Source organism: Halichoeres trimaculatus, unplaced genomic scaffold (genome assembly GCF_033239565.1).
Source record: "Halichoeres trimaculatus isolate MK-OKI-2021-1 unplaced genomic scaffold, fHalTri1.1 fHalTri1_scaffold_41, whole genome shotgun sequence".
Taxonomy (NCBI): Eukaryota; Metazoa; Chordata; class Actinopteri; order Labriformes; family Labridae; genus Halichoeres; species Halichoeres trimaculatus.
This window is the reverse complement of record NW_027437219.1, coordinates 293,472-365,560: the sequence shown is the minus strand read 5'-3', so window position 1 is coordinate 365,560 and position 72,089 is coordinate 293,472. Positions and strand designations below refer to the sequence as shown.

Sequence of the window (72,089 nt, the reverse complement as noted above, 5' to 3'; positions counted from 1 at the left end):
TCATCATTAATTTTGAAATTAGAAAGAAGAGACGACACTCCAGAAGAGGTCAACTGAAATCGTGACTTTTTAATAATGACCTCAGAATCCTGTCGTTGTTGAGTCAAATGACCCCTTTAACACAGCTTGCCTACAAAAGTCCAAAACCACTGTCATTTGTTGAGATGCAGCTCTCCAACTGAAAAAAAAGATCTCCATAAGAGCAGATATGACCAGGCAACCTGAGGGTGCGGAAGCATGCGGATGAAGTTGGATGCTGTCCTCGGACAACCTCCACCTTCATGTCAGTCATGGGTATTTCCCATCCAACCTAGAACTTAAAAATCTGCTTCATTTTTTCTTGGGATGCTGAAAGTACACAGAAGCAAAGCACAACACAGATATGTCAGATAAGATCGGAAACTGAGACAATCAATAGAACAATAAAAATTAAGCTACAGCTTTAGGGGATAGTATGGCTCTTCTGATGTCAGTTGTATAAGGTGCTTGTGCCTTGCACCTGGAGAAGGAGGGAGAAAGGTGGTCTTTGTATTTGTAAGACATGCCACTATTCAATGCAGCACTATGCTCCACCCTGCATACACTTTGCACTATTTCACTAAACAGTGGGCAAGCTGAAGTCCCTTATTTACATCTCATCAGAAGAGCTCAACTCTGTCCTTAAAATCAATAAAAAAAACTATTTAAAAGGCACACTTCAAAGCAGATGGGTTTTGAATGCAGCATACCTGTTCTCACAAATTAATGCAGGTACCCAATTGTTCTATGTTTGCAATCAAGTGGCTACCCATCATCTGTGTCATCCCCCAACTCTGCATCCTCTGGCCATCTGATATGGTCAAGAAAGATCTAAGGAAGAAAACAGAGCGATCGTGGTAACTTTACAAAAGGTGTGTCATCACTTGCAGCCATTCTTGTTAATGTTAGTGTGCTTGTTGGTTTCTGTCAACACAGGAAGATCCCATGCCGGTGCTAAGTCAATTATGGCTGCTCTCTGATCCTCTGTGAGTGTACTGTGTTTGCTGCATTCTCCTCCTTTCTTGTCTGAGCCTTGATCCTCATAGAGCTTTTGAAGAAAGAAAAGAAAAAGCAAGATCACTCTCAAATAGTAAGTTAAGATGTATTAGATAGAACTATAGTGTAGTCAAGTATTATCAAACATGCAAATGTTAGCTTGTGTATTGGAAGCATCACACTTAATATAATTTTGATTTCAAAAATCAGAGCAATGTGGTATATACTTTGATTTGGGGACATTTACATACTTGTGCTAAATTACCTTGTAAACATTTTTCAACATAACACTAAGCTTAAACACAACTCTGTTGTCTATCAGGATGTGAAAAAGAACTTTAACATTTAACATTAATCAAAAAGTGGTAAGAACAAAGAAAACTGTACCACCAAAAGTATGAATTTCTCCTGTATAGACTTACAGGTTTTAGAGTCTCCCTGACATCCATGTCTGCCACATCTTCAAGGGTAATTGTAGCCGTCGGTGGATCATCACCTAACAGCACATGAAGCACTGCTGGACTGAACCCAGGCAGACGAGAGCCACCGTGTAGAAGAGAATGACCAATCATCCTTCCTGCCACAACAAACATTTCACTCTAAACCAGCACTTGAGAGGTTGATGGGATTAGATGGTCAGCTTGGCCCTCAAACAGCAGAGCCCCAGTTGCATTTCCTATGAAGGTAAATATTGAGCATTAAGGGTGTTACAAAAATGACATTTCAGTTATTACATCTGTCAGACAGTTCAGCAGATAATAAAGAAATACACAAAATTCATTCATTTTCTGAACCGCTTATCCTGTTCAGGGTCTCAGGAGGCTGGAGTCTATCCCAGCTTTCATTGGGCAAGCAGGGTACACCCTGGACTGTTCGCCAGTCAATCACAGGACTGACACAGACAGGTACACAGCCTTTCACACACACACACTCGCACCTACAAGTTTTTCTCTACAATTTAGTGCTCAATTAACCCTGATGAGCATGTATTTGGACTGTGGGAGGAAGCAGCAGTGCCCAGAGAGAACCTACGCATGCACAGGAAGAACATGCAAACCACACAGAAAGGCCCACCTGCCAAGCTGGAAATCGAACCCGCAACCTTCTTGCTGTGAGGCTGCAGCACTAACTGTTGCGCCATCCGAAATACACAAAATACTACATAAAAAGTTCACGTGTATTGTGGATTTGGTTTTGTTGGTTTATTTCTTGAGTCTAGGTTGAGAGAAAACTCAACAAGTCATGCAAAGTCAAAATGTGGCCTACAGCAATTTACAAATTTTATGTCAACGCCCATAATAGATTCACATACCACTGTAAAAAAGAGGAAACTACATTGGTGCTGCCAAATTGTACAGGCCTACATCACATTCTACAGACTGAAAAAAAAATATTTGTTTGAGAATAATTCATTTGAATAATTCATTTGAATTATTCTCATCTCTTAAAATAAAAAGTTTTTTTCCCAGAACTATTAATGTTTAGATGGGGAAAAAAACCATTTCTTTAAGAGCTTTGAAAAACATTAAGAATGTTGTCTCAACTTATGTAAAAATCCATGGTCCAGGAGTTGCATTAAGCAAACGTGTTCTTTTTCTTATATCACTTTGTACAACACATTTGTCTTGAGGACTTACCTAGATCAACTTGGAAACCATGATGCAATTTGTGCATTACCATACTGAAGAAGTGACGATTTACACCATCTCCAATAGCCACATCTCCTGGAGACACAAGTAATAGTACATAAATGCAAAGAGTGACCTCCTGTATTGTACCAAACTTGACTGTTCTTTTTCTATCCACTTTATTGTGTGAGGTACCAATGCATAGTCAGTGTACCACATGCAGTGGATAGAGGTGTTCAAATCAAGGTTTTGAGAAGTAAATAGAAGTCCCACCAAAGAATCAATGGATCTACTGTCCTGAGAGTGGGTGTGAGAGTGAGTGGTTGTTCGTCTCTGAGTTTGCCCTCTATGACAAAATGGAGACCTGTCAAGGTCACTCATCAAAAGTCAGCTGGGATCAGCCCTGGCCTCTCACTTCCCCATCAGAGATAAGTGAGTAAGATGATGGATGAAAACACTATTACAATAATATGTCAGCTGCTGTACTGGAATTTCTGTGTGCTTCTTTTCTAAACTGGGGGTGTGCCAACAGCCAACAATAATGGATAAGGACAGGATGAATATCTCATCCAACCACCTTCAACAAATCAGAACTTTCTCATCAAAGGATTAATGGAAAAGTGAAGGGCAGTTTGTGATTCAGTATTGGGCATAACGTACATCCAGAAGCTGTTTCATATGCAAATGATATTTAAATAAAAAGCATTGTTTATATACATTTCAAGCTCCAAATTAACCCAAAAGTATGCTTCTCTGGTCTTAAGATAGAAGAGAGAAAGAAAGTGAAAAACCAACATGCTTACAGACTTTTAAAACAACACAGTACATCTTTTTTGGTCAGGTATCAGTACCTTGTAGCTTTGCTTGAAAGGGTCTTGCCCAGTCAATCCTGGGAGCTTTGTAAAAGCTCAAAATTCTCCCTTCTTGCTCCTCTAGGTCTTCCCCTATGTCTATCTTGATCTTGAGGGTGGGCTCATCTTCACTGCTCTGAATTAATGTCCTTTTGTAATGGTCCGCTGCTAGTTCTGGATCAGCAATCGCTTCCCATGCTGAAAATTCAAAAGTAGTTTACAAGGTACCTGAAACAAAGTGGGCAGTATACCTTGCATACTCTATGCACTGTAGTAAATACTGAACAAACCAAATATTAGAGTCTTTATAGCAATTTTTAAGGTGCAGATCTATGATTTAAGAGAACATTCCTAACAATGCAAATCTTTCATTTCATTATACTATAATTCCAATTACCTTGAACATTACATTCCATGGGTGTGGGCTCCAGTGGGTTATCCGCTTGTGAAGAATTGCAGATAATCCCAGGAAATCTAAACATTAAAAAAATTCAAATAAATAAACGAAAACACACAAGGACAAGCAAAAATATACACCTCATTTTGATATTTGAAACAACAAGTATTCCTACTACCAATAAGTTTTTGCAGGACCCCCATGGCAACTGCACACTCATAGGTATCCAATTTATGTCTGCTATACCTTTCCCCATAGACATTATACACGTAGACGCCTCATTGACTGGCGATGCCTATTGGAGCTGACATAGCTGCCGGCCGCCATCTTGGATGGGTCTCACACACTGCCCCAGCACGTTCATTATACTGAGAAAGGTGTAGAATGCACAACTATTATGAGCATAACTCAGCGAATTTTTACCCGATTTTCACATGAAAACGTTAGTTATACTGACATAAAACGATAAATGGTCAATAAAACAAAATTATTGTGAAGTCTTACTTGTGAATGGTAATCCCACATGATCTACTCTCAAAATTGCGCTGGTTATAGCAACCGTAGGTGGCACAAAATACCGGCATAATTAATCACTTTGCGCTCAATCCATTTGTGTCTGCTGCTGGAATGTAGTGAGGAGACCCATCCAATATGGCGGCGACACGCTACGCGGTTCAGTACGTAATGAAGTGTCTATGTATATATGTCTATGCCTTTCCCCACATGAACTTGCATGGAATGCCAGGCTCTCAGCTGGGAATTACTCATATTGGACAGGAGTCCTAAGGGCACATCCTTATACGGGGATACACACACAGTGGTTATTGAACTACAAAGAACTTACAAAGAATGAAATAAAACTTTGTTTTTAATATCAGTTTTGGTAATTTGTCACTGATTTTGCCTTAAAGTGGCATATGAGTGGCATCTTACCAAACCAGCATCCTGCTCTGATGTTTGGTCCTCAGTGGCATCACTCCTCTTGTTAGTAGAATATAAAAAATATGAAAAAAAAATACTTTTCCGGCAGTTACATTGTCAACCAAGGTACAGTATTCAATCCTGTGATGGTTAAAAAATTAACAAATGTGCCAGGGTAGATTAGCTAATTTAGTTATAACAGGGTTCCTACAGCTCAACCCAGGTTAAATTCAAGACTTCGTAAGACTTTTTTAAGGTCGTTTGAAATAAAATTTAAGACCAAGTCAACAACGAACAACAATTGAAACAAAGAAAACAAATAAAAACATCATATGAATTACCTGGCAATTTTAACCCAATGTTTGTTTTTTAATAAAACATCACTTTTTACCTTCTTTTTAACCCCATGTTTACAAATGTATGCCTATTTTCACATGTCTTTTGAAATTTAATATCAAATTTAATTCCCAATTTTGCTGCCATAATCATTTTTCCTAAGCCACTTTTGGACCAATTTTGCCATTTTTTGCGATTTTATACCTACTTTGCATCTATTTATTAACCTTTTTCTACTTTCATACCATTTTTACCCATTTTTTACAATTTCATGCCTATTAACCTCAATATAAACACTTTTTTCCCACTTTTGGACCATTGTTTTACATTTTTTAAACCCAATTTTAGAACTTTATGCCTATTTTGCAGCAATTCATCTTTTTTGGCCACTGTCAGAGCCATTTTTGCAATTTTTACATGGTTTTTGAAATTTAATTAAAAAAATTTAATTCCCAATACTGCTGCCACAGTCAATTTTCTCAGGCCACTTTTGGATTTTTTTTGTCAATTTTTCCCCATTTATTTCTATCTCCTGGCACTGTAGGTAGAACCAATACATGCGTCTGCTCTAAAAGATCCTGGTGCAACCACATCACCGTTTTGTTAGTTCTGCTATTGTGATCATGCGATGTTGCTGTGAGAGTAAACCGGTGAATTATTTTTGAAAAATAGATAAATGTTAGTAAATATTTTTTAGTTCAATCCAACATAAATCTTACTGATGTGTTCAAAATTTTAAGACTTTTGAAAATTGGATTTAAGACATTTTAATGCCAATTAAGGCTTTACTTTTAAAATAATGAGTTTAATGCCTTTTAAGACTTTTCAAGGATCCGCGGGAACCCTATATAAATCATTCATAATCCAACTTACATGTTCCTGACAGGACTGAATGTGAACTGGAATAAGTGGAAGGGGAATCAACATTCCACAGGTGATACGAGTATTTTTTGGCATCCTCTGAAACTCAGCTGCATCGAATGGCAGTAGACTGGTTGTTAGTTTGTCTTGCAGTGGGACAATGTAAAGGATGTTCTTTCCATTGTTTGATGAGCTCTTCAGAATTTTAGCAGTATACCCCTCAGACCCCTGAGGCAATGGAGTGTTTTTTTCTTTGACCACTACCTCCTATAGATTAGATTAGACAAGACAAGACAAGACAAGACAAGACAAGTATAAGTTGCAAGACACTTCACCCATGTTGCCTGTGTACAAATGTGACTGAATGTCTGGCAGTGATTGGAGAGACCATAGACCCAGTATGGCAGCCTCAGAGCAGCTGTAGCAACAAATGTATAGCTTACCAACACCACTGTGATAATGTGAGAGTGAATGAATAATGTATTCAGTAAAAGAGAAAGGTTTTACAAAAATACAATGCATTATCAATATTATTGTTATTATGAGTACTAGTCACATAATATAAACTAAAACTCTACATAAGTGACAGGAGAAACTCACTAAGAGCTTTTTCAAGCAGCCAGCCAACACGCAAATCTCACATTTTGGGATATTCTTCTAGCAGCACCCTGCATATCTGGAATAAGATATTGTGGCTGAACATATAAAGTAAAGTAACTTGGCTGATAGGAAATTCAGCCTGGCTGTTACATGCCCCTATGCACTATATAAAAAGTGGATAACGCATGATTAAAAAATTTACAGTAGGAATATGTTTGTACATCAGAATACATTCAGCCCATCTTTGTCTCTCCTCATGAAATATCTGCACAACCATCTTTTCAGTGCCGTATGATCTTGTTATTTGTCAGTCTTTGAGGCTCACCTCTGTGTGATCTGCATCATCTGCAATATTTATAGTCCTTCTTCCAAGACCTGCCTGGAGAAGCACTGTTTCGTCATGGGGTGTTCTGTCTGTGTTGGCAGGCTGCAGGTAGAACTGCAGCTCCATTCACCACCCTCGTCTGCACATCTGCTGGTCTTTTTTTGCGTTTTTGTCCCCTTGAATACATTGCTGGGAAACATCTTGAGTAAAAGTTTGACAATAATCAATAAGTGAAATTTGAAAAATAAAATGATTGATTTCTTCAATAAATGTAATTTTAAGATGCATTGCACCATATTGTTGTATTTGTAAAATTCTGTGTTAAGGCTTTGTTATGCCCTGTCCAGCTCTTAATAACCATATTATCTCCATAGGAAGTAATTAATAAGCATCCTCCACTGACATACAGATGTTCAATAGCACTTAGCCTTGAACACTAGTAGGCAAAAACTTGAGGCATGGATACATTCAACCTGTGGACTTTTTCCTCCAATTTATTTCACAGACACAGTTATAAGGAGTTAATTATGTAAACTTATTCATCACAGCAATTTTGATCTAATAGGGGAGACTGGGGACAGTTGCAACACTTTTTACATTACTCTCAGTTACTCAGAGAATATTTGGACTAGTCTCACCAAATCTTTACATATTAAACCTACATCTGTCTGCCAAATGGCCATACCATTTAAAGATGGCTACTTATAACATATTAATCAGAATATTTATTTGAATAGAGGAATTCAGACGTTGCAACTGACCCCAAACCTGGGGACAGTTGCAACACAGATCAGGGACGGTTGCAACATATAAAAAAACATTAACTTTTCACTAATTATCCTCAGGGTTTTGTCTAAATAGGACAAATACTAATGTGGGCTCAAATTCAATTTTCTTTTTTGTACAGCTTTAAGGTATTTAATTTGTTTTGTTTTGTTTAAAACATGGGCCTACCTTGAGTCAATGTGCAGATATTACTGAAGCTATAAAAACTCAATATTGCATTTTTGGGACAAAAAGAATGGAATAACTTGCAATATCATGTTTTGATGCCGTGCTTGCAAGATTCTTTTTTTTCTTGTGGAACCTGAACAATGTGGTGTGGCATATGTCAAAGGCCTTGGTCACTGCCCTCACTGATTTGCCCTCAACTGTAATAATATCTAAGGCTTGTTCCAAAATACTGAGGGGAACCCCTCTGTTAGTGACTCTCTTCCTCACTCTTTGCATACTGAAAATAAACAGAATACAATTTCTCTATTTAGATGATTCATTCACTCTATGACAAGTTTATATGACACATACAACATACAACAATAACTAAGTGCTAATTTTTGCTTTACAAGTTATTTGGGAAATTATTATGTTTATCATTAGTGTTACTTTCTTCATATGATCGCCTGTTCTGTTCATCATGAGCAATAAAATATATTAATTTTGCCTATTTTGAACTAAAAATGTTAAAAAAATATGGTTGTGTGGTCTTTTCTAATATGACTAACCTAATAGCATGGGGACAGTTGCAACAGTTGCAACTGTCCCCATGGTACCAGTCATGACAAAACACCATGTGCTAGCTAGCCACATTGACATTGACACATGCTCACCATGTCATTTAATAGTCAACAAACAGTGATTCAAACTAGATAGGTTTGGATTCATTCATACATAAGGTCAGGACAGTATGACTAAACAGCTCATGAAAAAAGCTATTTTCATACCTCCAAAACAACTTTACTTGAGAAAAGCAGGACCAGATGCTCAATATGGCCTCTCTCTTCTTGGTGGGTAGAGGGTCTAACTGAGCATGTGCAGTGTGAGTGTCATCACTCTAGCATGTTTCTGATTAGAGAAATAAGGCTTGTTGCAACCGTCCCTTGTTGCAACTGTCCCCAATCTCCCCTAATAAAAGTGTGTATCTGAGAATTTCTTCACAGCTTAAGATAAAACAACAATAACATGATTTAAATATAGTGGACACTTGCCGTTACATCTCCTGATGGACACTGGTTGGTCTTCCAGTCCTGGGAGTGACAAGCCCAGAGGTGAAGGGCTGAGCTTGTGCACTGTTAATTGTGCTCAGAAGTGCACGTACTGCAGCCTCAATTTCAGTGGTACTCTAGAAAGATAAGGGTTTTGTATATTATTTGATACTTAATATTACAATGTACAGTACATTTAACTTGCATAACTCATAATGTGGTTGTTTGGGTTTTGAGTTTTCTCGTGGTTGTGGGTTTCTTATGAGCTTTAATTATGGTATGGCATTTTTATTTTTATTGATAGGTCAGTTGGTCTTAAAAATCTGTTGATTATGCCCAGATAAGTCCTGAGATACTTCGATATGACTGGCTAACAAAACCTTTAGCTATTATCGTCTCAGAACATTGGCCATGATAATGTACTCACCTGAGAGGACCCACCCTGCTGTCATTTTCTACATGGTAAAATAGAAAAAAAAATGTGAGGCATGGTTCATGCTAGCAAAGAGGCTCAATATGTCCAGGGGTGTTTTTAACGGGAACGGAAGGCTAATTTATATGAACTTGTTTGTTAGCTTGCTAAGTTTATAGCAAACACAAGAAGCTAATCCTTTCAAGGCGGTCATGTTTAGCTATTTACATTGCTCACTGAGCGACCAGTGTGCATACTTATCCTGTAAGTTAAAAGTACTATGGTTTGCAATACCTTAAATCACTTGATGCTGGCGGCGAAGGGTCTTGTTGGTAGATTCACTCCATGTCCACGCGCAAGCGCTCTGACCTGCCAGGGTGGCCCCGCTCTGATTGGCCAAGGTGGGCCGTGCTCTGATTGGTCATAGTAGCAGCCATTCTCCAACAGACCCCGCCTCTGTATCCTGCAAGTGCTCAAATTACTTTTGCATCAAAGATCTCAGACAAACCGGAGCAAAAGTGAGAGTGCAGAAATTGCTGTATGAGCACTCGCAACAGTGGATTTGTGCACTTGCAAAAAAATAAATCTGAAGACCTGTAATTGTTGAAATGTATTTGCAGAAAAAAAATATCTTCAGGTATGCAAAAAAAAATTCTTCAACTACACAACTCTTAAAGCACTTTTATTTGTGAATGCAATTTTTTTTGTTACACATACGCAAATTTCTGGGTATCTTTTACTGAGACTTCAGATTTGTTTTGCACCAAAGATCTCAGAAAAACAGGAGCAAAAGTGAGAGTGCAGAAATTGCGATTTGAGCACTCGCAACAGTGGATTTGTGCACTTGCAAAAAATAAATCTGAAGACCTGTAACTGTTGAAACGTATTTGCAAAACAAAAATATCTTCAGGTATGCAAAAAAATACAACTACAATACAATTCAACTACACAACTCCTAAAGCACTTTTATTTGTGAATGCAGATTTATAGTTACACATACTCAAATTTATGGTCATCTTTCTCTGTGACTTTGAAGTCGTTTTGCACCAAATATACCTTCATATGGACGACAGAGAAAGCCAAAATGTGTCATAAACAGTAACACTAACCACAGCATGAACAGTGATTTTTTTGTCACATAATACCAAGGATGGCAGAGTTCCACATGAACCTGCAGCGTCTTGTACGTCGTGTTTGTGCCAAAAACGCTTTGCAAAAAATGAAAAATCATTCCAAAATCACACTTAAACACATCTTTTTCGATTGTTTTCTCCTGGATTTGAATGCAACACAAGAAAAAGCCTTGGGAGGGCAGAGATAGCAGAAATTTGAAATGATGACAGTAACCACAACAATACTATGCCGGATGCCAAAACATAACTAAAAACGCACAGCAGTGATTAAGATGGAATTTGTATGACAAAGACACATAGCAGTGATTAAGTCACAAAGTAGTGAGGATGGCAATTCAGATGAACCTGCATTACAGATTCGTGTTTAGTAAACGAAAAAAAACCTTGTAGAGCGAAAAAGAGACTAATCATGAAGAATTATTCAAAACCGTGCTTTTAAGCTTTGATAAACACATTTGGAATGTTTCCTAAGCAAATTTGATGTAACTCATGTATTTTGTGTCAAATATGATAGGGTTTGCAGAAAACAGCTAGGGAGGATAAAGAAAGCAGAAAATGTGTTGTTGATCACCGTTAACAATTTTTCCGTGTTGGATGAAAACGCTCAGAACACCTATTTTGGTCAGCAGTCATGATGAACAATTCAGACACAAGCTCCTGTGGCTACGGCTCTTTGATATTCATTTTCTGATTGGCTCACCGTGAGAAATCACGTCCACATGATATGCACATGATCGCAAAGGACGAATCACAGACCACTTTTACTCATTAATATTAAAACGCCTTCCCTGATCAGCCAATCATAGACGAGTACTCACGTGAATATTAAAGAGCCATGTGCAGCAGCTCAGGTGAATTTAGAAAAGGCTTGATTATGTGATATTATTTAATCAAAGGACAATAGTAAGTAACAGAAGGTATGAGGAAAAACTGACCCATTTATTATTAACCAATGGGTAACAGAAACTGCTTATGTCGGAGTGCTTATATCAGAGATTTTAATTGGATTCCGATATGATACCGATACTTTTTTTTTTTTTTGCTGATATCGGACCGATATCCGATATCAATATCAAACTGGGACACCTCTACTTTCAGTAATACTAGAAGGTTAATAAACATTCAGGGCTCTAAATTTGTACACCAGGCGCAGGTGCAGGTGCACCTGCCCTGCGCCGGCCTTCGCTGTGCGCACAGGGCGTGACCGGCGCACTTTGCAAGTTTCCTGCAGTGCCAAGAATGGCGCAGTCCAGGCACAGATGAGCGCAGAGCTGCGCGTCCACGCCTCCCTCCGCGCAAATGGCAGTGAGGGAGGAGAAAAGCCGTGAGTGGGTTTAACACAGCCGAGCGCTGTATTCACCAATTAAATGAGCGCCTCTCCTCACCTTTAAATGCCCTGCGAGGCGCAGCGTCTGATTGGTCTGACTGATCTACAGCTGATTACAGCTGCGTGGGGTGCGCTCCGCCTTGTGCCGAGGATAGACCAGGTTGGAGCTGGCGAGCTTTCAGCGCACTTTTTTGGCACAGAATTGTCACTGCGCCAACATGAATCTGCTGACACCTCCCCCTGGTGCGCCGTCAACTCCCCCTGGCGCGCCGTCACACCCATCTCTGCGCAGTGGTCTACCAAATTGTCAAATTGGCAGCGCACAGCGGTGCGCTGCACGAAATTAGCACTGCGCAGGCTCGCGCCCCCTGCACTGCGCCACGAAATTAGAGCCCTCAGACTCCATCCCGGCTGAAATCATCCTATCTCTAGACGCCGAAAAGGCTTTTGATCGGGTGGAGTGGAGCTACTTGTTCCATATTCTATCTATTCCCCATCTCTGTTTGCTCTAGCGGTCAAGCCCTAAGCCGTATGGCTTCGTTATGAAGATAAATTTGAAGGGATTTTCTCGATTTGGCTTATCTCTTTATGCAGATGACCTTCTGCTTTACATCACCAATCCAACTTCATCACTTCCTGTTATCTTGGATATTCTAGAACAATTTAGGAAATTATCTGGCTATAAAATTAACCTACATAAAAGCCAGTGCTTTCCAATTAACTCCACTGCAGAGAACGTCCCTCTAGCAACTCTTCCCTTTTAGGAAAGCGACCCAAGGATTAAAATATCTTGGTGTTCTTGTAACAAAACCATTCTCTGAATTTTTTGCAAAAAACTTTCAACCTTTACTTGAGCACTGGAGATCAGTTCTATTTCGTATAGGCTTCACCCTTTAAGGCTATCGCTAGTTGGTTTACCCTAGTGCGTCAGCGCAGCACTGAAAAAACTTGGTCCACGCCCACCCACGTGATGGGCCTCCCGCGCTACCTGCCTATAAATAGCCACAGGTTCATACAATCTGCTTCCTCTTTTTCTTCAGCAGTCATGAGCATCACTAGGAGAACTTCGGTAGCAGTAGGCTTGTCACGATACTGGATTTCTAACTTCGATACAATATTTTGAAAAAAATATAAATTTTCGATACGATTTTCGATACCACGCAACCAGGGCTTGACATTAACATTTTTGCCCACCAGCCACTGTGGCTAGTGGTTTTTCAGAGTTACTAGCCACTCATCATTTTCACTAGCCACAATTTTGTTGTTGGATAATTAAGTCTAATATGATGAAAGCAGACAAAAACATGCTAAAGTTTACTTGAACTAGATCTAAAACCTTTTTAAATGTGAATGACCTCTGTTTACACTTAAATCAAGACTACATAAATGTTTAACCCCATTATCAGGAATTTAGTTCTAAAATGGTTGTGCTCCTTTCATATGAAAATTTGCAGACAATTAAGACAAAGTAATTAAAGGAGGAGTTTATTATTGCATTGACTGAAATTTGTTATACTTGAAGGTTAATTGAAAAGATAAAAAATAAACTGAAAAACTAGCAAGAAAAAATTTTTGCTTAGATATTTATTTACAACAGTAATTTTTCAGTAATAAACTAAGTACCATACTTTCTGGGCCATGTCACTTAGTAGTATAATTATACATTTTTTAAAGTCGTATCAAACAAAAGAAAAAAAAACGTCATGAAGACGAAAACAGCAGATAGGCTATAAGTCACACTGGGGCATAAGTTTCATTTATTTAGAATGATTTGGTTTGTTTACAGTATTCCCAGAGTGAACTTTTTACATGTAACTGTGATAAATGTGTGTACATGTGTGTAACTCTTCGGTTAACGAGCAGCGCAGCCGCGAGTCATCAAAGCAGCACACCGCTCCTTCACACACGAAACGCTCCCAGTTTGCTCCGGCTGATGCCAAATTAAATTTTCATGAGCCCACGGACAGAGATTCTCTGCCCCGTGTGGACAGGTTGGCTACACCTTTTTCCCTCTCTTCACAGACAGTGGAAAACGAGCCTGATCAGCCCTTTCGGTCCGAGCCCCCCTATGGGCTGCAGCGCAGCTTTCACTGACGCAAGCAGCGGCGGCAGGGGCTCTAAGCTGGCTCACCTCTCTCTCGGAGGAGTAGCCACAGCAACATGTGCGCCCACTCTCAGAGCGTTGCTCAAAGTGCCGGCGCGTATGTTCGCTGGACAGGTGGATGGACAGGCTGATTGCTAGGGGCAGTTTGCTTCGACTCCTCCACCGTTCAGCGGGATTCTGGAGACACACCTGTCCTCACAGGACCAGTGTGTGTTCCTCCAGAAGGAGGTGCAGGAGCTTCTGCTAAAAATGTAATCTCCAGAGTCCCACGGGGAGAGGAGAATCAGGGGTTTTACTCCCGCTATTTCCTGGTTCCCAAGAAAACGGGAGGGATGAGACCCATTCTGTACCTGTCACTGTTCAAAAAAGTGATAATGCAGCGTCTGTTTCACATGCTGATGACAAAAGAAGTACTGGAATGTATCCACGAAAACGATTATTTCACTTCGGGGGACCTGAAAGACGCATACTTCCACGTCTCTATTATTCAGAAACACGGGAAATTCCTTCGTTTCTCATTTCAATGGGTCCAATACCAGTATAATTGTCTCCCCTTCGGTTATTCTCTTGCTCCCCGCATGTTCTCCAAGTGTGTGGAGGCAGCTCTGCAGCCACTACACAGGAGAGGGATGAGAGTTCTCTTTTACCTGGACGACCTGCTTTTGCTGGCTCGATCCAGGGAGGAGGCTGCAGCACAGACCCGGTGTTGGTGTCTCACCTGTCAAAGCTGGGCTTCGCTATTAAGAGCTCACTTTTTCCGTCTCAGCAGATAGTTTATCTGGAAGTGGAGCTGAATTCAGCCACAATGAGCGCGCGGCTATCTCAGGAGAGGTCGCAGACTCTGACAGCCCTCCTCAGACGAGTTGTCCCCGGCAGAGTGGTGACAGCAGTCTCTATTATGCGGCTGCATGGCACAATGTCAGCAGCTCACGTGATAGTACCGTTGGGACTGCTTCACATGAGGCGGCTACAGAGGTGGTTCATCCGTCTGTGCATCGACCCGGTGCGTCAGCCAGGGACCCAGTCCCGTTAGGGAAGGCATCATGTCACGTTTCTGTGTTCACGGATGCTTCTCTCTTGGGGTGGGGGAGCACGTGTCTCTCTCAGGTAGAGGGGGGGCAGTGGCCAGCTCACATGTCTCTCCACATAAATGCGTTGGAGCTTCTAACAGTGTGGAAAGTGGTCCAGCATTTCGCTCCTGTTTTACAGAAGCAGCATGTTCTGATCCACACAGACAACCAAGTAACAGCGGCTTATATAAACCGTCAGGGCGGTGTGCGCTCGGCGCAGCTGCTAGACATAGCCAGAAAGTTGTTATGTTGGGCGCACAGACATCTCCTCTCGATCAGAGCGGTGAACATTCCTGGTGTGCTAAACAGGGGGGCGGACATCATGTCGAGGGGAGGTCCTCAGGCGAGAGACTGGAGCCTGCACTCCGAGCTGGTGTTTCAGATTTTGTCTATGTTCGGAAAGGCAGAGGTGGACGTGTTCGCAGCGCGAGAAAACACTCAGTGTGCCCTGTGGTTCTCTCTGAGCGCACGAGACAACCCCCCTCTGGGGGTGGATGCGTTCTCACACCGCCCCTGGCCCCAAAAGCTTCTTTATGCTTTTCCGCCCGTCCCTCGGATTGCTCGGTTTCTGAGGAGGATTCAGGAGGAGCAGCTGTCAGCTGTCCTCATAGCTCCGGAACGCACGGGAGCGTCATGGTTTCCATGGTTACAGCGCCTGCTAGTGGGTCTGCAATGGATGATCCAGTGGCGGGGGGATGCTCTCTCCCAAGCAGGGGAATGATCAGGAGTTTCCCAGTGATAGGTCAGCGTCTGTGGGCCTGGCTGCTGAAAGGGAGCGCTTAGAGAGGCTCGGACTCTCGCCCGGGGTTGTGCGCACAATCCAGAGCGCAAAAGCTGCATCCACGAGAGCAGCTTTTCAGCGCTGGTGCATGGAGTCAGGCTGGGACCCAGTGACTTGTCCCCTGCCTCGCGTGCTGTCTTTCCTCCAGCTCCTAATGGACAGAGGATTGGTTTTAGAATGGTTAAAACTTATGCAGCTGCGATTTCAGCTTGTCATGAAGGGTTTGGTGACAGAACTGTGTTTAGTCACCCGCTGATGAAACGCTTGCTCAAAGGCGTGAGGAGAGACAGACTGATTTCTCGTTCTTTTGCTCCTCGGTGGGATTTATTGCTGGTTTTACGGGCGTTGAGCAAGGCTCCGTTTGAACCCCTGTCTCAAATCTCACAAAAGTTCTTATCACTAAAGACAGCTCTACTTTTAGCTCTTACGTCAGCTAAGAGAGTGAGAGATATGTCAGCTCTCTCGGTCGCTCCATCTTGCCTGCGCATTCAGGGAGATTGCAGCTCGGCTGTTCTACGCCCTAATCCTTCCTACATGCCTAAGAATATTAATAGCTCTTTTAAATGAAGAGTTATCAAGTTGGAGGGATTTTTCCCTCCTCCACATGTCTCTGGGGAGGAGACTACATCACACCTTTGGCCTGTGCGCGCTCTGTCATGTTATGTGGAGCGCACGGCCACACTGCATCACCCTCAGCGCTTATTTGTGCATCATAGAGAGCACTCGCAGGGGCGCCCTCTCTCTGCTCAGCGCCTGTCACATTGGCTGTGTGAGGCTATTTCACAGGCTTATGTGTCAGCTGGTTGTGTTCCTCCGGAGCACATCAGAGCACATTCTACGAGAGGAATTTCTTCCTCTGTGGCTTTGCACGGTGGGATGTCAGTGGAAGATATTTGCGCTGCAGCATCTTGGTCTTCCCCATGTTCTTTTGTTCGGTTTTATTTGAGGGATGTCTCTCTCTTCTCTATGTCCCACTCTGTGTAAGGAATCCTATCAGAGTGATAGTTAGGACATGAATGAATTCATTTTGTTTTTTGGATGAGACAGATGTGTTATTGAGTCTGTTCTGTTCATTGTTTGACTGTTACAATGCGTAACGGTCGTCTTCTCTGCTTTTCAGCAACAGAGTCGCAGAGTCAGCCCTTATGGATCGTGAGTATTCATTATCTGGAAGCTGATTAGGAAACACATCATCAGGCAGTTGGTTTTGCGCACGTATGCGCATTCAGGGCACAGGAGTTCACATGATGCAGAATTATGTGAATGGGTGTGTGTGCGGGCCTGAGTTAATTCTTGGAAGCTTTGATGCTGGGCTCTTTCGGATGAGGACCCAGTGAGGCATTGACTACATCCTGCTTTGCCTTTAACCCACAAGCGAAAGCCTTAAAGAGCGAAGCCTATACGAAATATAACGTTAGTTACGTATTGTAACTCCAGATTCTATGGGTATAGGTGCAGCCCTTTAAGCCATGTGCCTCACTGGTTCCCTTATCAGCTGAAGAAAAAGGCTGTTATCGGGAGCAGATTGTATGAACCCATGGCTATTTATAGGCAGGTAGCGCGGGCGGCCCATCACGTGTGGGCGTGGACTAAGTTTTTTCAGTGCTGCGCTGACGCGCGAGGGTAAACCCACTAGCGATAGCCTTAAAGTGCTGCGCCTATACTCATAGAATCTGGAGTTACAATACGTAACTAACGATCCGACTAGGTGGTCCACTATCCCTTTATCATTACCAGGTCGTATCAACCTGATCAAAATGATGGTACTTCCCTGCTTTCTTTATATCTTTCAACATGTTCCAGTGCTCATCTGAAAATCTTTTTTTCTTCACTTGGCCAGCTGAGTAATTCCTTTTTTTAAGGTGCAATAAATAAGCTAGAATAAAGATCAACTCTCCAAATTCCTAAATCTCTCTGGGGTCTGGCCTCACCTGATTTTTGCCATACTACTGGGCTAGCAATATCAGCAAATCCTTTATTGGAATGTTAAGGTCGCTCCTAATAATCACCCTCTATGGGCCTGCATGGAACCAGCCTCCTCACCCGTTGCGTTATGGTCAGTGATTTGTTCACAGTTACGTTCACCAATCAAGCGAATAGCACAGAACGCCATTATTTCTGAGACCTTGAAAATTTGGAGTCAATTAAGGAAACAATTTGGCCTACATTCCTCATCGAAACTTGCTCCAGTTTATCGAAGCCTTTTTTTTCTTCCATCCTGCTCCAACTTAGCTTTTGAATCCTGGTCAAATAAAGGTCTGCAAATTCTTGATGACTTTTATATCCTGGGTGTTTTCCCTTCATTTGCAGAACTATCAAAAAAAAAATCTCTACTTTAATCTCACTTATTTTTTAGATCCGTCATTTGTGAAAAATCAATTCCCTCACTTTCCCAAGATCTTTCTTCTTTCTTTCCCACTCTCCCTAAAGATCCTTAAAACCCCTTAAAACACTTAAAACCCACAGAGAGAGAAAAATAACACTGGTGTTTAGTGTTTAAAAAGCTCCTTGACCCAATTAAAACCGAGGTTCAATATAAAAAGGTCCTGTGAGGGTACTTAACTCAGAGAGGGGTGCATCCAACGTTGCTTCCCCTCAAAGCCAATGCCAGTGCCTCACAGCAATGGTCCCCTTGGCAACTCCACGGTGACTACCCAACATCAGCCTCCACCCAACCGTAAAGGCCCACAACCTGCTGCTGCTTCTTCTTCCTGAGCAATCGGGTCTTTTCAGGGTTGCTTCTCGTGCTTTGCTGCGGCCCTGCTGTCGTCCCTCTCTGCTATCTGTTGCTCTTTTTAGGTGTCTGTACTGAAGTCTTGCCCAACGGTTCCCAATGAGCTGGTTTTAGGGGGGATACTTCAGGGCCAGTCAGAAAAGTCATTACCTACCCACACACTTCATAAAACACAGCATGCAATAAAAATGTGAAAGACCAACCCTGTCACACATACACAGATTCTGAAGATTGTCGTTTAGGCTCCTGTATGGCAGCTGTTACTACTGTCAGTCATGTCTGTGACTTTTGAGGAGCTGACTGCACCCGGCGTACTGCCGGTAAACATCAGAGCAGGTTATTTTGACTTTTTTTTCTCGTCCTTTCGACTTTGATCTCAAATTATTTTTTGACTGTATTCTTGACATTTCAACTTTATTCCCGTCATTTCGACTTTAATCTTAAATTTGTTTTTCAACTTTATTCTGGTCATTTCCACTTTGATCTTGAAATTTCAATTTTATTCTCGTCATTTCAATTTCATGCTGCATTCCATTTGTATTCGGAAGTCAGAATTTCTGAGTTCCAGGTGGGAACGCCCAACAGGAACAGCTGCAGTTGCTCTGCAGCAGGCGATGTAGCTGATGCCGAAACAAATTGTCATATGGCTGCCAGAATAGCTCTTCCTATGCTCTCAGCCATACCAGTCTCCCTCCACATTTTGTGCGATATATGTCTTTTTAATTAATTCAGCTAAAACACCACAATTAAATAAATCGGATTCTCTCTATCAGCTGTGATAGCAGCCGTTTATTTCTGACACTGCATGATAACATGTTGAACACCACAATGGTACCTCTGTGAGCTTTTATTTTGGTACTTCTTGTTACCGGGAGTTTCAATTTGTTTAAGATTTTTTGATGAAGGAATATGCAAATTTCTGTTCTTAAAACAGACCTAATGTGCAAAGAATTACATCATAGGTCTGTTGCCCCACCCTACAACTATATTAACTTTTTTGCTTATATGACCAAAATATGCAGCTCATCGATGCAGATTTTTCTCGACAACATATCAGTTGTAAATACTGACATAAGCATCCAATATTGATATCATCCAATATAACTGTGTATCCCTAATGCCATTTAACCAAACCTGAGCTTCTTTAGGCATAAAAATATGGTCAATCTAGAACTTTTTGTCAGTTATGTGTGCTACTGCAAGATGACTATCCTAAGATGTGTTGTGACTGCTTGTCTAATGAATGAATCCAGGCCCACGCAGTGATTCAGGAGTTGGAAGCCACCAGCTAACTGTATAATAATACAGTTAGCTGGCCACTCTCAGATTCACCTACACCCACTTGTGCCAAGTTTCAAACATCCATTCTGCACTTCCAGTTACCACTGGCAGGCATTTCAAAATAAAAGTGCATGTTTTACCAAACATCACAAGATAAAGGGGCTAACATGGATGGCTACCCTGCAAGTCTGGAGGTAATGCAACACCAATTGGATTAAAATGTTGGAAACAACCGCTACTTTAATTATACAATATATGTCATATTTCCAGGTGGTCAGTGCGAAAGAAGACCAATCACGATTCCACCTGATTCTAGTGGTGTCAAGGGGTGCGTCTCAATGCGCTAATTTTGTGCCCCTACCCACTCTATCTCCTCCGCAGCACCGGCAATACTTTTAGTCGCCATTTTGAAGACTGTCCCTAAGCAGTAACTGTACTTAGGGGAGAGAGGAGAGAGCATGTAGGAGACTGATCGGAGGAGCTATGATCGAGGAAACACGAGAGCTGGCTTTGCAGAGGTCTTTTCACTGACTGACACGCTCCCCATATGGAATATCACTCTCTGATTGGACGCTGCAGCGGCTCAGACTTCTCTACATGAAACTTCACAGACACAACAGAGTCTGATGAGAGAGAAAAGGCGAGCTGAGGACAGGTACAGAGGATTGTGCAGAAACTGATCATAAATCGATTATTAAGTGTTTGCTGTGAGTTTAAAGCGCAAAACACTGAACACAACCATCATCAAATCAATATAATGGAGGATTTTTACTGAAATCTAATAAATAGTATCTTTCTGAAACTCAACAAACTAGGTTAAATTAATAAGTTTCAGAGTTCACGATGTAGATAAAGGCTAAAGTATTCATAAATCTAACAATTACGCATTTTACCGGTAAAGTGATCCTCGAGCTTCTTAACTGCACACAGAATAAACTGAGTGCAGGTTTTTTTCATGGCAATGTGTTTCTTAAACTGGTTCAAGGAACAAAGCTCTGTTTACTGTTTATGTTATGTGCCGACACACAAACAGCTGTTAGAGCAGGGCCCTGTTCTACGAAGCAGGATTACTGCCTAGCGAGGTAGCTTTGAGGATAGGTTCTGGATTCCCTGTTCTATGACACGGGATCACTCCTCAGCGAGGCGAGTCTCCATGGCAACATACGCTGAACGGCTAACCTGCTCCGGGGCAGGTTAGGTTCCAGATTGAACTCGCAGACTATAAAAACCCCGCCCACTGACCAATGAGCCCTCACGAAAAAATGGCTTGTCCGTTCTAAGAGGATCCCGTGGACATCGGAGTTCGCATTGTCCAAGGAGCACTCCGGCGCGCGAGAGTTTTCAGGGACCGCACCGACCTACCCTCTTTTTGGGATGACCACCTTTATGAAAGGTACCGGTTTTCCAGGGAGGGGTTGGTATACATCTGCAAGCTTTTAGAGCCGTACGTGGCTCGCAACACTCGTAGAAGCTGTGCATTAACGGTCCCGCAGAGTGTGTGTATCGCCCTTCGCTTTTATGCGTCGGGTACATCTCTATACTGTTACACTACACAGTACATGACACTTTCTACATGTAGTTAAAGGGAATGAAGAACTCTCATTGCCGTAATAAGATCTTCAATGCCAACACTTCTGTTCCATGACAATATTTTATTGCCCGTATTAAAATTGTGACAGGAATTCATGTAGGGCTCATGTGGGCTACATATCACACAAAAATGTAAACACGATAGGAATGAACAAATGAATAAATTTATCTAAGAAATAAATTAGGTTTGTTGCATGTTACAGTAAAAGTGCATGTTGAACAGTGCTATTTCAGGATGATAATGGCACAAAAGACTTTTGTTGCACTACACTTACGCATTTAGACTGTCAGCAATTTTCTGCCAGCTGTCCTTCCGTGCTTTAGCAGCGGCGACGGTGCTGCTTTTAACGTTAATTACATGTTTCACCTCGTCATACTTCCTCATGATCACCTCCTGCTCCTCCTGTGTGAAGTATGCGGTCCTTCTCTCTCCTGCTCTGACGCTCACGACTGCTCCATGTTCGTGATTGGTCAGATGCAGCGGGCTCCGCCTTATTACGTGCACGCGCTCATTGCCTAACTGGATCCACTTATGAGGTTGATAACCAGCGTCGTAAAACCGCGTAGCGAGACCGCCGGCTACCGCGCTCAGTTCAGCGAGGTAGCTCCAAGGCTATCTCGCTAGGCTGAACTTGCTTCGTAGAACAGGGCCCTGACTGACAGATGATCCAGAGGTGATCAGCTGATGCCGTCATCAGTGAAACACGTCACTTCATGTGACGCTCTGGAGGAGAGGATGTCCCATTGCTCTAAAAAGGAATCTCCTCCATCCTCTCTCCTCTCTTTATTTCTTATCGCTTTGAGATGCACCCAGGGCCTCCAGCTCTGCTTCGTAGCAGCCTCTCCCTTCCCCCCTCCTTCCCTCTTTTCCTTTTCCCAGGTGGGCATGAGTAAGGTGTGCGGAGTGCAGGCAGGTGCGCGGAGTGCAGGCAGGTGCAGGCGATTGGTAATCACCAGACTGGTTCACCAGCAGTCACCTTCCTCTGCCATAAAACCAGACTGCAGCCGCTACTGTGAGCTGGATCTTTGCATACCACTGTCAGTAGTAAGCTTAAACTCAGTCTTTTCTTTCATAATGCTCTGGATTTTAACACCCTGTTTCCTCAGATCCTGGACCCACTCTGCCTGACTCACCTGTATTTTCTTGATTATCCAACTCTGAAGCCTCCCCCGGCTCGCTTGCACACCTCCTCAGCCTGCCTTCCTTAAAGCTCTCCCCTCTCTTTGGCTGTCTAAGGTTTCCCCTCTCTCTCTGGGTCAGCTAACTCTCTAGTGCGAGCTCTGTAGTGTGGTTGGGTCTGTTTGGTTTTAGTCCGTTTAGTTGTGTCCTTTGTCATGAAGGTTGTGTGTTTCCTAGCTCAGGCTCATTTAGTCTGAGATAGTGTTTTCTGTTTATCTTCCTTGAGTTAATTTCAGCATAGCCTTCGTTTTGTAGCCTCCTGTGTAGCTCCTTATTTTGCCTGACTTCTTTAGTTAGTATTCTTCTCCAGCCAGTGTTTGTTTACCATGTGTTCTTTTTTTTCCTCTACTATATATGGTGTCTTTTACCTTTCCGCTGTTTTGAATTATTCTTATTAACGAGTGTTTTAATTGATTGTGTTTTTATCCAATGTGTTTTTATTGATCCTGATTTTAAGCCTGTACAGCACTTTGGCCAACTGGGGTTGTTTTAAAATGTGCTATATAAATAAAGTTTGACTTGACTTGACTTGACTTTGGTTATATAAATAAACTCTTTACTGCAAATTTTCTGGTCTGCTGTGTCTCCCTGTTGTCCTGCATTTGAGTCTCTGATCCATTATTTGACAAGTGGATGTACTGGGACCTAATCTAAAGTGTCACGGTGTCAGGGAAGAACACTCTCTTTATTGTGCATCCAACGTGAGTTTGACCTCCACTACCACCAGATGCAATTGAATTTCGAAGCATGCCAATAGCGGAATGCCCATTGTGCAAAGTAAGTCTTCCTTTGCAGATTTTGGCTCTTCATGTTCAGGAGTGCATGGAGTCTCAATCTGCAGCAGAAGATAATGTGGTAAATGTAGCTCTGGTATACTTGATTTTGCTTTGTGAATGTGACACTAATTTTATATTCTAACTGTTCTTCAGTTTTGTTGTAACACAGATATTTGTGGGTCATATTATAGACATGTCAAAGTGAGGTCCAGATGGTTCCTGCAGATGACAGCCTCTCCTCTGTGGCATGACACAGAGACATTTAATTGAATAGTTGCAGTACTTATAGTTAATTACTATATGACCTTTTGAGATGCCTGCAATGTAAAGGATGAGGGGCAGTATTTAACCCTTAGGATCCCAAGCAAGGAACAAAAATTGAATTTTTCTGATTTAAAAAAAATCTGGAAATAAGTTGGGAGTATACACAACACACTTTTAGGTTCCCTCAAGCATCAAGAACACAGGAAAAAGTGGTGTGGCCCTACCCTTACAGAATCTACAAATTCTGAGACCTAAGATAAGTTGATTGGAATTTTTAGGCCATTTTTGCTTCTGTCACATTTTTACTCACTGTGGACTTATTTTTCACTGCAATAATAATTTATACACTTCTATGAGGTCAGACGAACCAGGGCTGAAGCCAGATGTAACTCAACAACCTCTCATTAATATAGCATAACCAGAATACAAGAAAGTGTTCAATAAAGAAAAGCGGACATTGAAGTTTTCTGAATATTTACTTTAAATCAATGAAAACTGTGAATACCTATGTACAGAACACTTAATTCAAGTCTTGGATCAAAGAAAAAACAAGTTGTTAAGTATCTAAAAGCTCTGAACACACAAACTGTTGCTGATTGGTGCAGAGCAGCCCCAAGCTGAAACATGACACAAAGCAGATGGAAGGCAGTTCTCAAGAATTATTTAGATGTAAATACAGGACATATATCGAGGGCTTGTACAGAGTGTAGAATTACTTGTTTTTGTGCAGAATTGAGCTAGGGCAAATGGTTCATTTTCTGCAGATTTACAAAAAGGGCGTGTGAATAAACACTGCAAACGATGTCGATGGCAGTTTCACAAAACCATCGTTCTTTCCGGCATTTCCTCGGCATGTTGCTGACATCGCGTGTAATACATCAAGGTACCCTCGGAAACTTGAGAATCTGAGGATAACGCCACTTTTTACAGCTTATGAATAGGACAAACTGTTTGTACATGCCAGTCGGCCTGAGATCTTCAGGGTTACTCATTTATTAATCTCCATCAGAAGTTCTGATGCCATATCTGTTTCATCAAATTCACCCCAGAGTTCTTACAACTTCATGCAAGCACGTGTGGGGAAAGGTAAAATAGATAACATTATATAGTGAGATGCTATTACGACCTACTACCAATAGAGGTTGCTAGTGAGTTGTTTATACAGGGGTATAACCAGAAGAAGAGTGTGAGTTGCTATGATAGAAAACCTGTTGTAAGTTCCCCCCAAATTCAAAGTCAAGTCGAATAATAAGTAAATGCGTGCTTCTCTTCATAAATATCTGAAGATATTACATATAATATGGGGTTATTTTACATGAAGATGCAACTTACATTACCCGTTTTTGCTATTCTTTTCAACCAAGATTCTTATTGTACTTTTGTAGATGAATAGACGATCTTGAGACGGGTAAGGCAAATGCCTTGAGCCAGGATAATAGAGAAGAAGTCATCAAAAAGTAAATCTAGTGTTTAAATACATGAAGTTATCCTTGTGCATTTGTTTTCAACACAAGTGGTTTACTTCTACTGATTATGCTTACTGTTTGACAGTGTTGATGATATCTTGGAAACCATTTGTCGAAGAGTTGATGTTGAAAAGCAGTTCCGTATCCAGATCTCAACAAACATCCTTGAGAGAGGCCTTCTGTAGTGGTAACGCCAGCAGAAAAATTCTCCCACTGCTACACTGGCAGTCACCTTCTTTGGAGACACAGGGGTGGACACAGGTGCCCTCCGACAAAAAAGTCTCACTTTTTCAGTCTTACACAGACTCTTACAGAGCAAGCAGAAAATTAGATCGAGACTTAGATGTTGATTCAACTATTTAGTCATATTGTTTTGGCTTTTCTAACAAAACTGTGTCCCTGATTTATGGTTCTTAGGAGAATCCCATGATTCTCCTGAGAACCACGCGTCTTAAAGGGGTTCAATTTTATGACCTTTAAGCTACTGAATGAGAGTTTAAAAAATAAAAATAAAGAAAAGGACATCCTATGTTAAACTTTCATCTATTAAAAAAGATATGCACTTACTTAAGGATTTCTATTCTTGAGAAGTATGTTACGCTGCAAACTTTGTTTCTGTTCTCTTCTGTCTTTTCCTGTCTAAAGTCTTATCTACTGCTGTTACAAATTAGAAGAAATATAAAAAACGTGCAAATTATTTTGTTTGAGCACCACAGTAAATGCTTTGTTTTGTTTTGTTTTTATGTTGAAATGGTGACTGGAATTGAAGGTCGATTCTTTGAGGGACCTCGACATCACAAAAGCCCACAATATTCTCTGACTGATTTTGATTGTGGTCTCTACAGGTGTGTTTATATTTTTATGCTGATCATTTTGTAAGGTATTCTAACTTAAGTGATACAACTGTGCAATCATTTTGTGAATAGGACCGTAGGAGAGATTTTAGCTGCAAGTTTGGCTCAAGGTGCCCCGACCCCAGCCTTTTTCAGCCCTGGGACCTACAGTTACCTCGATAGTGGCCATATAAATCCAATAATTCTCAACAGTGATGCAGTAGCAGATGACCAGTTTCGAGGGTTAATTGACCAGGTATAACCTTGATGTGCTGGAAATGATGAGCTATAAGAGGATATAGAGCATATTGTGTCAAGAAATACTGTTAAAATATATATATATATATATATATATATATATATATATATATATATATATATATATATATATATATATATATAATTTTTTTTTTTTTTTTTTTTTTTTTTTTTTTGCCGTGGTCATTTTATTTTCAGGTTGAGCTTTGAACTGCCTGATCTAGCGGATGAAATCCTAAACTGTGGATATACTGTTTATACTATCTATCTCCAACAGGGAGTCCATTGTTAGGTATGCAATTTTTTCTGTATGCACAAAATGTACATACAGAATGGAGGGTGCCATTCTGTATGTACAGAATGTTGTGGTGTTACGGGTCCCGGGCACGGTGACCACAATAACAAAAAGAAATCAATCTGCAGAATAAAGGTAGAGTCTCAGAGTCAGAACGACAGGAGCACTCGTATCTTTCTCCAGATTGCGTCTCTTTAATTCTGACTAACTTGTGTACAAAAGACATAGTGCATTTTCTTTGTCCTAAGGAAAAATATCCTCCTAAAAACAACCAAATCTGGTTTATGTGTAACAGTTCTATTCACAACAGCTATAAACTGCATATTTCTGTGCTTTCAAACACTTTAAAGTGACTTAAGTTTTACTAAACATCTTTAATAACAAAGTGACAAAACACATTTAAGATTACTCATCCACACTCTTATGTAAGTGCTACAGCTTTTTCATATATAGACATTGCACTTAAACTGTACATTTCTAACTGAACATGACTTTCTCTGAATTACAAAACAAATACACAACTAGGAAATGTTAAAACACTAAGAGTCACATCAGGAACCGTTTCACATGAGTGGGAGCATTATGTGAGTACAAAACCCTACACAGATGTTAATGAGACAATACAATACAAAACCTTAACCATCTACTGACCTGCAGAATAAAGGTAGAGGCTCAGAGTCAGGACAACAGGAGCACTCGGATCTTTCTCCAGATTGCGTCTGAGGGGAGTGAGATTTTTTTCCCTAGGATGAAATCGGGAAATCCACGCCCCCAGCCCATGTGATTGGTTCCTGCAGCATCTCTTCTTCTTCTGTGTAATCCTGCTGATTTGTCATCGAGTGCGTTTCATGCGCCACCATCGGTCTCCGAGGGAAATGAGGCTTAATAACATTTAAAATGTCACACTACTTTAGAATTACCACATATTAAATTTCAATTCAAGAACTGAACACTTTCAACACAGCGTGGTGAGAGCGGCGATGTAATTGCAGTGAAAATATAAAAACCATTCGAGCATTCGAGGTAGAAGTGTGTGGAAGTGTGGAAGTGAGAGACGTGGAGGGTTTTATAGCCCACTACCCCTCCCCACGGATCAGTTTGGAAATGGCCCTTAATGTGGCGGACACTCCGCGAGAACGCGCAAACAGAGGGGTAAGCTGGTAGGGAGAGTGTGTAGGGGGCGGTTTGAAAAAGGCCCTGGGTGCATCCGAATAGTCCTTTTTTGATAAGGAACCTTCCTAACTGAAGAAATGACCCGGAAGCATTTACGCGTCGGCCATGATAAGTGCCGTTCGAATTCTCCAAAAGTTAAGGAAAGGAGGGTCGTTGCTTCCTTTAATATCTCCTTTAGCTTAGGAAACACCGGACCATCCTTTTCAAAAGGAAAGGAGAAGAAAACGCCCCATAATGCCTTGCGGCAAGTGACGTGTATAAATACGGCTCCTGCCGAAAGTTTATGGAAACTTATGATGGAGAAGGGACAGAAATTATGTGCGAGACTGTTGCTTTTCTAACATTTACCATCATGTGTCTGCCTGAATGTGTTTATTGTGTTCACGATGTATGAACCTCAAAAAGATTTATAACCCGAAACGTTTGGTTGCAATTCCGAACTGAAGCAATGGATCACTAGTGATAGAAGTAATAATGTTTATTAAAATAAATAAAAGAAGGACAAATGAGGAATATTACAATACTCCAAATATAATAAATTCAAACAATGTTCATAATGATATATGTGAATGAAACAGGGGGTGTAGTGTTTCTGACAGTCTGCTGTATTATCCAAGACAGTCCTCTTGTGTTATTAGGCAGATTGTCAACATTTATAGATGCTCTCACGAACCTCACAGCTGTGAGCAGGAAACACACGCTGTATGACCAAAGACAAAACACCATCACATCTCCGCTGATCATGGATTATTGATGTTAGCCGGTGAAGACAAGAAACAATGTGAGATAAGGCACAGGACAAATGCGCTTCTTGTAGTTCATTTTTCAAACATTGTAGTTCGTCGTGACTTCGTCACAAGTAATTGTCGTCACATAAATATGACATCAAAGTGAAAGTGTAGTCGAATTCCTCTTTGGCCGCAGTTCTCCTTTCCTCTCATCTTTTCCCCTCCTTCCCTTGACCCTGTGACGTTTTTTATCGGGGTTAAGGTAAAGTGGATAGGAAAGGCCTTAGGAAGGACTATTCGGATCCACCCCCTGAGGGGAAGGCGGGGTGTTCGTCCACAGTAGGCAACCGGGGTGCGCGACTACAGTGACAAGGTTCCGCTTTCTGTTTCTATCCCTTATTGATACATATGTTCACAGTGATGCATCTCAAAATTCTAAGTAAAACTCTTCTTATTGACGAAGCATATTTATAAAGAGTGAGGCAACAAACAAAGGTTGATCCATGCATCAACAAAAACAATAACCATACTAAATGTGGTTACACATATTTAGATGTACCACAGTGGCCCAACTGAAAGACCATTTACAGGCTCAGCAAACTTTTGCAGGAGTTTGGAGTTTATTAATTTTTTAATTTTTTTTTTAATTTATTTGATTTACAGGGACAATGCATATTAATAGACATTTACAGTAAATATGCCAGAGTTAGCCAAAAGGCTAATTTTCATCTGTAGTCCCTGGCCAGATGTTAAAATGGTCAACCTAAAAAGCACAAGATGAAATAAAACAGAGCAGAATGAGAGAATGCAGAGTTCGTTATTAAAAAAAAAAAAAAAAAAAAAAAAAAAAGAAAAGAAAATAAATCAATAAAATCACACCCTAAAGTTAAACAGTACTAGGATCTGAGAGAGAAGAAGAGAGAGACAGAAAGAGAGAAAGAGAAATAAAATAATAATTATAATACATAAGGGTAAATAACCACATATATGAAAAAGAGAGGCAGCTGCATAAGGTAGGTTTCCAAATCATGCAAAGCATATAAAGAATCAACAGAGAACACAAAATACAAGGCCATGCAAGTAAGACATAAGGTATACCAAGGTACTGTTAACACAGGACAGATCTATATAAAAGCATATGATTATTAAAATAAAGCATGCATGACTGGGTTGAGCAGCAGAGGAAAGAGAAACAAAACCAAAAATGCAACATAGCACAGAAAAAAACATATACAGTTGGCTCTTGCATGCACAAGACAATTTTGCAGAAGGCAGACATGAGGTAGCAGGGACAGGGGTAATGGTTTTAGTGCTGGCAGTTTTGACTTTTTATAAGCCACTGTTTTAAGTAAGACCTGAATGACTGATATGTGTTGAGCTCTCTGACAGTAGATGGTATGTTATTCCATTCTCGAGAGGCTTGGACAGAGAAAACTGACTGACTAAAAGTGCTTTTTCGAAGAGGGATAATGCAGTCTCCTCTTGTGACTCCTCTTGTGTGATGGGAATTTGTTCTAAGACTGACAAAATCAGAAAGCGGTGGGGGAGCCATATCGCGTGTGATTTTATAGACGAGACATGCATTTATGTGTTTTACCAAGTTTTCCCAGCTTAGAAGCTTATGCTTTTTCAGAATCTCACAATGATGAAATTGTTTTTGTTGTTTGTCAAAGACTTTAAGTGTTTGCTTATACAAAGACTGAAGTGGTTTCAAGGTTGTTTGACCAGCCTGGGACCAGCTAGTTAGACAGTAGGTCATGTGACAAAATATCATTGAATGCATGTACATCTTGGCTGCTTCGGTGGACATGGAGTTCCTGATAACTCTGAAATTTGCAAGGTTAAACTTCACCTGTTTACAGACTTTTTTTACATGTTCCCTGAATTTTAGATTAGAATCAAGAATAACACCCAGGTATTTAAATTCTTTTACAATCTGTAGCTTTTCACCTGATACAATAATATCAGGGTCTTCAGAGTCACCTGTTTTAGAGAAGAACATTCCAACTGTTTTAGATAAATTTAGTTGGAGACAGCACTGATTGAGCCATGCTGTGATTTTAGCCATTGCATTGGTCAGTTTTAGAGCTACTTCTGCTTTGGTCAAGCCATGTACATACAAAACAGTGTCATCAGCATACATTTGGATATAAACCTCAGGACACACAGATGGCAAGTCATTGACATACAAACAGAATAGGAGTGGGCCCAATATGGATCCCTGCGGAACACCAGTTGACAAGTAAAGGGCTTCAGATTGATGGTTATATATTCGCACAGTTTGATATCGATTATGAAGATATGACTCTACCCATTTAAGGGCATCAGAAGAAAAATTAAATGTGGATAACTTAGATAAAAGAACCCCATGATTGACAGTGTCAAAGGCTTTCCTGAGGTCCAGAAAAACAGCACCTACAAAGCCCCGACCATCTAGTAGTGACTTGATTTTTTGGATAAGGAAGCAATTTGCAGTCTCGGTTGAGTGGTTAGATCTGAAGCCAAACTGCATTGGATGCAGATGAAAAGAACTGTTGTTCAAGTAGTGTATAATTTGCTCAGCTGCCCATTTCTCTGCAACTTTGGAAATTACTGGTAAAATACTGATAGGTCTTTAATTACAGGGGGAATGGGGATCACCGGATTTGTAAATTGGTGTGACAACTGCTGATTTCCATACTGTTGGAAATTCTCTTTCAGATATTGAGAGGTTAACAATACTTGTGACATGTTTGACAAGTGTTGGACAAAGATTTTTTAACATGGTGGTGTCCATTCCAAAAACATCTTTTGCTCTTGATGGTTTTAGAGATGTAATGATTTCTGAGATTTTTAAATTATCAGCATTTTTAAAACTGAAAGGTGGCTCCATTGTGTTTACTGTATGCCCACCTTCAGGGTTTGTAGAGAATCCATCTGCAATAGATGTCACTGAATCAACAAAGTACTGATTAAGAGCTCCAGCTACCTGGGCTGGGTCCTTTACCAAGTTTCCATTAAGATTAAGTTCGATTGATTTGCCTGTATTGTGATGTTGTCCGAGGAGCTTTTTTAGCTGGTTCCATATTATCTTAGGATTACCCTTTGCCTCACTAATAACAGAAATGAAAAAATCCGCCCTGGCTTTCCTCATTCCCCTAGTTACTTTATTTCTTAACTTGGAAAATTGGTATTTATCATGAAACAGTTTGGTTCTGATAGCTTTTTTCAAAGCAAGATCCCGTTCTTTCATTAATTTCAAAATGTCAGAGTTTATCCAAGGAAGGCTGTTTTTTTTACCTCTACACTTAATCTTTCGGGAAAATTCTTTGATGATCAGCTGCATTTTGTTCATAAATACAAAACTGCCCTCTTTTAAGTCCTTTTCAGAAAGTAGCTCAGTCCAGTTAAAATCCTGAACTGCTCTTTTAAAATGGTCCTCTTTGCACCTGGGGATCCTGACAGATTCATGTTCTGGGACATGAGAGGGGCTGAATCTCCTATTTGTTAATTTTCTGGCCACCAGTACAAGATTATGATCAGAGAGTCCAGTAATCATATTGAGAGATTTTGTGATTCTCTCAGGCCTGTTACTGAATACCAGGTCAATCTGAGTTCTGGTCGATTGAGTTATTCTTGTTGGACCCATAATCAGCTGTGAGAGGTCATAACCATCAGTTATTTTTTTTGAGGTTTTTTCTTTTTAACTTGTCTTCCCAGTTAACATTTAGATCTCCCATTACTATCACCTCTTTTTTAAAATTGCATTCTTTAAGCATGTTTTGGAGTTTTTCATAAAAATCATTGTTAGCGGAGGGTGGACGGTAAATAACAATGAGAATAAAAGACATTTGTGGTGATAGAGTGATATTCAAACCAATACATTCAAGTTCACGGTTTACCCAAGTCAATTCGTGACATTGTATACAGTCTTTTACGTAAACCATAACTCCGCCCCCCTTTGATGTCACTCTGTCTCTTCTGAAGATTTGATAGCCTGGCACTTCGATTGATGAAGATGGTGAATATTTTTGCAGCCAAGTCTCTGACAAACAGAGGAAATCTAAATTCGAATCAAGAAGTAGATGATGAATTTCCTCACTTTTAGATACCAGACTTCTTATGTTTAAATGTCCACCGAATAGTCCCTTAGGTTTTACTCTTGAGTCCCATATCATTCTGGAGTGATTGACAGTTTGAAAAACTCTCCACTTCCTGTTTTTTGCGATCGCTTTATTGATTATTTTTTCCCGGGTTGGATTAGTTACACCCGCGTGTAGATTAACGTGACCTTCATTCCGGATAACAGTTTTTAATGATGATCGTGCGTGTGGAATGTCACCTTTGATGTTTGCTGCGGCCGTGTGTCTCTGTTGGTGTGGTGTCCTCGCGGCGCTCCTTGGCAGGGGACCGCCATCCAGACAATCCGGACATCCCCGCGATGGTGACCCGTCCTCCCGCACCGAGGGAAGCACACCCGGTCCAGGCCATGGAAGCATGCCAATCCCACCCAACGTGCTGACCGGCACATCTCCCACGAACCCCGTGTCTATGGTGCCGCTCGGAGAGGCGACACGATCAGCCAGGTCAGAGTGCGGTTCCTCGGTGTAATTTGGCATGTCGGCATACATCGTGTGTACCTGAGAGAAGGTAGTATTGCTCCACCGGGCTGTGTACACAGTGCGGGATTCATCCTGTGCTGGGTTGTTTTCCGGGCCAGGACACTGATGAATATCTCCGGATAGCAAGAGGCAGATGATGATAATCAAAGTGTGGCTTCGTTGCAGTTTGTACATGGCTTTGGTGCGTTTTGACGCCCGGTTGTAGAGAGACGGATAGATGAATGAGACAACAAAGACGTGTCTCCCGAAGCCGAAATGTTTGTTTATTTGGTTTGTGAGGAGGGTTTGCTCCTCAGCTGCACAGTTTGGGTTCAGAGCATCTCCAAACAAAATTGATCTCTTAAAAACCTGTCTGGTGTCATGATGCTTTAGCATACCTGTTAAAAATACGTATAAAAGAAGAGGTGCAAGTACACCTGTCCTGCCTGCCACCATCTTGAAATCCTACCTTAAGCTGATTCTGGTGTGACATCATAACTTTACAATAATTAACTTTTCCCAGAATATTCTAACCTCACTGAAAAAAAACCATTGGTTGAACGTAAAAAAAATTGAGGTAATCATTCACATCCAATATTCTTTGGTTGACTCAATGTAAAATAACGTGTTCAGTTTAATCCAATTTCTTTTAATCCAAGCAAACTGTTTTCTGACAGTGAGGCAAACTAATTATGTTGAGTTGACCTAAATTAAAAACGAATGTCTTCATTGATTCAATGTAAATATTCTGTTCAGGGTAACCTAAAATGGTTACATTTGAATGTAAATAAACATTAAAGCAAATCAATTATATTAAATTGCCCTAAATTAATAAATATAAACTTTTTTACAGTATAGCATATGCAGAAATGAAATTTTAAAAATGCTTAAAACATATTTTGAAAAAATAAAGAATACTGTCAAAATTATTTTACAACAAATGTAATTATTGTTCCATTGTTTTGAAACATTTTGGAGCGGTGAAACATGCAAACATGAAAACATGTTCACTCTGGTGAACTGAGCAATTACAGTACAAATGTTACTACTGCAATACAAATTCCATCACTTTTCTAAAGGATTTGTGGACTCAAGAGTATTTTAAAACAAGTAGCCAACTCTGCCCTGGGATGGTTGGTAAACAACTATGACAAAATCTTCAACAAATACTGAATACTATAGTGAACAGGCATTGGTTTTAATGCTTTTTCTTTTCCTCAGACACTAAAACAAACCTCAAACACTTACAATTGCAACGAACATGCAGTAAAGAAGAGATGCATGCAGAGATAAAGAAGCCTTTCCGAGGATGTCGTGCTGGTGCAAAGTTAAAGGCCAGGAGATGGAGATACAAGCCCTTTCTTCCTTCAGTCATCATTGGGAATGTCAACTCTCTGCCCAACAAAAAGGATGAACTAGAGATACTGGTGAAGACACAAAATGTATACCGTGAGTGCAGCCTCATGTGCTTTACTGAGGTTGAGTCAAAACATCTCTGATTCTTGTGTGGATATCCCTGGCTTCACGCTGATACGTCTGGACAGAGACACCAAAGCTAGTGGCAAGTCAAAAGGTGGAGGACTGGTTTTATACATCAATCAGAGATGGTGTAATCCTGATCATACTACAGTCAAGGTGAAGATGTGTTGTCCGGACATTGAACTGTTGGCAGTTGGGATGAGGCCATATTACCTTCCCAGAGAATTCAGTCATATAATAACAATCCTCGTGTACATTCCACCCAAAGCAACTGCTGAAGTTCCATGTGATGTTATCCAAGAAACTGTTGCCAGGCTACAGACTAAACATCCTGAGGCTCTCATAATAATATCTGGAGACTTTAACCATGTTAGCCTCTCCTCTTATCTCACTGGATTTAAACAGTTTGTTAATTGCCCAACCAGAGTGAACAGAACACTTGATCTTCTATATGCCAACGTCAAAGATGCATACAGTGCCACTGCATTACCACCACTGGGCAGGTCGGATCACAATCTGGTTTTACTTCAGTCTTGTTACAGACCCTGCTTATTGAGGCAGCATGCAACTACTGTAACAGTTAGAAAATGGACACCTGAGGCCAGTGAGGCTCTGAGAGACTGCTTTGAGTGCACAGACTGGAATGTATTGTTAGAAACAGATGAAAATAGTATAGATATTGATAAACAGGTTGACTGTTTTACTGAATACATCAACTTCTGTAAAGACAATATCATACCATCAAAGACTGTACTCCGTTTCCCCAATAACAAACCCTGGATCACAAGTGACATCAAGGATATCCTCAATCAGAAAAAGGAAGCCTTTAGAGATGGCGACAAAGAACGGCTCAAACTGGTGCAAAAAGTGCTGAAGAGGAGATTAAGGGAGGCTAAGGTGAAATATAAAAAGAACATTGAGAGAAAACTACAAAATAATAACATGCGGGAGGTGTGGAGAGGAATCAACAACATCTCTGGCTATAACACAAAGACAAGGCAGCCAATTGTGGGTGATGTTGAACGTGCTAATGAATTCAACCAGTTCTTCAACAAGTTTGACACAGCGACCACTTCCTCTTCTACTGCTGCTCCTTCTACACATCTGTGTCTCTCCACCACTCCTGCTACATCCCCTCTTACACCTGTGCCTCTTCCACCGTCACCGTCTGTCACAGCTTTAGGAGTGAGGTTAGAGTTAGGAAGACTGTGCTCAGGGAAGGCTGCTGGTCCAGATGGTGTGTGTCCAAGACTGCTTAAGGACTGTGCTGCCCAATTGTGTGAACCCCTTCAGAGGAACTTCAACCTGAGTCTACAGTTGGGTCAGGTCCCGGCTCTGTGGAAAACATCTTGTATTGTGCCGGTACCAAAACTCAAATGCCCAGCTGAACTTAACGACTACAGACCAGTTGCCCTCACCTCACATGTTATGAAAACCTTTGAGAGGCTGCTTTTACGTCTGTTGAGACTTGAGGTCAAAGACACACTAGAACCTCTGCAGTTTGCATATAGAAATCATATTGGAGTGGATGATGCAGTTATATACATGCTCCACCGTGCCCTGTGCTATCTAGAAGAACCTGGCACCTATGTAAGAATTATGTTCTTTGATTTTTCAAGTGCATTTAACACCATCAAGCCCATGTTATTGAGAGATAAGCTCAAAGACATAGGAGTGAACCCATCCTTTGTCTCCTGGATCACAGACTATCTCACAGAGAGGCCACAGTTTGTCAGGTTGGGAAACTGCGTCTCTGGGACGGTCATGAGCAGCACGGGGGCTCCACAAGGAACTGTTCTGGCTCCATTCCTATTCACACTTTATACTGCAGACTTCAAATACAACTCTGAGTCCTGCCACATCCAAAAATACTCAGATGACACTGCTATTGTGGCGTGTATCCAAAATGGACAGGAATCTGAATACAGGGATCTGATAAAAGCTTTCTGTGACTGGAGTCATAGAAATTGTCTCCTACTGAACACCTCAAAAACAAAGGAAATGATTGTGGATTTCCGAAAGTCTGGGCTCTGCCATCAGCCAGTTAACATCCATGGGGTGGACGTGGAGGTGGTGTCAACCTACAAATATCTTGGTGTACATCTGGACAACAAGTTGGACTGGTCCCTTAATACAGATGCACTCTTTAAGAAGGGGCAGAGCCGTCTCTTTTTCTTAAGGAAGCTCAGATCAATTGATGTCTGTGGAAAGCTGCTGCAGATGTTTTATCAGTCCGTGGTAGCCAGTGCTTTGTTTTATGGTGCAGTATGCTGGGGAAATAGTTTAAAGCAGAAGGACAAGAGGCGACTGGAAAAACTGGTGAAGAGAGCTAGCTCCGTGGTTGGATCCAGTTTGGACTCACTGGAGGCTGTGGTGGAAAGGTATACACAGAAGAAAGTGGAGGCCATCATCCGTCACTCTGATCACCCACTTCACAACATCATAGTCCAGAGGATCAGCAGCAGTTCTGGACGTCTTACCTCTGTGCGCTGCAGGACCGAGAGGTACCGAAGATCATTCCTCCCTGCAGCCATCAGAGTGTACAATTCTTTGCTTGGAAGAGTGCCAAAACAACTTGAATTTCCCTCCGGGGATTAATAAAGTATGTCTTGTCTTGTCTTGTCTTGTCTTGTAATGTGACTGGAACCTCCAGCATCAACCCCTCGTACTTTGAACTGCTTGAATTTTCAACTGGAAATAGATCTACACAAAATTAAACCACCAGTAGAAACAAAACAATGTAGTGAGTCAGTGCAACTAAACTTAGCCTAGTCTGAGCTGTACAGCTGGCTGCACAGTTTTTGTCAACTCTCGGGCTCATCTTTTTGCAATCAAGATCTATCAAGACTTTTTGCAAAAACTCAAAGGTGGATTCCAATTTCTTTGGATACTTCAGATTAAGTGTGTACATGAGCCTGAAGATCATGGTAAAAGCTGCTGCAACTGAGGGCAAATTATTGACAACCTCTGTTCCTTCAATGATTATCTTGATGTCTTTGGCTGGGTGGAGTGGACTCTCCCATCCTGTGATCAAGATGGCCATGGTAGTCTGCTTCAGCTTTTCAGCCTAATTTTCTGGAATATCCTGCCAAAAAAAAAAAAAAACATTCAAAGATTCTAATGTGTTCCCATTTTATATATGGCTACAGTGGTCACTTTTATACCAAGATTTAACTTAAAATGAATGTGGTATCCACTGTAGTGGTATGCACTGTATTTACAGTGATCAGTCAAATGACCCAAGCACAATTTTCTCTTGTGCACCATAGAGCACATTGTGGTACGAGATGCAAGATTCACCTTCAGAAAAGTTGCAGCACTAACTAGAAAAGCACTCAGAGAGCACATACCTCTGCCAGCACCACAGTCCTCGACCATATTATGATTTTTACTATAAATATTACTCCTACCTTTATTTGATGTACATATTTAGATTCCTTGACCATAAAAACACTCCATTAGCAAACGGATGCATAATGATATCTATTTTATATCAGTAGTTATTCACAAAAATCACATTTTCGTCATAGTGGCCAGACGCTGATCTGAATCAACACCAAAATCGAATCAGTTCTTCCTTTTTTCCATGCTGAACATTTCCTGAAAACTTCATCAAGATCCATCCATAACTTCTTGAGTTATTTTGTTCACAGACTCACAGACAGACGGACAGACTCTCCCAAAAACATAACCTCCTTGGCGGAGGTAAAAATGTGTGCAACTTTTTGCCTTTCACCTCCAGGTATTTTAATTCATCAGTCATCATCCTGCTTTTTCTTCAGTCAAGTTCCCCCTTTTGTTCTTGTTTCATGTCTTGTTAAAGTGTTAAGTTTTATTTTGAAAGTTCACAAGTCTTTTCTTATTTCTGTAGATTTTGTTTCCTGCCTGGCACTGCCACACCTGATCCCTGATTGTGCTTCCCCAGCCGTCTCCTCACTCCCAATCACCTCATTGCCTTAACCCTTATGTCTTCCCTTGTCTTGTTGCCAGATTTTGTTCCTAGCAGGGTTCATACAGATTTTTCATGGTCAAATTCAAGTACTTTTCAAGGAGCTTCAAGGTCAATTTTCAAACTTTTCAAGTACTGTGAGCGGTTGTTAATTTCATAATGTTAAGAAATTGATGCGCACACAAAACAGCAATTTCATTGTGTTGAACAGCACATTTGTTCACAACTTCACAGAGAAGACTCGTATTTACAAAAAAAAACATTTTTTTCCTGATTCTTGTCTTTTTACTACTTCTCAAAGAACTGATTCTCATCACTTGCTGACGAAACTGGTATCATTATCTTTTAAACTAAGAGTATTAGGAGTATTATGAGGATTTATATTATATTTATTATATTACAACAATTTTTTTAATGCAGCTCCCTCCTTTGTGAAAACAACATCCCTCCACAGTAGATGGTCCACAAACAGGGCAGACTGGGAGAACAAATTAAACGCACCCTTCCCAACACCGTGTATGTTAATGAAGCAGCTGACAGCTCTCAGTGGATCAGTCTGAAGACAAACAGTGAAGTCATATCTCCTGTCCAGACCTTCAGAATTAATCTGAACACCTTGTAACAAACAACCACCCGTTAAAAACACCAGCGTTCAACACATGGAGCTTATCATTTAGCGCGAGCACATTAGCAGTAGCTCGCGCAAGCGTCAGCTGATGAGGAGGATGATTGACAGCGTTTTCTCATAATCTGACACAGACGTCATGTTGCAGCAGGACAAAAACACTGAAACAGGTGGTTTGACGCTGCCTCTCTGCAGTTCTGATCAAACATAACTAATGCTAAGTAAAATCTGTTACGCTAAGACTGCTGCATGCCAAAGTTGTGATCTCCTAATGAAGGAGAGCGTGAGGAGACGCGCTGATCCAGATGCATCTTGGGCAGATATCTACTTCATATAACCCTACAAAAACTCGCTGTCAGTTATACACAGATAGGGTATGACTATATATCCCACACTGACTTGCAGGAACGGAATATTCTGTGTGGAGCACCTGCAGTCCAAAACTGAAATCCGGCCAAGAAAGGGAATATTTTCTTTTGATTAAAAGATCGATCGATGTCAAATTTTGAAGATGAGGATCGTTTTTATTTTTGAGAATCGATTTTTTTTTAACCCAGCCCTACTTTTTTTGTATCCAGTTCTATGGTTTTTCTTATTCTCAAACAATGAGTAAGATAGCCACATCTCAGACGCTTATAATAAACCAAGCCGGTAGCGCGGCTTTAGCACAAACAAGCCATCTAACCGGCAGGTTATCACATGACCGTTGTTCATCTGTGCCGGGTCTCAATGAGAAACGCCGTTTCGTTCCTTCGTATGTACAGGGCGAGCCTCCCACTCCGCCGCGGCCGTATGCTCAGACCAGGCACGACCCGGTATTTGTAGACAAAACCTGTCACCGCCTGACCGCAGTTATTTTATAACCTGCCCCGACAAACACCCCCGGGCAACACTACCTTTATGTTAAATGGGACACTGCCTTCATCACTCATGCCTAGCATGAAGCATAAAAAGGTGGTTAGCTTCAACAGGTAGCAGGCTAATTGGCTATTTAACATGTAGGGCTTCCAGGGTACCTCTCGTGGCTGGCGAGTGCCGACTTGCCCATAGCTTCCACTGCAATCTCCTTTTTACATACACTGCAGTATGCTGCACGGGGATTTGCGCTACATTTAATCCAAAATTTGTATTTTTCTTTCTCCAGCCAACGGTCATGCCTCCCGGCTTGCTGTTTAAGGAACAATCCTCATGGGGGAGACGTCACAACGCACATATAAACAGACCAGTTATGTTACACCCGTGAGCCCATCAGATGGAACATTTTTTTTCCCCCACAATTTATTTTATTTCTCTCTATTTGATCGATCTGTTGAGTTAGGAAGCTGAGTAGTGAGTTATATACGATTATAAATTCAAGCATTCTCAAGCACTTGAATAGAAAATCAAGTACTTTCAAACCTTGAAAACACAACATGAAAAAATAAGCATTTTCAAGGATTTCAAGGACCTGTACAAACCCTGTCCTAGATTTTGTTCCTTTGTTTCACTGTGCAGTGCTCCCTCTATAAACATAGTTTGCTAACAATGTGTTTTGTTGAGATCTTTCCTTATGCCTGGTGTTTTTTGATACATCTGCTTATGAGTTCTTTTTGTTCTCAGAGTTCAAGCCATGACAATAAAATATGATTTATTCAAATCACAAATATCACCTCTACAGTCATAGCCCATTCATGCTACGGTCCAAATCTTTCATTTTTGCATAATGAGCAAGTCTCATAAACTGAGTATGACTGTAACACTGAGGCTTGAGAGATCAAAGACCTTGTATATATTCATGTGTATATATGCACAAGAGCCATTTTTAATGAAACCTAAACATACTGTATAAAAAAACTTTTTGCACTCCAGGTTAAAACCTCTTCCCTATATGTGAGTGAGATGCCCTTACCTGATATTCTTTGATCAAATGCTCAACAGGTTCCCCCAGGTACATCATCAGAGATGTGAAGATAGGCTCTCTTCTTGTGTTGATGTCCAAAGTCTGATTCAAAAAATGGTATTCAGTACAATCACAAACAAAAAATAAATATTTAGCATTCCTCAGACAAGAAACCCCTTCATAGATACCTCATCCAAAAGCTGTAAGACACCAGACATCTTCTGTCTTACAGCTCCCCCCTTCCGCCTGATAACCTCCAATAGTTTGGAGTGCTGGTCCAACTGTGCCAGTAACTTAGTCCCCAAGGGAACTGTTTTTATTCTCATAAACTCAGCATTGATCTATAAAACAAAAACAGAAGTGCATCCAAGATGAAGCTTGAAAACATATATTTTTCACAGCTACAATCACAGCTGACCACCTGAAAATAAGGACATCACCAATGAAATTGATGCAAAGCAACAAATTTGTACATAAAGTAGACACCAGCATGTATATTATGGTCCTGGCTGTATTTTTAAGATGGTGTGACATTCAAACCTGAAAAGAAAAAAGTAATAAGTTGAATTATTTCACATAAAAATCACTAGTTGCTTTTTTTGAAAAGAAAAAAAAAAAGTCCCCAAGTTGCCAACACAGCTGCTCACTATATCACAGCGGAGTGGGAGATGAAGGGCCCTGTGCAGGCACAAATGTCTGTGTGAAAATAATGTGGACATTGACCAGTTTTAATTAACTTTCCATGTTCAAGGGAATAAGATTGACCCTATCCTGAAATTGAATTTGTTTTAAAATTACCTTAATAGCCATATTGGACATTTTTAATTGAATGTTGTCTTTTTTGATGAGCTTTCTTTCTGTGATGATTGTTGAGAAGGATGATATTTACTTAGGTGCGTTAGTAGAGCTTTCCAATAAACACAGGGGTAAGGATGGCCCCGCCAATAATGCAGATGGTAAAGTTTATAGTGTTTCAGAAGTTCAGATCTTCTTGACAATGAGTCGTCACAGTCTTTACATTTCCACATGCATGGATAACTGATGCAACATGAAATACAAGAGAAAAAAACAAGAGATATTTTTAATTTGTTGGGGTAACAACGCCATAAGTTTTATATTTACATTTTTTTATCTACCACGAAAACTAATTGAGATTAAAAATCTCTATTTCAAGAGGGTCCTGGAAAAGACAGCGGCACATTCAAAAGTTTTAAGCAAACACACAGTCATCACACATAAAACAAGACTTCAATACCTTAAGTTTATAGAATAGACCTGGAAACTGCCAAATCAATTTGTCAGATTTCATTTGAGCCAGTGCTATTATTGGGTCAAATTAAGTGTCCAATTAATTAAAAATGTTCTCATGATATTGTGAAGGAACTTACCACAAGTTATGAGGACAGGCCTCAGAGCAGCTAATTTCCTTGAAAAAGGAAACAATATTCTCTTGTTATTAATAAGCCAACACACTTAGTAGGTGCTAGATACAAATTGGGAACCATTAACATGTAATGTAAACTGGTTATACATATGTTTAGGCTTTATGTTGAGAATGGATATAATGTAAATACATAAAATGCAAAAATATAGTATATTTCAAGCGCACATCCTGCAGTCATTGTGTAAAATACAAACCTAGTGAGAATTAGCAAGACCCTGTAAAACTATCCATAGTAAGTTTTGGACAAACGATTATTTGGGCAGTGAATGATAAATTACATTTTTATAAGGTATTAACAACTAACTTACCACAATGGACAAGTCTGGAAGCTTTTCAGATGTTGCACTGCAAGATAAATAAAAAAAAAAAAAAAAACGTAAGTTAACTTTAGCTGAAGCCATACAGACACCTTTGGAAAAGAGCTATTTCACACTTACATAAAATATCAGTGATTATTTAGTTGTTGTTTTTTTCTTTTTTTTTTTAGAAGACAGCTAGTACCCCGAAAATATGGGCAAGTTAATAAAGATAGAAAGCTCTGATAGTTTTGGCATTGTCATCGAAAAGGGACAATGCCTCCATCCTGACACTTACAAGCGCGCACATAATCTCTCTCCATAAACATACACACACATAACCCAGAAGCGGGTTAGTCTCTGTAGTTTTATTTGCACGCACCTACTGGCACTCCACGTGTTGTTCAACTCGTCCAAACTTGTACTTCACGGTTGACGAGCTCACGCTGTAGAGCAGGAATGTCCAACTTGTGCCATGGAGGGCCAAGAGGCTGCAGGTTTTCTTTCCAACCAAGAACTCCACCAGCTGATTCCATTGAGTACCTCACCTTCAAGCAGAGAGCAGGGGCTAATCAGTGGAATCAGCTGGTGGAGTTCTTGGTTGGAAAGAAAACCTGCAGCCTCTTGGCCCTCCATGGCACGAGTTGGACATCCTTGCTGTAGAGCATACACCGGTGTTTCGGATCAAAGAGTGCCCGTAATAAATAGTGACTTCCGGCCAAATGCGCTGCAGTCACAACAGCGTTGAAAATTATCTGGTGGCTGCCTCCTCCTTTAATGTTACATTTAAAAAGAAATGGGAATAAGTACATTTTCTCATTTTTTTTCTCATTTTTCTCATTAATAAAGATAACTAAATATAGAGGCGAGGTCCATACCAAGCAGTGTGCCGGCGAAAAACCCGCGTTCGGCTACAGGTTACTCGTTAACACGGTCACTCTATAAACCGCTACACCCCTCATGGCTCCCGTTCACAGTACTAACACGTTACGCCGTCAAACATTTGAAACGACTCAAAAATGCATACTAAGTTAACCAGTAATTTAAACAGGGATTGAACGTGCACTGTCGAAAAATTATAGCTTATTTGTCGTGGGCTATAAGCTAGCAAGCTGAGTTCAACAAGACAGCCTGGTGATACCATGGCAGACGACCCAAAGGGCGGTTTAATAGATGAACGGGGCGATAAAACCATGGTTGATGTCACAGTCTAAAAACGCATTTTTGTCTTTTATTACCTGAAACAAAGTTTCCCTCCACCCAGGAGTTGCAGAGGCTGAAGATGGACTCGGCCGTTCCCGTCAGATCCTCAGGTTTCGTTTTCCGGAACACGCATGCGCGAAACGATCAACACCTGATCCGTTCAGGTTGATTGAATGAGTCATTTCATTTTGATGTCAAATTGCAAACTCATATTGAAACGAAATAAAAAATATTGATTCAGTCAGAAGTACAAACCTGAAAATATAGTTTAAATCTGAAAACGATTTTTTGAGTCCATATAATGTGAATTTATACATTAAATGAACAACAGCAAAGTTTTACTTTTTTCAGTGCTTTGAGACACTGAATTTGGGGGTTTCATTATCTGTGAGCCATAATAATCAACTTTAAAAAAAAAAAATAGATGCTTCAAGAATTTCACTCTGTGTGCCGTAGATAGATTTACAATATAGAAATGAGTGACCAAAAAATCAAACTTTTTCATGATATTCTCTTTTTTCGAGATATACCTGGAGCAATGCTACTCAGAACTACAACACAGAGTACAAGGTGCTCCTGGAAATTGTACTTACTTAGTACCAGTGCCAAGTTCAGTGTATCTGTGGGATTCTGGAGGAGTCCCACTGTCCACAGTTGTTGTTCTGTTCTTAGGGAGTGATTATCCCAATCCACCCTGGAGACATCAAGGTCCCTTTGCAGAAGCGGAAAGGAAACATGCTGGACACAGAAGAGGTGGATGCTATTGGAGGGATCTAGAAGACCTTCATCTTCAAGGCTGTGAAGAGTCTCATAGTGCACATTTGTTACAGCCATCCTTGCATCTCGCCATAGACGTTTTATTCTATTAGAGAAAAAGTACAATTAACTTCGAATTCTCAAAGTGCATTTGTTCTTTTTTTTTTATCATAGATGATTTTTTTTTTTTTTTACTGAAAATTATATATAAATGCATAAATACCATTCATTGTGCACCCTCTTTCCTGACAGGAAACTGCCCCTGCCACACCCCCTGATAGTGAACATGCATCGTGCTATGTCAGCATTTTCAACTCCTTGGTCTCACTGATCACACTTTGTGCAGCACGAACAGCTCAGTAAAAGCATGGTTGATAATCTCCGGCATCTCAACCTGGCTGGAAAATGTTCTAAAAAGTTGCATCCCCTGGTTGACAACAGTCGACATCGAGGGGCAATTTTTGTGTGACTTGAGAAAGTTTGATTAGAAGCCTCTGAAGAAATTCCCGTTTTTAGTTCCTCCTAGAAAAAAAATAGCTCCATGCATCTTTTTCTTTCATCAAATTAACTTTTGAACTTAAAAGGAGCAAAAAGAGGACAACTTTATGTTGAAACGAAACATGCGCACTGCAGTTTATCTGTAATCTATCCCGGTAGTTTACCTTCATTTAAACTTGCAAACACTTGCCACAAGGGGTGAATGGAGCAATAAAATGTTTTGAAGGTCTGGAAACGTGTGATGATTGGCACATGGAGGGAGCTGACATATTCACAGTTCCTCCAGCATTTATTCACTGTAAGAAGACAGTAAAACACATGAATTGTCTTCTAAAATTTCCCTTGTACTTCTGTTCCTTCAGCGGTGCTACACGACACAACTGTGACATCTAGTGGACGAAATAAACAATTACATGCCGCTAGATGTCTGAACGGTGCTGCACTGAAACCTGTGACCATCGGAAAATGTGACCGCAGGGGCGATGACGGGCATTGGCTATGTGTGCATTGTTCAAAAAAGAGGAGGAGAAGTTGAGTTACGTAAATGTCGTTCTCAAAGATTCATCTGGGGTAAACGTTTGCAAAATCTGTAGACATTGTGTGTAATTTATTCAAAGCAGTTGATTGATGTTGCTTTATTTGCTACCCACGAGTAAGCACCGCTTGTGATGGCTTCCTACTGATAAAGGAGAAACCATCGTATATACAGCTTCATAACCCAGGAACTGAAAACCCTACATTAGATCAGGCGACTTTTAAAGGAAATATGTACTATAATCATAGTTTGCTAAGAGCTACATTTTATGTAAAAGTCTATATGAACTGTTTCAAATATGTAGTTCGCTGTGCCTGCTCTCATGAGATACATGTATAAATCCTTTTAAATTTACGTTTTAGTTTATCTATATACTTATCTTCACGATCGTCATGTAATGTAATCCCTCTAAACATGTTGAATAAATAGGTAAAAATTTAAAATGAGCGTTGTGGCTATAATTTAAAAAAACAACTATTTAAGAACATGCTGTAAGGAGACAACAGCGTAGCCATCAGATAATGTGACCCTGCTTTACTCACATATTAACTGATTAAATCACCCACATAACTTTTATGTGGACATTTGTCATCTCTCACATTGATCTGGACTCAAGTATTCCTATTATGGATCATCATACAGTCAGAAACAGAGCTAGGCGCCGCCCTGTTGGCTATGGCTGCCTTTTGCAGCAGCTCTCTCTTTTTTTGTCCATTTCTTGTCTTTTTTTTTTGTCTCTTTTTCGTAATTTTTGTATTTGGAGTAGATCATTTCTTTGTTTGGCTCATTTGTTGGTCATGGACACCAAACTTTTTGTGGCTTCAGTGATATTTTTACTATTTTTGCTCCTGTGTTTGTCTGGAGATCCTACATGTAACCATGGCCACATTGTTTACATGTGAACTCAGCTGTTAGCAGTCTGTAGCATGTCAATGCTAACTGGTGTAAGGCCTGATGTCTTCCCACAAAGTGAGGAGAAGGAGGTGAGGACGACATGATGGTTCTCAGGTGTGAGCTAAGAAGTGACGATATGGACCTGTCCTTCCATCCATTGTTATTGGGGACGTAGGATCTATCTCCAATAAGATGGACGAGCTAGCTGTGCTAACCCAGCAATAGAGGGAAAACCAGAGGGCAGAGTTGCATCATGCTATTCACAAACATGGCTAACGAAGCTAACATCAGACACCAACGCCATGTTGGAAGAGCTTCACCTGCTGTGAGCAGACAGGATACAGGAGACAGAGATGGAGCATGACTGAAGAAGCTCAGTCCTGGACCCTGTGGCTGGTTGAACTGGAGAATGATGGACAAGCTGTCATCATCTATTTTCTGATGGACCTTTTTGCACTTTCTTACTTTTGTTTTCTTGATTGCTGCCGTGATTTCAATTTCGTTGTACATGTTACAATGACAATAAAGTTCTATTCTATTCTTTTCTGTTCTATTCTCACCCACCCAATCAACACAATCCCCCGAACGTGTATAATGGCACAACACAGATGAACATGACAAAACTTACACACAATAAACATAGATAAATACGGGGAATGAATTGATACAGACAACAGAGCCTCTCCTTCTCTTTTAGCGAACCCCCTTCAGTCGAGGATGCATCTGCCAGAATACCTTACACATTCTCGGTCCCACATAATCAAGAAAGGGAGTCCATATATGATGAAATGTTCCAATTTTCCTTTTTGGTGCGATATGTCAAATAATCTATGGGAAGCAGAGCAAATATAACTTTGTGCCATTCTGAGAGGGTTGGTGGCTTTTCTGAAATCCATTTAAGTTACAAACTTTCTTGCAGCATAGGTCAACATTCCACAGTTTTTCATTATAGGTGTTCTTGATTTTAACCCAAACAAGAAGGCATACAAGGGTCCATTCTCCAATCCTTGTTAAAAAGCACACTTTGAAACATTTTTCCCCAAAAATTCCTTTATATACACACATAAGACTGCATAGTATGTATAAAGCTACTGATCTCTGTGTTACACTTGGTACACTTTTAGACTTCTGAAGGTCCATTCTCTTTCTAAGATGAGGCGATATCCTTATTCCTGTTTGAAATGCTTTTTTTCTTCCCTCACATTTATCTGAATCACCCCTTTAGCTAAGCATGAGTAGTAGATCTGCACAATATTGGGGCCATATTTTTGGTTCCATGATATCAGTTTCCCTTTGCAACCAAATACTACAACAGGGCCCAAGTGAGTATGAGGCCCTACGGCTTTTCCGTTGCTAGGCGCTACCCAAGTAGCTGCCTGTTGCAGCAGCTCTCTCGTCTTTGTCGTCTCTTGTAATTTTTTTGTCTCTTTTTCGTAATCTTTGTATTTGGAGTGGATCATCACTTTGTATGGTTCATTGTTGGTCACGGACACCAAACTTTTTGTGGCTTCGGCGATATTTTTGACTACTTTTCTCCTGTGTTTGTCTGGAGATCCTACATGTAACCATGGCTGCATGTTTACATGCGAACTCAGCTGTTAGCAGCCTGTAGCATGTCAATGCTAACTAGTGTAGGGCTTGATGATTTCCCTCGAGCTGAGGAGGAGGAGGTGAGGACGACGTGCTGGTTCTCGGATGTGAGCTGGGAGGTGACGACGTGGACCTGTCCTTCCATCCATTGTTGTTGGGAACGTGGGATCCAGCCCCGGGGGAAGGACGAGCTACCTGTGCTAACCCAGCGGCATCGTGCTGTCCACGGACGTGGCTGACGGAGCTGACAATGGACGCTGGTGCCACAGTGGGCAGACAGGATCCAGGAGACAGAGACTGAACAGACTGCTGGGGAGGCTCAGTCCTGGACCCTGTGGAGGTGGAGACTGGCTGGACTGGAGAGTGGTGGACGAGTGGTGGACGGGATGTCGTCATCTAATTTCTTATGGACCGTTTTGCACTTTCTATACTCTTTCTTACTTTTGTTTTCTTAAATGCTGCGGTGACTCCTGAATTTCCCCTCGGGGATAAATAAAGTATTTTCTATTCTATTCTATTCTATCTATTCTATCTAATTTCTTATGGACCTTTTTGCACTTTCTTTACTCTGCCTTACTTTTGTTTTCTTAAATGCTGCGGTGACTCCTGAATTTCCCCTCGGGGATAAATAAAGTATTTTCTATTCTATTCTATTCTAGGCAAATTACATTTGGGGGCCCCCTTACACTGAAGCACAGACTTCTGTAAATGAATGCTGTATCATTCACACATGGTTATCGTTCACCAACACTTAATCTCTCACGTCCACTATAAAGTACACTATATCTCTTCAACATAATGCGAAGCACTCATAATTTTTATGTCTTTGTTAGAGATGTGGTCTTGTATTAATTTACACCTTAGGATTAAATACTCTGCATGCAGTCACTGCTGTTTACTGAACAAGTATCATTGAATTGCTTTTGGTTTGCAAACTGAAAATTTCAACACACACTCACTGCGCTCAGGAGTTCCATAAGAGACAGGATGCTCTAACTGAAGTGTGTGATGAAGTAGGGATGGAACGGTTCACAAAATCCACGGTTCAGTTTTTATCACGGTTTTGTAGTCACGGTTATCGGTTGAGTTGGGTGTAAATTGTTGTTGTTTTTAACACCTCAGATTACTATATACCCAAATAATCCACTATTAACAGATTATTTTTAATCAATTATATCATGTATAGTCATGAAAGACCTGAAAGAATAAGACTGTTTACCATTTCGAACATCATTACAGCTGAGTGAAACATTGCCAGTTTCAACGTGCCAACTCCTCAGTAAGGAAAGTCACTATTGACTGTCCACAAAGTCACTAAAAGTCACTAAATGACGCTGCTGTCTAATCTGCAGAATAATTCATGTGCATGTAATTGTCATGGACTTTGTAGGGCAGAGAAATAACAATGGAAGAGAGAAAGCAGGTAAAACACAACATCATAATCAACTACAAAATTACTACAACTACAAATTAATTGTCTTCCGTCCATACTTTTTTTTTTTAATGTCTAAATAGCAACCCTCTTCCTTAATCTGGGCCGGGGATGATAGAAGTGACCATAATGAGACACACACTTGCGTGATTCATGTGAATGCAGGAGGAGACTACTGTGAGTGAGGAGTAGAGGTGGGCGGAACAATACAAATATTGATAATATCGTGTAAAAGAGCAATACTGTAGTTTAATTTTTTTCTCCTGCACCCCCACCCCCACCCTCTCCTGATTTTTGATGATGACAATCACGTGGCTAAGCCGCACCAGGAAAACAAAAAAGCAGACTCCAAAAAAGGGGTTTGTTCCAAATTATTTTCACAACATTTATTCTGGTGTGGTATTTCATTAAACTTTACTCTTTTAAAAAAATGAGTGCAATAATGGGGGAACATTTTATTTGTTTACTTATTTTTTGTATTATAGTCTTTAGCTCTGTACCCTAAAGAAGAATTTGTATTAATTTTACCTTAAAGTGATAATTTTTGGCACTTTAGTTTCCTTTAAAAAAAAAATCCCAATGTTTTGGGTAAAATTTGGTTTGTTACCGTTGTATTGTTTCTTAACATATAATTTATAATGACACGAGCCTTACAGAAGTGACACGGCTGGTTGTCTTGCTGTGTTTTCCTGTTGACCTTTTTGTCCTTTTGTTTTTTGTTTTTTTTTGTTTTTTTTGATTGCTTTTGTTTGGTTTTATTTTTTGTGGCAATGTAGCTAAGGTGTTTCTCACTTGTGAGGTTGTAGCTTGGTGGTTTAGATCTTTTTCTTGTGGCCCTCTCTTGTGAATGGATGGGGATCAGGTCACTGAATAGCTCCAACAGACTAAAATGAGACAATAATAGACTACACGTGAATGTACACATAAACTCAACTTTCGTTTGTGTGTGTGTGTGTGTGTGTGTGTGTGTGTGTGTGTGTGTGTGTGTGTGTGTGTGTGTGTGTGTGTGTGTGTGCATGCATCTGTGTGTATGTTTTTCATTTAGGCTTTACATGATGAAGTATCACCTACTGTGGAAGTGGTTGGTTCTTCCCAGAAAGTAGTTTATTCCTGGGGTGTAAAGACAATGATCTTCACTGTCTTTCCACATGCAAATGTTTTTGCAGCTCTGTGCAATATTATTTCACATTTTGTCATTCATTGCTTTGTACCACAACTTTATTTAGTTTTTATTTTACATGTTTTGCATTTTCAGTTGTCATGCACTGCTTTTGTGCAATTAATTTCACAGTTTTGCATTGCAGTATTTGGTGTCAGCCTTTCAACGCATTTTCTGCAAGGCACCTTTCCAGTTCAATATTGTTCAGCCTGAATACTGAAGATAAAATTGTTTTGCGGTGATTTCACTTGTAGTCACATGCTGCCATCTTGTGGTCACAATGTACAGCTTTGCACGTTTTAGTTCCAAGTACCATAAAGGCAGTAAAACTTGCTGATATCGCATTCTGAAGCACATAAAAATATTGTGAGTGATAATATTGTGATTTTTTCCCTAAAAAGCAACAACCGCTCATGTTTTTAGAAGCCATAGCTGAGTTTCTACCTTTGCAGAGTGAAATAGCACGTCGTTACAACTCATTCAAAAAGTATTACCTAAAGCTATGTGACATGAGCTTAAAAGCAATTATGTGTTAATTAAATACTGATCGAAATAAAGAGCACATCACAGTTTTGTGCATATAAGGCTGTGCAGAGCAAAAAACACCATGTCATGATTCAATTTATGATTTGAGATGCTGAAGACATCTTTATTGCGTCTGTCAGCTTTTTGTAGGTAACCCAAGCGTTTGATGTTTGATTTTGAAAGCTTTTTGTTCATCATTCAAAATCACTCTTGAACACGTCTTTTCCGATTGTTTTCTCCTGGATATGAATGCAACACAGGAAAAGTCTACGGAGGGCAGAGATAGCAGAAATATGATATGATGACAATAATCACAACAGTACTATGCCGGATGCCAAAACAGCACTGAAAACGCACAACAGTGAATAAGATGGATTTTTGTACAACACAGATCACACAGAAGTGATTAAGTGACAAAGTAGTGAGGACGGCAATACCAATGGACCTGTTTAGTGAAAGAAAAAAGGTTTGCAGAGCGATAAAGGAAAATGAAAAAATATTTTAAATCGTGCTTTAAGTTCTCATGAAAACATGTTGGGCTGTTTCCGAAGTCATTTTGATGTAACTCGTGTGTGTTCTATGTCAAATATGAAAAGCTAAAAAGGAGAGAGAAAGCAGAGGTATTGATGTGTAATGACAAAAGCGCAACAACACCATGCTGTATGACGAAACAGCAACAAAGAGGCTCAGGACACTGGACTCTGGTTTACTCATTTCAGTAGTAGTGTCAAAAGCTTTATTTTGTCACAGTTCCCATTAATCTGCACCATAGAGTCGTTGTAAAGGACCAAAAACGCTTTACTTTAGCCATAAAAGCACATAAAAGGCTCATGACACGAAATTACATGGATTTGTACTCTGATTTGCTCATTTCAGTTCTTATGTCATAAAAGCATAATCATGCGTTACGGAGCAAGAAACGCCAAAAAGACAGGACAACATGCTGTATGACAAAACAATCGCGAAAAGGCTCAGGACACGGATAATGTACTCTGAACTACTCGTTTCAGTGAGTGTGTCACAAAAGCATAATGATTCCACAATTCTCTTTGACCTGCATCGCAGAGTCGTGGTAATGAGCCAAAACGCTTTGCAGAGCGAGAAACACCAGAAAAACACAACAACATACTGTAAGACAAAACAACACCGAAAAGGCTCGGGACACGGGAGGTGAACTCTGATTTTCTCATTTCGGTGAGTGTGTCTCAAAAGCATTATTGATTTGCACAGTTCTCATGCACATGCATCATAGAATCCTGGTTAAGCACCAAAACGCTTTGCCTTAGCGAGAAAAACCTTTTAATGACATGTTATTCAAAATCATACTTTAAGCTTGAAGAACATTTATTCGCGATTGTTTTCCCTTGAATTTGAAAGTTTCTCGCGTTTTGAGAGTTAAATAGAACAGCTTTTGCAGGAAAAAGCTAAAGAGGACAGGGGATGCAGAAAGTTGCAATGATCATAGACAGCACTACAATATCATGCTGGATGCCATAAAAGCACATAAAAGGCTCATGACACCGAATTACATTGATTTTCAGCTCATTTCAGAAACAGTGTCACAAAAGCATAATGATTCGACAGTTTCTTGAATCTGCATCGCAGAGTCGCTGAAATGAACATAAACGCTTTGCGAGCGAGAAACACCAAAAAGACACAACAACATGCTGCATGGCAAACAATATCGAAAAAGCTCAGGACACGGAATTACATGTATCTGTACTTTGAATTGCTCATTTCAGTAAAAGTGTCTCAAACGTATAATGATTCCACAGTTTTTCTTGAACCTGCATCAGAGAGTCGTTGTAATGAACCAAAATGCTTTGCGGGGCGAGAAACACCAAAAATGACAACATGGTGTATGACGAAACAACACCGAAAAGGCTCAGGACACGGGAAAAGTACCTACTTTGGTTTACTCATTTCAGTCATAGTGTCACAAAAGCATTATTATGTTACAGTTCCTATGTACCTGCATCACAGAGTCGTGGTTAAGCACCAAAACGCTTTGCTTTAGCGAGAAAAACCTATTTATGACATATAATTTAAATCAAACTTTAAACTCTAGGTACACTCATTCGCGGATTATCTTCCCTTGAATCTGAAAGTTTCCCAGGTTTGGTGGTCAAATACCAGCGCTTTTGCAGGAAAAAGCTGAAGAGGATAGAGACAACACAGTAGTGCAATTGATCACAGAAAGGACAACAATGACATGCTGGATGTCGAAATAAGGCTCAGGACACGGAATAACACGTGCTTGTACTCTGAGTTGCTCATTTCAGTAATAGTGTCTCAAAAGCATAATGATTCCACAGTTTCCTTGTACCTGCAACAAAGAGTCAGTGTAATGACCCTAAACGCTTTGCAGGGCGAGAAACACACACACAAAAAAAAAACCCACAATAACATGCTGTATGACAAAACAACACCGAAAAGAGTCAGTACATAGGAGAAATTCTCGGAACAAGTAATTTTCGTGATTGTGTCACAAATGGACTACTGATTTGTACAGTTCTAATGCACCTGCATATAATAGTCGTGGTTAAGCACCAAAACACCTTGCCTTTGCGAGAAAAACCTATTAATGACATATTATTCAAAATCATACTTTAAGCTTTAAGAACACTTATTCGCGATTGTTTTCCCTTGCATTTGAAAGATTCTCACGTTTTGGATGTTAAATATCACAGCTTTTGCAGGAAAAAGAAAGCTAAAGAGGACAGAAAATGCATAAAGGTGCAAGAATCATAGAAAGCACTACAATACCCTGATGGATGCCATAAAAGGCTCATGACACGGAAGAACATGGATTTGTACTCTGATTTGCTTATTTTGGTTATTTTTCCATAATGAAAAACTATTCATTTGCACAGTTCTCATGCATCTGCATCAAAGAATCCTGGCTAAGCCCCAAAACGCTTTGTTTATGCAAGGAAAACCTATGAATGACTTATTATTCAAAATAATACTTTAAGCCCAAAGTACAATTATTTGCCATTGTTTTCACTTTATTTTGGAAGTTTCTCACGTTCTGGGGGTCAAATATGACAGCATTTGAAGTAAAAAAAAAAAAGAGGACAGAGAATGAAGAAAGGTGCAACAAACAAAGAAAACATAACAATACAATGCTGGATGCCAAAACAGCACAGAAAAGGCTCAGGACACCGAATTACATGTATTTGTACTGTGTTTTGCTCATTTCAGGATTAGTGCCACAAAAGCATTATAATTCCTCGTCTTTCTTGAATCTGCATCAGAGAGTCGCTGTAATGAACCAAAACGCTTTGCGGGGCGAAAAACACCAAAAAGACTAAACAACATGCTGAATGAGACAAATCAACACCGAAAAGGTTCAGGGAACGGGAAAAGTACTCTGAATTACTCATTTCAGTAAGTTTGTGACAAAAGCACAATTGTGTTACAGTTCCCATGCACTTGCATCATAGAGTCGTGGTAAAGCACCAAAAGCGCTTTCCTTTAGCGAGAATAACATTAAAATGACATATTATTTTAATCAAACTTTAAACTCTTATTCGCAATTGTCTTTCCTTGAATTTGAAAGTTTTTCCGTTTTTGGGGGTCAAATATCACATCATTTGCAAGAAAAAGCTAAAGAGGGCATGGAATGCCGAAATTTGCAATGACCATAGAAAGCACTACAATGACATGCTGGATGCCAAAAAAGCAAAGAAAGGGCTCAGGACACGAAATTACATGTCTTTGTACTCTTTTTTTTATCATTTCAGTATTAGTGTCACAAAAGCATTATTTCCTCGATCTTTCTGAATCTGCATCAAAGGGTCGCTGTAATGAACCAAAACGCTTTGTGGGGCGAGAAACACCAAAACGACTAAACAACATGCTGAATGAGACAAATCAACACCGAAAAGGTTCAGGGAACGGGAAAATTACTCTGATTTACTCATTTCAGTAAGTTTGTGACAAAAGCACAATTGTGTTACAGTTCCCATGCACCTGCACCATAGAGTCGTGGGTAAGCACCAAAAGCGCTTTGCTTTAGCGAGAATAACATTAAAATGACATATTATTTTAATCAAACTTCAAACTCTTATTCGCGTTTTATCTTCGCTTGAATCTGAAAGTTTCTCACGTTTCGGGGTCAAATATCACATCATTTGCAGGAAAACGCTAAAGAGGGCAGAGAATGCTGAAATTCGCAATGACCATAGAGAGCACTACAGTAACATGCTGGATGCCAAAACAATACAGATCAGGACACGGAATTACATGTATTTGTACTCTGTTTTGCTCATTTCAGTATTAGTGCCACAATGCATAATAATTCCTCGTTCTTTCTTGAATCTGCATCAGAGAGTCGCTGTAATGAACCAAAACGCTTTGCGGGGCGAGAAACACCAAAAAGACTAGACAACATGCTGAATGAGACAAATCAACACCGAAAAGGCTCATGAAACGGGAAAAAGACTCTGATTTACTCTTTTCAGTAAGTGTGTGACAAAAGCACAATTGTATAACAGTTCCCATGAACCTGCATCATAGAGTCGTGGTTAAGCACCAAAAGCGCTTTGCTTTAGCGAGAAAAGCATAAAAATGACATATTATTTTAATCAAACTTTAAACTCTTATTCGCCATTGTCTTCCCTTGAATCTGAAAGTTTCTCACGTTTTGGGGGTCAAATATCACATCACTTGCAGGAAAAAGCTAAAGAGGACAGAGAATGCAGAAATTTGCCATGACCATAAGAAGCACTACAATAACATGCTGGATGCAAAAACAGCACAGAAAAGGCTCAGGACACGGAATTACATGAATCTGTACTCTGTTTTTCTGATTTCAGTATAAGTGTCACAAAAGCATAATAATTCCTCGTTCTTTCTTGAATCTGCATCAGAGAGTCGCTGTAATGAACCAAAACGCTTTGCGGGGCGAGAAACACCAAAAACACTAAGCAACATGCTGAACTAGACAAATCAACACCGAAAAGGCTCATGAAACGGGAAAAAGACTCTGATTTACTCATTTCAGTAAGTGTGTGACAAAAGCACAATTGTATACCAGTTCCCATGAACCTGCATCATAGAGTCGTGGTTAAGCACCAAAAGTGCTTTGCTTTAGCGAGAAAAGCATAAAAATGACATATTATTTTAATCAAACTTTAAACTCTTATTCGCCATTGTCTTCCCTTGAATCTGAAAGTTTCTCCAATATCGGGGTCAAATATCACAGCATTTGCAGGAAAACGCTAAAGAGACATCAATGAAAATCATACCGTTAGCTCTCACGCATTTGCTTTTGTTTTTTCATGTGTTGGTTGTCAAGTGTGACAGCCACTGCAGGAAAAAGCGAAGGAGAACAATGATAGGTGATCTGAATTTCTGCACAGTGATCCTCCTAGCTGACATTAAAACAAATTTAAGATTTTGCAAATTTAACCTGACTCACGTTGTTTGTTTGAACCAAAATAATTTTTAGAGCCAAACGAACGTGTGTATGACAAAATATTAAAAGCATTATAAGATGACACTGATTTGTATCTTTTCCTGTGTTTGCTGTTAGATAAGTGTATGAGTTAAATATGGTCGCTAGATGGCGCCCTTGATCAATTAACAAATTGAGTACTGTTCTGAGAAAAGGTTGCACTGTGCGTGCTGTACTGATTCAGAATCAGAATCAGAATCAGAATCGGTTTTTATTGCCAAGTATGCAACACATACAAGGAATTTGACTCCGGCAGTTGTTGTCTCTAGCACAAGAGGTACACACAAACATGATACATAAACATGACAATAAAAAATAGATAAATAAAAAGATGTGGATGTAGAAAAGGGCTGGGATAAAATGTGCATCAGAAATATTTACAGAATACTGGGATATTTACAATTGAAGGTGGAAAAGTGCAACTGTGCGGTCCGTAGTGCAGCTGTAAACTGTTTTAAAAAAGGTGCCAGTGTTAGTTACAGTTTTTATTATTTAATATGGAGACTGCAGACAGATAGAAACTACTCCTGTGCCGGCTTGTCCTGGTCCGCAGAGCTCTGAGGCGCTTGCCGGATGGGAGCATTTCAAAGAGTCCGTGGAGTCCCTCACAATGTTTTCTGCACTCCTCTGAGTCCTAGAGCAGTAGAGGTCCTGGATGGAGGGCAGGAGAACACCAATGATGCGCTCAGCAGTCCTCACAGTGCGCTGCAGTCTGAATCGCTCCTGCCTGGTGGCAGCTCCAAACCACACAGTGATGGAGGAGCACAGAACGGACTCGATGACTGCAGTGTAGAACTGCAGCAGCAGCTCAGGGGGCAGTCCATGTCTTCTCAGGAGGCGCAGGAAGTACACATCCGCTGCTGAGCCTTCTTGAGGATGGAGCTGATGTTCTGCTGATGATCGTGCCCAGGAATCTGAAGTTCTCCACAATGGACACCGGGCTGTTGAGGACTGTGCGGGGGGACAGGGCGGGGGATGTCTCCTTAAGTCCACTATCATCTCCACCGTCTTGAGCGAGTTGAGCTCCAGGTTGTTCTGTTTACACCAGAGCACCAGCTGATCCACTTGCTGTCTTGTAAGCAGTCTCATCACCATCCTGGATGAGACTGATGATGGTGGTGTCGTCTGCGAACTTCAGCAGCTTCACAGAGGCGTCTGTGGAGGTGCAGTCATTGGTGTAGAGGGAGAAGAGTAGTGGAGAAAGGACACATCCTTGGGGAGTCCCTGTGCTGGTGGTCCAAATGTCCGAAATGGCCTGCCCCAGCCTCACCTGCTGACTTCTGTCAGTCAGAAAGCTGTAGATCCACTGACAGAGTGCAGGAGGCACAGTGAGCTGGGCCAGTTTGGAGCAGAGGGAGGGGGGGGGGGCACAGTGTTGAGGGCCGAGCTGAAGTCCACAAAGAGGGCACGTGCATAGGTCCCAGGACGATCCAGGTGATGCAGGATGTAATGCAGCCCCAAGTTGACAGCGTCGTCCACTGATCTTTTTGCCAGGTAGGCAAACTGCAGGGGGTCCAGCAGGTCCTTTGTGAGGGTCTTCAGATGGGCCAACACCAGCTGCTCAAAGGTCTTCATGACCACAGATGTCAGTGCGACAGGCCTGTAGTTATTTAGTCCTGAGATGGTGGGTTTCTTGGGGACGGGGAGGTGGAGCGCTTGAAGCAGGAACAGCGGGGCCACATCTGCATGATCACACCTTGGAATGATCACCTGACCTAAATCAAACCCAATATTCTGTACTGCCACCTGTACCCCGATATGTGTAGGTGAGTATATGCTTCTGTGTATTTTTCTATATACGTATATGTACCTTCTTACAATTGTCGTTGTTGTGCTCACTGCTACTCATGATTTCTCCAGTTCATTTCTCCACAGGTGCTTCTTGTGATTATGATGTCAAAGACCTCAGGATACTGCCTCTTTTCAGGCTCAGTAGCTGGTTGTTTATTTCTCCTGTCTGTAGTCATTTGTTCAGTTGTTGTGGTTGCTCTCTACTGTTGTTTTGTTGTCTCTCTCTGTCCCTCTGTCTAGTCTCTTCTCTACACTCTTTCCCTTTATCACTGTTTCTTAAGCAGTAATCTTCAAACTTGGCAATATACGGGAGGGAAACTGTATGGATACATGTATGCGTATGTATGTGCATATATACGTATGTGTGTGTGTATGTATATATATGTATAAAATATATGTCAAAAAACACTACTAAAGAGTACAATTTTAACACTCAAGGGGAGCCTTATACACTAACGGCTCCCTTTGGAAAAGCAAATGTGTTCTGCACAATACAGCAGCCAGACCATAATTCTGTTGTCGTGACAATGAACAGGACAAGGGGGAAAAAGAAAAAAAAAAAAGAAAAAAAAAGAAAGCCACCAAATCATCAGAGATATTACTCCTTCATTCTATAGTGTAAGACTTTAAACTTTTAAAATCTCTATTTTCTAAAATAAAATTTCTTGAATTTTTTTTTGTAAGTAGTCAGACTGGTACCAAAAACATACGGAACAAAATTTGTGGGAACTCATGGCTAACAAAAAAAATTAATGTTATTCCACATTAATCGCTTGGTTTCTTGTTTGTGAGAAGTCAGAGTAGTAGTGAAAACATACAGACCAAGAATTGTCAGAACTTATGGCTAACATAAAAACTTAAAGCCACCAAAACATCACAGCTATTACTCCTTTATTTTAGGATCTAAAATTTTTACTTTGAAAATCTCCGTTATTTTACAGTAAAATTGATTGCTGGTCAAGTCAAGGAGGGGAAGCTCATTTTTTCCAGCCTTCATCATAAATTCGATTATATATTTAAACGTAAATTCTACCCTCCATTCTTCTCAAGAAAATGATCTGTGACCCTGTCGTATCAACCAGGTGTTTTTTCCAGGGATTTTACCAGTGTTCTCTCAATGGCCAGCAGAGCTAGACTGCTAAAAGGGTCTTGGCCCATTGTGTTGTGGGTGTTAGACTTGAGCCGCTTTAAACAGAAGCTCTTCTCTACACCTGCAGGCTGTAAGTGTGAGTGACGGGGGAGACACTCGGCAGCTGTAGCTGTAGCTGTATTGGTGAAAAGAGAGAGAATCTTTAAACACAATGCTCGTCGTTTTTAAGAAAGGTATATTCGCTTGGGATCGCTAAAGCCACCGAATCAGTCCAGAACAACTGAATGTACAACTGAGAAGATGCTCCGGTGGAGGGTTATACTTCAAGATCAATGACTGGCTCATTTCACTGTCAATCAAAAAGGGATTCGGCCTCTGACAGATCATCCAATCACCATGCAGAAGCCCAGCGTCCAGGCCAGCCCACTGTCTCATAGACCCCCAGAGACGCTTCGTGTCCGAGGACGAGACAAAGCCCAGCGTTTATCCAATAACCGTCCAGTTTCCACAGTGGAACAACCCGCTTCTCCGTGAAGTCAGAAGACGCCCAGCGTCTGACTGTGTTTAAGCGCTGAGATGCTGCGGGGATGAACGAGGAGGAGCTTAAGCCTGTTACCTGTGATAGGTAGCTGATTCTGAACAAAAGATGAAGGAATTCATTTTGTCAATGAAATGTACACACAGCAGTACATGGCACCACTTTTTGGGGGCCATTTTAGGGGAAGCTGAGCTTCCCTTGCAGTCTTAGAGCAATCGCCGCTGATATACACACACACATATATATATATATATATATATATATATATATATATATATATATATATATATATATTAGGGCTGTCATTTTAACCAGTTAATTAGATTAATTAATGACACCGCAAATTAACGGGTTATAAAAATGAACGCAGATTAATCTGGAAAAAATTTGCAAGGCTTTCAAAGACGCACTTATTTTCAAATGCCTAGCATTTACAAACCGTTTGTCCTACATGGAAGAAGTGGTGTTCTCGTCAGATTTTCAAATTTCGGACGGTCCCTGAATGTATCACACCTGACGTCAGCAACATGCTTTGCACCGGGGGTTAGAGAGAGCACTGTTAATGGGACTGCCGTCCACATCTCGTTTATATATGTCCTTTTTGAAAATCTACAGAAAATCAATTCTGTAAAAAACAGGTCATTTAACACTTTTTACTGCATCAAACAAGCCCTGAATGATCGATAAATGTCATGTATTTAAATCTAAAGAATTCTTTGAAAATTTCCTTATATATATATATATATATATATATATATATATATATATATATATATATATATATATATATATATCAGAGGCGAACCGTGGCCCCAGCCACTGGGCCTTCAGTAGGACCATGGGACCACACGTGGCAATAAACAATCAAAAAAAGAAATAAAAACAATAGCCAGAATCATGTGACATGGAAGTTTAGTATATTGATAGTTTTGTGGGATTAAATATTTATCATGTGCCTGAACACTGCAACACCTAACACAAATTCAAACAATTAAAAACAATTAAGATATAAAATTGAAAAAAAAACAAACAAAAAAAACAAGTTTCAAGTAATCCAGCAACCACACAGTCTTCTCCATTACTTTCTGCCATTTCTCTTCACGTTCTGCCAACTAGATCTTCTCTTTTCTCCTCTCTCACTCACAGCTACAGTTGGGTGCTGATCCATGAAAGTGATACTCCAGGATGGAACAAGTTGGGTCCTATCACAAGGTTTAGGGCAGAAATTACCCCTACAGCAGTGTTTTTGTGCAGCAGAAGCCCAGAGCGCTCGCACCAAACACCCCCTCCCTGCTCCTCTGTTGGTTTCCTCTGCACTCAGACGGAGCCATATTTTACTTGATCAAAAACACAAATAAACGGACTCCCACAGAAAAAATCTGATATCGGTCTGCATTCACGCTTTGTGTAGAGCACTTTCAGCGCGTTACTTTTCACACAAAAACACCGCTAAATAAGGCTCTAGTTCTCATAGTGTCTCTTCGTCCTGACAGACTACCTGCGTTTATTTATATCTGGAACGCCACGGACTGACACTAAGTGGCGAGAGCCTCGTAGCCAGCTGTGGCTCTGCAGCAGAGGTAGCGCCGTTTTACGACACCATGAGAACTAGAGCCTTATTTAGCTGTGTTTTTGTGTGAAAGTAACGCGCTGAAAATTCTCTAAATAAAGCGTGAATGCAGACAGATATCAGATTTTTTCAGTGAGTCTCTTTATTTGTGTTTTTGGTCAAGTAAAATATTGCCCCGTCAGAGTGCAGAGGGGCAGGGAGGGGTTGTTTGGTAAGTATTCGCGATTCCCCGGAAGATGACAGGTATGAGCCCGCCCACAATTTAACAAAATATGATTGGCTAAGACAACTGTCATTGTCAAATTGTGTCCACATTCGCTTGAGTTACACAGGCATTCGTTGCAGTTACTGAAGGCCCTACCTGCCAGAATGTGTTGCTGATATACAAAGATACCATCAAAGGGATAATTGTGATTGGTCCATTTTCCATTTCGTTATATTAACCCCATTGTTTGCCAGGACAAGTTTATAAAAATAATATAAAACTCATTGCTATGATTTCATTGAGTAAAATAAATAAATAAAAACAAAATAAAACAAAATAAAGAAATAAAATAATTATTTAGGAGTACAAAAATTCTTTCAATATTTTTTATTAGGCCTTCACTGAATACCTTGAAGGCCCAGTGGGTTCCCCACTGATATATATATAATTTTGATCAACATGTAACCCAGACAAATATGTCAATAAATAAATAAAATAGTCACAAGGTCATAAGAGATGTTACAATTCAAAAGATTAAAAGGAATCAATAAATAAAAGTTGTATAAATATGGTTAAAATTGTATTTCATGTATGTGTTAAAAAGGTTTAAAATCCCGTCAAAGTAAACGAGTAATGATTATCAGTTAAAAACGAGTGAAATACAAAATGTTTTCATGTATTTTATTTTGTTTTTATTGTGAAAGAGCTAAAAGGAAGTGCTGTGTACACAACCCTTGCCGATCAGTTTTGTATTCGCTTTACTAAGAAACCGGAAGTGGGATGCGCTAGCTTGACCTGGAGAGACGCAATTTGAATCTGCCATGTGGCTGCTATTTTTGAGTAATTAGAAGAGTTTTCTGGACTTTTAGCTCTATGGTCGTCAATGAACACTCGTCTATTGCTTTTGGATTAACTATGGATAATTTCTGCCCGAAGTCTGCCCTGCAGTAGGTTGTTTAAAGAACCTTTGAAGCAGTTTAGCACCGTAGCTTGTAGCATTCACCAGTCCAGCGGATGTAGCGCCGCCAACGGACTAGTTTTGCTCAGTCAGCTTTCTATGGAGACTTCTTTCTCATCATTCCGGACTGGATATGAAGATTGGTCGTTCTCAAAGTGCTAATAGACTGCTGGAAAAGTTCAAAGTGTGGATTTTATCTTTGCTTTCCTGGACATCGCTTGCTAAAGGCTAACCCTACATTCGCCAAAGTGGGAGGACCGAGCTGCCATCTGAGGACACTGTTTGGATTTCTCTTCACGTGAACTTGGACTGGAGGCTGTGAGTACTGACTGAACTACAAGCTCAGGGTTTATTTTGGTTTGCTCCTAGAGTAAAGCAGCCATTAAGTTTTGGGCCTCACCGCAGGCCAGCAACTATAGGGTTTTTCTAAACTTAATAACCAGGCAGGTGTGAGTGTGTGTGGCCCCTTACATAGGTTATTATTTTAAGTTAAGAAACATATTATTTCAAGTTAAGAAACGTATTATTTTAAGCCAAGAAACTGAGAAAATACAGATTTCAGGAGCAATTATGATTTATTGTTGGTTTACTTGTTATAATGTTGATTTTAAAAATGTTCTGTAAACTGGAAGTTTGCATTTAACTTAAAAGTATGATCATTTAATCTGATCTTGGTTTCTCTGCATGTAAGATCGTAATAAGAGTGGGTATCGAATATTAAAGGGACACTTGGGATTTTTTACACAGTAACATAGAAGAAGCAGTATCTCTTCATTAGCTCTCAATATAAAATTTAAGAACCTAGAGGCCCTTTCCTAATATAGTGGGTAAAGGTGGGCTACAAATATGACTAAAGCACCTGATAATGTAGCAAACATAAGAGAATTCTACATAATCATTTGCATGCATCTCCAAAAACAATTGAAACTGATTTACTGCACAAGTGACACAATGATGTGAAGATTGAACAAGTAGTTTTGAGAATTTCAATTCTGATCTGAGAAATGAACCAAAGCAACTGAGAAAAACTACAATAGTTGCATACGAAAAGGGTCCTAAAAAGTGGGACGGCTCGTCTCGTTTATTTGGGGATCTTTCCCGGGATAAGTCAGTGGAAACACCACAAAATCCATGCCTTACCCAGACGAACCGAACTGGTCTGCTTGGTGGAAATGCGGTTTTAGAACCACCCTCTCATCTGAATATTATTTTCTGCTGTATTTCATGCTAGCAGTGTCTGCTACATAAGATAAGACATAAGATAAATAACCGTGAGAGTAGAGGGCTTTTATTTACTTATTTATCAATATTTAATTCTATTTCCACATTTATGTGGGTGCTTGACGTGACGCTCCATTTTGTGTCCTTTGTGACAAATATAAGTAATAATTTATAATACTTGATTAAAACCCCTATTTTTTCCTTTACAGTATAAACTTCCAGAATAAATACATCTGTAGTTAATGAGCTTTAAAATTCAAGTATGAAAATATACTCCCACCGAAAAAATCTGATATCTGTCTGCATTCACGCTTTATTTAGAGAATTTTCAGCGCATTACTTTCACACAAAAACACAGCTGAATAAGGCTCTTGCTCTCATCGTGTCTTAAAACGGAGCTACCTCCGCTGCAGAGCCACAGCTGGCTACGAGGCGCTCGCCACTTAGTATATCAGTCCGCGCGCACGGTGTGCCAGATATAAACAAACGCAGGTAGTCTGCCAGGACGAATCATGCAATAACAACGTAAAGATGAGTGATTATGAGAGCGAGGACGACCTGCCGTTCACTTTGCATTCCATTCCTATATTGTTTATATCTGTTTGTTTATATCTGGCGTGTCTTTTTGAAAAAAATATCTGAAATTATAAGTTCAGGTTCTTTCATTCTCCTTGTTTCAAGGAAGATGTCTTCTAATGTTTCTTTGAGTTCTATTTTATTAATGGTCTTTCAACCAATATTAAAAGGAGATATGCCTTTTTATGTTGCTGTTGCACTTTAAGTTGATTTTTGGTTCATTGTTAAATTTTAAAGGAAGGAGATATGCCTATATAGGGTGCGCGTCATTTTAATTATATTTGCCTTACCCCACATGGAGAGATAAAGTGGGGACCACCGTGTCACATCAGCTCGCAAGCTCTCTGTTAAAGGGTCAAAATTTTTTTTAATCAAATCAGCTAGCACAGGTGGAAATGTAATACCTAGATACTTAATGCCTTTCCTACCAAATTGGAAGAGAGATTTAGGGCAGTATGGTGTAAGAGGAAGAGCCTCAGACTTTGACCAATTTACTTTAAAACCTGAAACAGGAGAAAACCTATCTATAATTTTAAACAGGGAGAGGAGAGAGGATCTGAAACAAATAAGAGAATGTATATAGCATTAATTTATGGCGATGCTCTCCAACTAAAATGCCTGGAAATGTAGGCTCACTGCGGATAGCCACTACTAATGGCTCCAGCGCAACAGCAAAGAGCAGGGGAGAAAGATGATCTAGTGCCTCTAGTGCCTCTACCTAGTTCAAATGGAGAGGATATGACACCATTAGTGAGAACAGAAGCTGTGGGATGAGTGTAAATAAGGCTGACCCAATCTATGAACCTCTGGCCAAAACCAAAAGACTCCAGGGCAGAGAGCAGGGGTGCTTCCCAATGTGCCAAAATGCAGTCTCCTATCTCCTCTCTCCTCCGCGACACCGGAAGTACTTTGTGAGCAGCCATGTTGGAGGACATTTCAAAGCGCCAAATGTGCTCCGAGGAGAGAGGAGAGAGGAGACTGAGCTGGAGGAGGCATAATCGAGGAAACACAAGAGCAGGCTTCGCGGAAGTCTTTTCACTGACAGACACGCCCCCTTGTGACGTATCAGAGCCGACTATAAAGCGTCGGCTGTCCACATGTGTGAAACGTGAGCTCCATGGAGCAAGATAAGCTGTCTAAGTGTAAAGTCTGGCTCACACTACAGGATTCTCGCCCCGATTTAACCCAGATTCGGTCCTCCCGACAGTTGGGGAAGAAATCTGGTCGTGGACTAAAATCGGCCGACGTTCGGGCAAGATTATCTTCTAGTGTGAGCGGTTGACAGATGAATCTTTAGCCCCACGATCGTCTCACAGACTCGTCGGAGCCGCCCCGATAATTTTCATGTTTGATATTTATCTGGATGATTACAACATTCATTCTCACTGAGGATGACAACAGACAATTAGAAAGTGCCCCAGAGACCGGACAACAGACAACACACACAAGCTGAAAGTGAAACTCAAAGGCTCCGGGTCAGCTGACTGCGCACTCCACTGGCCCACTCGAGCAAGTTCAATAATAACTTTAAAAATAACACATAACCACGCCATTTTCATACAGTAGCAAACTGTTGTTTTATCAGTGATGGGTGTGAGATCATGCCATTATTGGCTGATACAGGAACAGTTTCACCTCTGTCCTTCTGTGTGCGCGTAATGGATGAAAGGCACCGCTGCAGACAGCTCCACTTCTCTCTCCTCCTGTCCCACCAGTGCGCTAAGCAGTGCTTATAGCAGAATAAACACATTATTTATGAACACAAAGTGGCCCCAATATAAGACTTAAAAACTATCAATCTGGGCCTGGGAAAACGTGACATTTTTCTTTTTCATTCATAAGCATATTCATGTTAAACTGATCTAAAAGTGAATATGAATTTTCTGCGGTTGAGCGCCCTGTTGTTTACATTATTTTCCTTAGTTTAGTTTGTCTCGTGCGTTCAGACCGGTTTATCCAGCTGTGACGCCGTCATCACTAAAATACGTAGCTTCATGTGATGCTCCGGAGGAGAGGACATCTCAATGCTCATAAAATGAACCTCCTCGTCTCCTCTCTACTCTCTTCGTTTCCTCGCGTCTCTGGCATGCATCTCTGGTGGGCGGGACTAAGACGCAAGTGGAGGAGGCGAGTGGAGGAGGCGAGGATGGAACTTTGGAGCTTTGAGGAGCACCCCAGGAACTGCCACTCAACCCTTTCAAAAGCCTTCTCGGCGTCCAAGGAGATGGCTGCCACAGGGGAGGTGTATATGGAGATAATTTTGTTTATTTATTATTCAATCAAAAAGAATAGATTTGAAACCAAAAAAAGAGATTTGTAATCAAAAGACAATAAGTAGGAAATGAAAAAAAAAAGTTGAGATCAAAACAGAGCAGGTTGCAATTGAAAAAAAAAAGTTGAGATCAAAATACAACAGTTTGCATTTGAAAAAAAAAAGTTGAGATCAAAATACAACAGGTTGCATTTGAAAAAAAAAAAAAAGTTGAGATCAAAACACAACAGGTTGCGATTGAAAAATTAAACTGAGAACCTATTTCTTTCCATTTTGCTTATAAATCAGCCCTCTTTGCTTTCAAGTTGAAAACCTTCTCTTGCAAATCATTCCTTTTTGTTTGCAAACTCCAAAGTTTTGCTTGCGAATTCTACTGCACTTACTGGGCGGGGCCTACGCTGGTGGATGACAGAATAGTTTCTATTGGTTGGTTTGACCTGGCTTTACCGAGTGCGAGCGCCAGCTACCACTTCCTTACACAACGCCTGGAGGTAAGTTGATAGCCTCTCGCTAGAGTCTGCTGTACACTCACAAAAACAACAACAACACAATATAATGAATTATAATGCCCTACTGCTGCAAGCACGCTTATTAGCATGGTTGTCTCTGCTAGTCACGGCCTGAGCATAGTTACATTAGCTAAGATAGTGAGTGATTAAAACACTGTTCCACGGTACACGCGGGGGCATGGTTCCTACACCACAGCACAGGGTTTCTCCCAGTGTATTATAAGCCTGGCGGGCCCGCCAGGCTTTACCTGCCTCCCAACACCAGGCTAAGCTTTTTAATTCACTTTTGGCACTCCATTAACACATGATCAGGTGTCTTTTTCATCACCTGACAACGTTACAACTTCGTTGAGCAGAGTTGCGCCTAACCAGACATGTCACGGACGTATAACGTATAACATTTATGTATAACATTTTAACACCAGTCAAAGCAGAGTGAGACTGCTCAAGACACTCTTGAAATGTTGTTCAACCAATCACATAAATAAATAATTATAATACTGTTTGCACTAAAAACTTCAGGACAACTGTCTGGTGTAGCATTATTTCGTCTCTCTCTGTCTCTCTCTGACACACAGTGACACACGCCTTCCTCCGGTCAGTTGCCATGACAACGTGACTCTCACTGATCAATTGTTTGACCTGAGTGAAAACAAACGCGAGCCCTACGAGCTGAAAAATCAAACGATGGATCATTTTCACATGTGGTGAAAGCATCTAAGCTCACAGAAGCTTTGAGCTCTGCGCTAACAGCTAGCAGCCATGCGACAGCGGCCAGCTGAGCCTTGCCGAGCCGCGTCTCGGTTCTCGTTAACGGCACCGCGGCCCGCTCTGTGCAGACCTCTTTGCCAGCCGGTGAAGCAGCGGTCTGCTGAGCATGACGTCCGTCAAATGCAACCTGTTGTATTTTGATCTCAACTTTTTTTTTTTCAAATGCAAACTGTTGTATTTTGATCTCAACTTTTTTTTTTCAATTGCAACCTGCTCTATTTTGATCTCAACTTTTTTTTTTCATTTCCTACTTATTGTCTTTTGATTACAAATCTCTTTTTTGGTTTCAAATCTATTCTTTTTGATTGAATAATAAAGAAACAAAATTATCTCCAAAGGTGTAGTCCTGACAGACCCACTTTATATCAATAAACCTTCTGATATTGTCTGCAGAACAGGGAGGATGTATAAAGCCAACCTGGTCAGGATGGATCAGGGAAGTTATAACTTTGCATAGTCGGTTGGCTAAGATTTTGGATGATATTTTACTTATCGCAGGACGTCAGACTTATTGGTCTATAGTTTTTGAAATCCAAGGGATCTTTACCAGCTTTTGAAATAAGAGTAATAGCAGCCTCTGTCAAAGAGGGAGGAAGTCTGCCCTTGTCAAATGCTTCATTATAAGTTTCTAAAAGCAAAGGTGCTAGCTCTGCAGAATATGCTTTATAAAACTCTGCTGTAAAGCCATCTAAGCCTGGAGCTTGTGTGACCGCAACTGTACCGTGCTCAAGCACAATTCCCTTCCGTGCTTCGGCACGCTTCGAAGAGGTGGGCTTCGGCACGGTTTACTTCATGCACGAGCACAAGCACGCGGACAGCGCGTGCGATCCATTACGTATAATCACCGCGAGCGCATCTCTCGACGATCATTATAAACAAAGCAGGGTGTTAGAGGGCTGTGTCGGGCAATAATGACTTAATATAAGTCCTAAAGTCTCTAAAGTTGTAGCAGTGCTCTCTGTGTCTCATTGTGCTGACTCTGATGAGATCGTGCTTCATGTAGCCTAAACAGATGCTTCACGATGACGAAGGCGGGCAGTACGCGTGTCTGATACCCGCTAAAGTCTTGTTCATATTGGGGTAGTGTGACCGCCGGCCGTACTCTCCAGCTGGGGAACAGCGCTGCAGGGGGGCAATCGTGCTTAAGCACGGCACGTTTTGGATGGCCAGTGTGACCGCGTCCTAAGAAAACTATTCTCATGAACTTGCAATCAAAACAGGCAATAAATATTACATTCTGGAAAAACCTCCTTGCCGACCACATATCAATGGAAAATCTAACTGAATCAAACAGGCAAAGGACCGAAGACCAGGACTCAATCTGGCAACCTTTTCTAGCACATCTATATTCCTAACCAAAGATCCCTCTCATGTAAGCTAGTACTGCCCCCTCATGCTCTGTTCTCTCGTTTTTTGTTTTTTTTTCTTCTGGTTGTTTTTTTTTTTATTTTCCCTCTCCTCTACTGGTTTTATATACCATAGATTCCTGAGAACTAAAGGAGAGGAAATAGCACAGCTTCATGGGTCCCAAAGGAGGTAAATATACTCTGGTGATGGTGGTCGGGGACATCTTTCCACCTAGATACCCAGGTTAACCCACTACCTTGTGGGGCTAACTGGCCTAGCGGCCTCCTCCGGGGTGCTGCGGTGCTCGGTGCCTTCCCTCCTGTTCCCTGTGGCTGCTGGGTCCATGTTCAGTCTGCAGGGTCTGGGGATGGCGCTGGCCTCCTCTTGCGGTGGTGCCTTGGCTGGCCCTGGGGCTTGGGTGTGGTGGGCTCCTCTGCACCCGTGTCTTTCCTTCCTGCTGTCCGCCCTGCGGCCCCTCCCCTCCTCCTTCCCCCTCACCTGCTCCCCCCTCTCCCCTCGCGGGGGGTTGGGGGCCCCTGGCCGCCAGTGGGTCGGCCGCTGGGGCCTGGCATACCTCCAGGGGGGGCTGCGACATCTGGGCTGTACCACTGGGTCTGGGTGGGGCGACTCCAGATCCTGCCATGAAGCAGGAGACAATGGCGGTGGGTGTCCCCTGGTGCTGGTCCTACCTCCCCCGGTGGCTCGGGCAGGGGGTGGGCACCAGGGACTCGATGTTTGGGTGCCCTGGGGTCCTCCCCTGGGGGGCAGTGCCCTTGGGGTAGCCCGCCTGAGGTGGGTCCCTGGTGGGCGCTGGGCTGGTGGTTCTGGTGCTCTGCGGTCTACGGGCACATTCATAACACTTAGGGTTCTGGGGGTTGGGGGTAACAGGGAGAGCGACCAGCCCGACCCCTCTGTCTTTTCCGTCCTCCTGTTTTAACTGCACTACATACATTACTTGGAGTAGGGAAGGGGGTGGTTGGGGGGATTGGTGGGTGGGCGCAGTCTTTTTTAGGCTGTGGCCACTTTCTGCTCCCCTCCCGCCTGCCCCACCGATCCTTTGTTTTTAATGCAACACAACATCCACTTTTTTGGGCCAGGCAGGGAGAGGGGGGGTTGGTGGACCCCCACTCGACCTGTTCTTCCCCAGTTTTAATGCACCACATTACACCTAGCTGCACTATTCACGGTGTAGGGATAATGTAGCCTGTCTGGGACCAGGTTACAGAATAGTGAGGGGGTTGGTGGGGGTTGGTGGTATAGAGTTTGTCACTGGCATAGGCTTGGTGTGGCTGTGGGGGTTGGGCCTCGCTGGTCATGACTTTGTAGGGGGCGGGTGGCGCCGGCGGCTTCCGTGGTTCGGCTGGGCTCCAAGAGCTGCGGGTCTGGCGCAGGCCCTAGGGGGCTGGTAGGCCCGGCTGGCTCACGTACCCCTTGGTGGGCTGCAGTGCGTGATCCTTCGGTCTGTTGCTCGCTAGGGGCCTTGGCATGACGGGCTCCCTATGGGGTGCTGTCCTGTGCAGGTTGCCGGGGGGCTACCCTGTTGCTTGGGCAGTGGTCTCCAAGGCCTCCCATGGCCTCGGATTTTCTGGGGGACGGGCCGGGACCTCCATCTCACCGCTACATGCCCACATCTTGCCCCACCTGGCCTGGCTGTGGTTCGTGGCCTCCCCTCTGTGGAGGGGTCTGGTCCTGGGGGGGCTGGCTCTTGGGTAGCTTGGGGCCTCCGGCCTGCCGCGGGGGTGGCTGGGTGCTGGGGGTGGGGGTGGCTTAGGGCCAGGCAGAAGGGTGGTCGGGGAGGGCGGGTGTGATCTGCAGGGGGGGCCGCTGCTCTAGGCCCTGGGTGCTGTCTTTGGTATCGGCGGGGAGGCAGGTCTGTGCCCCCTTGAGTCCCGGGGTTGTCCCTGGGCCTGGCGGTTTGGGGACTGTGTGGGGGGGCCCGGATGCCCTGGTGGCCAGGGGGGCGCCCCTGGCTGTGTTTTACTTACTTGGATATTCGGTGACCACCTCACACGCATGCAGATACTCAAGCTTCTGGCGAGACTAACTAAGAGTTTTGATAGATCCCGTCAGAGCATGCTGAGTCGGGTACTATTACACATCTTCTCACATCCTGTGATGCATGCCACTTCTTCTCCTATCCACGTAGGCCCACACTCCCCACACTATCAAGACCCCACATTTCTGGTGCCCCTGGTTTCGTACAACCTTTACTTCCTGTATTGCATTAGCCCAGCACTTGAATTGCTATCTTAAATCAACAATAGTAGACGTTTGTCCTCCCTTCTGTTTGTCTTGTCTCGTCCTGCCTGTCATTATTTCCCCTTCTTTTACACTGTGGTGTGGCACGGCCCTCCCCTATAGCTCACATCAGGGGTTAAATAAAGTTTAGAATGATGGAGTAGCCTACAGGGAGGGCTGGTGATGGTCACTATAGCAGTTAATCTGACTGCTAGAAAAAAAATGCATTGGTCTTTTCAACGCTGTCATATGACACAGTGCTCAGCAGAAAAGATAATGCAGACAAGGGGAAAAGAAGAAAAAAAAAAAAAAAAAGGAAAAGTTAATCTAGCAGGCGAAAAACTTCATAATTCTAACAACACATTCTTTCTGTAAGGA

General features: G+C 41.2%; 1 long non-coding RNA gene across 2 annotated transcripts; it reads right to left on the bottom strand.

The window, feature by feature from the left end:
• Positions 1-37,253: 37,253 nt before the first annotated feature.
• On the bottom strand, positions 37,254-43,898 carry LOC141786544 (uncharacterized). Of its 2 annotated transcripts, none has more exons than XR_012597823.1 (6): positions 43,811-43,898; positions 42,585-42,621; positions 42,221-42,258; positions 41,021-41,173; positions 40,842-40,934; positions 37,254-37,464 (listed from the first exon to the last, which is right to left on the bottom strand). It is a non-coding gene; the product is annotated as an uncharacterized LOC141786544 (long non-coding RNA). The 2 variants fall into 2 exon arrangements; XR_012597824.1 differs by lacking the exon at positions 43,811-43,898 and adding an exon at positions 42,955-43,077.
• Positions 43,899-72,089: the final 28,191 nt, after the last annotated feature.